This window comes from Sciurus vulgaris (assembly GCF_902686455.1).
Source record: "Sciurus vulgaris genome assembly, chromosome: 5".
NCBI lineage: Eukaryota > Metazoa > Chordata > Mammalia > Rodentia > Sciuridae > Sciurus > Sciurus vulgaris.
Window position 1 is genome coordinate 110997814 of NC_136465.1, and position 72089 is coordinate 111069902.

The 72089-nt window shown below is 38.3% G+C and overlaps 2 protein-coding genes and 1 long non-coding RNA gene across 3 annotated transcripts; 1 reads left to right on the forward strand and 2 right to left on the reverse strand.

Moving 5' to 3' along the window:
- Positions 1-860: 860 nt before the first annotated feature.
- On the reverse strand, positions 861-11592 carry ZNF641 (zinc finger protein 641). The gene is made up of 6 exons (XM_079139630.1): positions 11459-11592; positions 8380-8588; positions 7765-7856; positions 6514-6643; positions 5766-5879; positions 861-4944 (listed from the first exon to the last, which is right to left on the reverse strand). The coding sequence occupies exons 2-6, from the start codon at positions 8561-8563 to the stop codon at positions 4190-4192; spliced, it is 1275 nt and encodes a 424-aa protein (XP_078995756.1). The 5' UTR covers positions 8564-8588; positions 11459-11592; the 3' UTR covers positions 861-4189.
- A 92-nt stretch (positions 11593-11684) lies between these two features.
- LOC306660926 lies at positions 11685-49521 on the forward strand. The gene is made up of 3 exons (XR_013763793.1): positions 11685-12509; positions 42836-43086; positions 49264-49521. It is a non-coding gene; the product is annotated as an uncharacterized lncRNA (long non-coding RNA).
- A 17320-nt stretch (positions 49522-66841) lies between these two features.
- Positions 66842-67771, reverse strand: LOC306660910 (olfactory receptor 8S1-like; the record flags this gene model as incomplete). Its single annotated transcript, XM_079139644.1, has 1 exon — positions 66842-67771. The coding sequence occupies one exon, from the start codon at positions 67769-67771 to the stop codon at positions 66842-66844; it is 930 nt and encodes a 309-aa protein (XP_078995770.1).
- Between the last annotated feature and the right edge of the window lie 4318 nt (positions 67772-72089).

The following is a 72089-nucleotide window of genomic DNA, read 5'->3' on the forward strand; positions in this document are numbered from 1 at the left end:
TCATGTTCCTGAAGCTCTTGCCTATGGGGTACACCAAATCATGGTTAGATATCCTTTGTATGGCTCCTTATTGGCCTATAATCCAATTGTGAGTTTGGAAAAACTGGGTCCTTAAGTGCTCGGCACAACAGGTCTTACTGTCTTGTGCTTTGTGTTGAATGCTCACTTCACCTCTAGGGCTACTTGTTAGAAGGACCAGATAACTAGCAATGGAGGACTATTTGCTTGAATGTCCATTTTTCAGTTTTATGTTGAATTTTCTTTCTTTGAGTTGTCTGTTCCTTCTGTCTTGAGGTTTCTAAACCCAAGTTACACTGTGCTCATATTCGAAGCCCCAACCCCAATCAATGGAGTCTGATAGTTGTTCCTTCAGTTCCTGGAATTGGTGAGTATCCCCAGTTCTTCAACTGAGTTAAGGGCAGGGGAAAGACCTTAGAACTAAGAGGAGCAGAACTGAGGACTAGCCTAGGAGGTTAACAAAAGGAATGTGAAGATCCATTTGAAGATGTGAAGGACAACTGCGTGAAGTGGAATTTGAATCCCTTAGTCAAAATTTAGCTCATATCATATTCTGGAGGGCATGCTAAAAGACTGATTGTTGAACTGTAACTCCAGAGAGTCTGATACAGGGATCTGAGAATTTGAAGCTGGTCTAAAGACATTATGAGAACCATGGTCTGGTATACCATACAAAGGAATAGAGGGAAAAATTTCCAGCTAAGACCCTCCAAGGGCTCTAAGGGAGATTTTACTTTCCTCTTCTTGTTCAGCCCTACTCACCCCACCCACCCCATTCAGTACACCTATCTGAATAGAGATGGAAGGGACTTGACTTCTAATAGCAAACTCTTCTGGGTCTGAGTCAGGTTCGACCTTGCCATGATGGAAATAGCAAAGAGTGGTTTGGTTTTGTCCCAAATTATTATCCCATTTAGCTCACCTGAAGGCATAACATTTCTCTAACAGGAAAGCATTTCCTTCTACACTTAAAGTTAGAGCTTAAAATGTAAATAGCTTCAGGAAAAGCTAACACTTTGGATTACATTCTCCTGTGCAAGGGATCCTTTATTCTTTAGGATGCAAAGGGGAGGATACCTGGAATAGGACATAGTCACCACAGATGGAAACCTGTGACAGGATCCTGAAGATACACTTCCCTGTTTTACATTTTGCCCAGAGAGAACACAGAGACACTTTTTATTTAAAGGGAACAGGGTGGCCATGCGGCAGATGGGAGTCAGGTGAAAAATGAAAGTTTGAGGGTGATACCCTGTGGGAAAAATAATTCAAATCTATTCACTCATCTGATGGCTGTTGCTTGTTTTATTTTTCGTCCAAGGGAGGTGGTATTGGACCGAGGTAGAGAAGACAATAGTACACCAGAGATGACCCAATGGATCGCCCCTTCTGTGGAAGGCCCTTAGACTCCATGATGCCTTTCAGCTGCACCTACATTTTGGGGGCTTCACTTTCTATCCCTACAATTACTAAAACAGATAAAAGGCTGGACATTAACATGTAGTTATTAAGAGATCTGACCTGATAGTAAGGAATAGCACTTACTACAAGTGCTTAAGACAAGGTTTATGAGGAGCTGGATTTGCCAGCAGGTAAGATATTTCTTGAAAACACAGTAGAACTAAGCAATAGTCTTAGAGTCATTAAAGACCAGATTCTGTCCTCATACCCTGATGCCTCTGGTATCTTAGTCCTTAAAATATTTAGTGACCTTTGCCTTGAATTCTTGACATAAATATAGAATAACCACATTGAGTCATGAAAAATCCCTTCCTTTGACCACAGTTTAGCGATTCCATAGATAGGCTCTGAATCTGCTAAATGTATATGCAAAACTATGTGAATTATAATATGTCTATTTTTCTCAAAAGTGAGCTTTTGGTTTTTACCAGATTATCAAACACATCTGTGATCCAAAATAGATTCTGTTATAGAAAGCTTTATATAGAACTTATTTGTATTAAATATTTGAACTTAAAGTAGGAGGCTAAAAGAAATGGGATAGTCGAGTTTTAACACTGGAACCCAATATTTTCTTATTTCCTTGGGCATCTCCTAATATTGACCCTAAAATGCTCCTGTCCCTGAGGACCTAGGATAAGGCCTCCTTACATAGGGCTGGCCAGCCATTTTACTTTATTCATAAGAACAGAATCAAGAGAACTGCATTCCAGGGAAAGATGGAAGGGTGCTCTCAGTAGCAAAAGGGAGAGGGGCTGGGCTGCTCTTGCTTGTAGTCTAAGAAGCCCAGTCAACAAAAATGGCCCTATTTTCAATTCCATTTGATCCCAGGACTCTAAGGAGGTGTGATTCACCCAGTTTTTCCTAAGCAGATGGAGCAATCACTAAATTAAATTCTTACAGCTTACTTCCTGTTGCATCTGGCTAATTCCACCAATTGTGGTTGAGAAGTGTCTTAGGGAGAATCCAGAATCTAAGCATTAAAGAGAAAAATCACAATGTCATCCTCTTTGCTTTTCTTCCTTCCTAACCCAAACTGCTCTAACAAGATAAATTTTAAATTATAAGATTGGCACGAATACAATCACTAATAATGAGAAACAATGACCAACTTATCAACTAACAGATGCTAGAATATTTGTATAAGTCCTAGTATGGATACCTTAGAATTCTAAGAGTCACAGTTATGGACACCTTTCCAGAATTGGAAGAAAAACCAGCCAGAAAGCTCATTACCCTGCATCAGCTGAAAAGTTAAGCCACAGCCTTTTCCTCTAAAGTTCTGTTTCTGGGAGAATGAGATACTCAGCATAACTCTTCCCCCTTAATGAGGAAATCAAAGTCAAGATTAATAACAACAACTTGCAAACACTGCGATTCCTGTTCTAATTTTCCAGCACTTAAAAAAGACAAGACAAAAAACCCCACTCAGCACAAACCTTCTAAATGTGCCTTGCCTGAAATCAACAAGAAAACAGCTCTCCTCTCGGGTAAAAACAATTTGCAGCCCAGAGATTCAGACCTAGACATATAAATCCACAAATGTCTTGATCTCAGTGATACTGGGGGAAACTTTGTACACAACTTAATCCATCATTGAACCCTTTCCACTAGGACTCGCTTTATCACTCAGGTTGCTTCCTATTTTGAAACAAAACAAAAAAACCCATACAATCCCCACTACCCTCATCCCCAGAACACAGCCCCTAGAAAACCTAGCTTGTACAGTTTGCACTTAGCATGCTCTCTTCAAGGACCCTGCACACATGTACACACAGACACACATAAAGACACAGTCAAGAGGAGAGGGATCTGTTCGAGGGGATAGTATTTTCTTCTGTGTGGGCCTGGATTACTTGGGGAAATAAGGTCCATCTTTTAGCATTATAGTGTGATCTCTCAGCTGGCAAATGTATGTGCAAGATGAAGGAAATAGGAATAGGAGATTAAAAAGTCCTTTGTTTTTTCATCAGGTGGGGGTGAGATGTATAGACGAGTAGATGGATGACCAAGTAAGGGTGACAGACCCACACAGGAACAACATCTGGCCCCCCAGCTTTCACAGGGATAAAGAAGGGGGCTCTGGGTGCCTGATTACTATCTCATTCCTGTTTCCACATTACTTTCTAATTCATTGTTCACCAGAGTACATTTCATGGAGTCACCAGTTCTGTGGGATATGAAATAAAAAGGATATTGAGGTCAAATAAGTTTAGGAAACACTGCATTAACAGAAACTAAATAGTTTACTGTAGAAGTTTTCAGAGCCTTTAATATGCTAAAATAGTCTCTCTCTACATATATACATAAATATATATGTATATGTAGAGAAAGAACATAATTAGTATACAAGGGTGGTACTCAAAAGTATTTAACAAGTGGTATGGCACAGACTCCAACCAATGAGACTGGACCTCAGCCATAACTGCTGGTACCATTGTACCTTTGAGAATGGGCTCAGGCTGAATATCAGCCCACATAGTATGCATTGTTTCCCAAAATTTTGCCCAAAGAACTCTGTTTTTATGTGTCCTCTCAGAACTGGTGAGAAATGTTTTGGCCAATGCTGGAGCATCATCTATCTAGGGACAGGGCCAGGGCTCATGATTTTGGCCATTGGGGTGCCAAAAGAAGAGAAGAGGCAGCCCTGGCAGTGACTACTGATAGCACCGGCTGATAGACCTGACCATAGCTGCAACAGAAATAGATTTCAAAAGACAGATGTCCCTCGGTCCCAGCTGCTCCGGGGACTTTGCCCCTGGTGGGTCAGCAGGTGCCTGTCCAGGTGATGTTTGCGGCCAAAGCTTTTCTCACACCGAGGGCACTGGAAGGGCTTCTCCCCAGTATGGGTCAGCCAGTGTCTCACCAGGTGGTGCCTCCGGCCAAAGCTCTTCCCACATTCAGTGCACACATGGCATTTTGGCACTGGTGGGGCACGCTGCCGTTTCCTAGCCCCAGGACTCTCTCCAACCTCTTGGCCCTTGCAGGACTTGCCTTCTGCATGCACTCTCTGGTGGCTGGCCAGATGGGAGTTGCATCGGAAATTCTTGCCGCACTCAGAACACCTGCTGGGCTTGTCATGCAGGTGAGTTTTCTGGTGCCTGATTAGGTGGTGTCTTCGTCCAAAGCTTTTCTCACACTTGAGGCAGCTGTAGGGCCTCTCTCCAGTGTGTGTCTGCTGATGCCTGGCAAGGTGGGAGCCCCACACAAACTGTTTCCCACACTGGGGGCATGTATGGGGTCTTAAGAGAGAATCCATCTCTGTACCACACAGAAGGTTTGAGAAGTTATCATCCTGAAGAAAAGGTGGGCCTAGGAGCATTCCTCTGGAGTTCCTGGACATGGAATCCCAGTTCTCATCCTGCTCTGGGTTCCAGAGAACAGTATCTTCAGACACACTAGATAACATTCTGGGAGGTTCTGCTTCTAGTTCAGGGGTGTCCCCCTCATGTTCACTTCCATCTCCTGTGGAGAAGGGAAAAGAACAACCCCAAAAGGGGAGTCACAAGAGAGTACCCCAGGACCCAAGTATGATGTATAATGCCAAACCTTACCCCAGGAGGGCTAAGAGGACATATTCTATTATACAAGATAGTGTGATAGGTATAGAGGTTTTCAAAGCCTAGGTTTAAGCTTAGGGCAGATAAGCCAAGTTTTAATCTCGGCCATACACTTAATTTCTTAAGGATTTCTTTTCCTCTTCTTCAAAACAGGAATAACAACACCTCTCTCCCAAGGTTATTATAAGATAGATAGAATAATATCTGCACATAGGAAGCACTTAGAAAATGGTATATCCTTTGTTATTACTTATTTGCATTATTTATTTACTACTATTTATTACTACCAATCAACATCTTCCAACATAAATATGGATGGAGAGAGTGAAGGAATGTGTCGAAATCATCAGCATCAGCAATACTAGAGAGATGTGGAAGGCATTCCTGAAATGGATAGGAGATTCAACAAGAACAACATCAATAGAAACAATAACAAACATTTACTGAGTGCTTATTACGTGCTTGGCTCTGTTCTACTGTTCTGTTAATATATTTAATTCTCAAAATAACTTATATATGAAGAAACCAAGAAGTCAACTGTTTTTCCAAGGTTTCACAGAATTCAAATCCTCAAAGTTTGACTCCAGACTGTCCTATAAACTTTTATATTACACCAATTTGCTTTTGAAGAAAAAGATCTCCAAACCTTTAAAGGAGAGTAATATACAATGATCACAATGCAAGAATGGTGAAGGCAGTAGCCGCAGACCTATTCTAGGTCCTCACCTGTGTATGTGACCCTCAGGATATCCCTCTCCTCTAAGTCCTGGGGGTCAGGGACCCATTGTTCTTCTCCTCCTTCGAGTTGAGAAAGCATGTCCAATTTAGGAATTGGAAATCCTGCCCATGGAAAAGGAAAATAGAGATGTCAGTTAGTTCAACAGTTATCCTATAGTTGTGAAAAAAGCTGGTTCCTAGATGATTTCTTGGAATTCTAGATAAAAGAAGGCCAGATTCAAGCCTCTTTCCCTTAACCCTTGCCATTTCTATTAAGTTGCTCTTTTTTGTTTTAGGAAATCACACTCTCTTTTCCAATTGATTCTATTCTTCTCTGCTCCAATCTTTCCAGCCCAACTTCCCTTTCTGGGCGTAACTTCACTTGAGTCCTATGACTACTTCAGAACATCGCTTTAGTCCCACTACGAACTGCCCCCTTTCCCTACCCACTCCGCCACACCCTTGGAAACTGTCTTACCCTAGATGGTTCCCAAGTTTCCAAGGACCTAGTTCCAGATGTCCCTCTCTCTGATTTGTAAGAACCTCCCAATTCTCAACCAAGAAAAACTTTGAGTTCTTTACTGCACAATTCAACATTATTTGCTATGTTGTGGTTTAAAACACACATCCCTCACTTCATTCTCTTGGGGTTAGCCCTAAGGTTCTTTCTGTGGCAGAAGCCTCGAGAGTCTCTGAAGCAGATGGCTCCTTCTTCCCAGGGTATGATCTTTTAGTAGGTGGGGAAGATCATGCTTACTCAGAGACACCACTATTCCACAGTTTTCCTGCATAACATATTCTCCATAAAAGTCTGTCTGAGAGGGGTCCAGGCTTCGCCACTCCTCCTGAGAGAAGCACAGTGACACATCCTTGATGGTTACCAGGCCCTGAAACAAAATATAGCATCCCTGTCAGCAGCTGTCCCCTAAGGAAAAATGTGATCTTGGCATAAAAGGCTGAAGTAGTAGAGAAGAGAGAGCAAGAGAGGATCTAGGAAAAAAATTGCCTAGAGGCCCTTGGGCAGGGCTGATGGTTTTGGTAAAGGGGAAGTGAGGAGAGAAGTAAAGATACATAGTCGAGGAGTGAGTGAGGGTAATGTCACTAGAGACGTTTCCCAAGTAGACCATGAGAAGTTGAGGTACCACAAATCATCATTCCCTCTGTTTTAACTACAGATGTCTACTCAATCTCTTATTGTTACAGAAATTCTGTACTATCTTCTCCTTTCTCCATATGACCTCTCCTTTTCTAGCAACACAAAATGATAAAAATTAAACATTCTTTTTTATTTCCTGCCATGCTATATCTTTACCATTTCAGGCAGCACAGTATGATAGGCCCAGAATACAGAGTCAAATAACTCTTAGTTTTGTTACTTATACAAGTACCTTAATTTCCCTCTGCCCTAATTTTCTCATTTGTAAAATGGGATGATTGATTTGTTCTCAGAATTAAATGAGATAATAACACAAAGCACTTAGAAAAAAGCACACATGAGCAACCTGGGGGTATAGCTAATACTACTGCTACTATTATCTTCCCTTGGCTCCTCTATTGCTTTCTCAATCTATACCTATTTTCTTTTCTAGCTTTGTTCCTTTTTACATCTTTCTTTTCTTCTTCTCCATAAGTGCTCCATTATTTACCCAATCCTGTCTATATTTTTCCAAGCTTTCTTTAGGTCTTCTCTTTCTAGTATTTCCATATTTATTAATTAAAGGCAGATAATTAACTATTCTTAAAAATCTCCCTGTGGATAACATAGCCATCCATTAAAAAACCATATCCTAAAGAAACTACCTCTTCTTGTTATGCCTCCATTTAATTTTCCAAGGGTCTTATGTACCAATTGGAAAGGATGGGATCTGTTCAGTTATAACATGAACATACCATTAGTGTTCATATAAACCAACAAATCAATGGGACTGGTTCTGTTGCTATTGGGTATGCTATTAAAACTATAAAACTGTAATGAGACCTTGAGAGAGGCCAAGTTCATACAGCCCACCTGTGATCCAGCTGCAAGAAGTGCAGCTGCCATTTCCCAGTCTCCGGTGCTCCCCTCCTGGGGAATTGCAGGAACCCAGGGAGTAGACTGAGCTGGTGAGAGGAGAGAGGAACCATTAGAATCAATTATCCACCCTTTTCCAATAACTACTTCATTTCAGAGGAGCATAAGGGTCTCATCTTCTCCAGTATCTATGACCATTGATGAAATTAAAATGCATAAATGTTCTGCAAGGGCATTAGGTGGCTTTTAGTTAGACCAGATGTGGTCTGGATTTATATTACTTGAATATAATTTTAATTTCGTAAACTACATCTTACTGGGTGTGTTCTCTAACAGTAATCAGTGTTGCTACTTACTTCATCTCCCACATTAAATACCACCAATTACATCTTGCATGCAGAGGGAATAATTGTGTAAGAAACAGGATAAGCCTAATTACGTGGCTGAAGAATTCATGAGCCCTGAAAGCAGGGCCCAGGAAGAATGGACTGGTCCTGTTGCTATTGGGTATGCTGTTTAGTCCATGGTAATTTGGGGGGTTTAAACTGTACTTTCAACAGAGATTAGACTACCCTATACATTGTGTTTCCCACACATGCTGTAGGCTCTCACCCTTCTCCTGAAATGACTGTGGCTCCTCTTCAAGATCACAGCATAGGTGTTCCAGTGGCCCTGGCACTGTTCTCCATGGCCCCTCTTCCTGGCTTCCCCTTTCCATATGGGGCTCTGTTCCATCCAGCTGTACATTCATTGACTCCCATCCTGTCCCCAGGGCTGCTGTCTGTTCTGAAAGCATTTTTGCTCCAAGCCCAAATTATGACCTGGAACAGATCAATATTAGGTATGCCTAAGGAAGTTATGGGGAACAGCTCCAGGGATTAATGGTGAAACTGACAAATGGAGCTTAATGGAAGATGAACTTCAAAGCTTGATGTATTCTAATCAACTGAGCCTGAGTCAAGCATCTTGGAGGAACTAAGAAACTGGCAGGTACCACATAGCAAAGTCACTAACTGTTATTCGGGGGCCCTCATGGAATAACTAACATATCTCTGAAACCTGGAAGAAGAATATATTTATTTTATTTTTTGTTTTTTTGGGGGTATTGAGGATTGAACTCAGGAGCACTCAACCACTGAGCCACATCCCCAGCTCTATTTTGTATTTTATTTAGAGACAGGGTCTCACTGAGTTGTTCAGTGCCTTGCTTTTGCTGAGACTAGCTTTGAACTTGTGATCCTCCTGCCTCAGCCTCATAAGCTGCTGTATCATAGGTGTGGGCCACTGTGCCTGGCTGAAGAATACATTTAAAAAGAACAATCCCAAAAATTCATAAGTTATTCATTTTATTTCAACAACTGAAAGTATAGGATAGTAAACAATTTAGAAACATGCAGGAAGGAATGTACATAGACCTGTTCTCAACAAAGATGACTGTAATCACACATAAAATTTTCTGCCATAAATCACATTCTCATCAATTACTTCAGAATGAAATGATTACTTCACATAGAAGTCTCAACCAAGGGGTGTATGTGCATTGTGAGTACACACATCTTTTTTGAGGCTGAACCAAACAGTGCCTTACTTAGGATAAGCCTCAGGGACAAGACACATGATACATTACTCTCAAATAAGGTAGAAAGACCAATAACCTGGAAAGAAGGTATAAGACTCCAAAACAACCCTAATAAATAAGAGAAATTGTTGGTCTATGAGGAGTTGAAGTTTCAGAAAAAGTAAAAAAGAACAGAAATAGTTTGTTGAGGAGTAAAAAAAGAGGAAGCATGCTTCTACAATGACCTTAGGGTAAATTAATCCTGTGATTTGAGACAGGAACAAGCCTGTTTGGCAGGCACCAGTCATATCTCATTAGAAAAATAAATTCAATTTTAAAGAAGGATATGAAGAGGCCAGTATGTATTCAATGGAAGAAATTAAAGTCAAGAAAGGGACAGGAAACAGTTATTGGAAAAGGCAGAAATGAGGACCAAGTTTTCTCTCTTCTGGTGAAGGCTGATGAATGGAGCTACCAATGAATAAAAAGAGAAGTGTTTTCTATCCCTATATGAATCAAACAGAAGAAGTGGGTTTTATTGCAAAAGAAGAGATTTAGGTTAGTTTTTTTTTTTTTTAAATTAACAATCCTGTGCACAAGACAAGGTTGTGTACTCTTCTGTTCCTTGGCCATCTTAAAAACAAGACAGGCTCCATTTGAGAAATAGTCTATTAGAAGACTGTGCTGAGTCCCTTTCTGCTTGGTAACATATTTTTGTGATACTTATTAATAACCAAGTAGTAAGAGCCAGAGGAAATCTTCCAAGAACAGATCAGAACCTTGGCAGATATTCTGGCTCATGGACATCCATTCAATAACATTTGCAAGAAACCAAAAGGCCAGATAGGTATCAACAGATGTCAAGTAATTTTTGTTTCTTTGTTTCTTTTTCTTTTTCTTTTTTTGCCTATTTTTCTTTGACAAAAGAGGTAGGTGGGAACCCTAAACCCAATGCAAAGGAAGAACAAATTCCCCTTTCATCTCAGAGGTCCAAAGATGGCTCAGGGCCTCACGGGAACATGCTGGATGGATTCCCAGCTTAGGAGGTTTCCTTTTCTGAGACTTCCAATGTGAAAGGGAAATTCCCAATAAAGAGACTTCCATTTTAGTTTTTTTTCTATGAATTCCTATCCCTGTATTCTCTTCACTTTTGACACACAAGGTACAAGTTTTCCCTCTTAACTCTGAGCCTTCCTGTTCTCTCATCCTTCAGCAAATCCTCCTCCCAGGGCTCTGCAGATAGCTAAATATCTAGACATCTGTCTCAAATTCATTCCTACTCTCCTCCAGTAGAAGAGTCTCTTGATGGGAAGCTTCTTTCTGCAGAGTACACTGGGCCAGTTATGAGTCTCTTCAGATCACTAACAGAAAACCTGTGGAAGAACTGGCAAAAATCTCAGCAAAGGAAGGGGTGGGTACCTGTCCCCAGCTTGCATTTCCTAAGATGCTCACGGTAGAACCAGAACCTGAGCTGGTTTCTCCTGGTTCTAGATGATCCCATGCCTATTGGAGTCTAGGTTCTGGGGCTTTGATTTTCCCCTTTTCCTGATATAGCTCGATGGCAAGGTGTCTGCAGAAAGAAGTTTTTGCAACGAGTGCTGTTGTACAGAAAAAGGGCCATGTTATCAAAAAGAGTGGCCCAAGGGCACAGGGACGAATCACGCTCTGACTGTCAAGAGAATCCTGACCCCTGCAACGGGTGGGGCATGGGCGGGATGGGAGCCTGTTGGGGAGTAAGGTTGCTTCTTTCCTCCTTCTTGTCACACTGCCCCTGGAGAGGGTCAGATTTCAGAGAATCCGAGCAAGGCATAACTGGAGCAGGGGAAAGTGAGGTCAGAAAACAGGTTTCCCCTGACCAGGGGCTTGAGCAAGTGAAGAGAAAGGGTGCCTTGGGGTAACCTGTACGCGAGTGACAGCGACAGCAGCCTGCGGGGCCTGACAGCGACGGTGGGAACTGCGAGACAGGGCGAGGGGCGGGCACAGAATGTCAGAGGGGTCCCCGGGGAAAGGCAGACACCGGGAGGCCGCATCGTTCCTCCTCCCCGCCCCCATGGGTGACCGTGCCCCCTGCCCCCGGGGAAGACAGGCGACCCTCCCTCCAGCCGCGGCGCCCTCCGTCCCGGCCCCACTCACCCCGGGTCGGCTTGGCCCGCAGCCCGGTGCCTCCCTCCCGGGCGCCGCCTGCCCCTCCCCTCCGCCCTCTGCTAGCGTTTCGGAGCCGTCGGCCGGCCCAGCCAGCGACAGGCGGCGACAGCGGCCCGGCGGGCGCGGGCGGGGCGGGCACAGGAAATCCCCGCCCGCTTCCGGGGCTCGGCGGCGGCGGCGGCGGCGGCGGCGCGGGGGGCGGGGCCGCGGCTCCGGAGACCCGAGCGGGCCGAGCCCGGACCGCGGCGTCCGCGCCCCAGGGGCGCTGCGGGCCCCGGCGTCTGGCAGGCGGCGGGCGCGGGATCCTCGCCTGGGTGGCCGGCCGCCCGCGCTCTTCCGCTGCTGACCTTTTTCAGTTCTGGCCACTGAGCTCCCGACGGGGGTCTCTGCACCTGGCTTCATTGATTACCTCGAATTTATAACCTCCCATCACAGGCCCGCCCGGGCTCTGTGAGAGCCATTTCTCAAGACATGTCTGGAGTTTGGGAAGGAGCTTACCCTTCAGGTTTCAAGACAGTGAGGGTGAATGCTCGAGAGGGCGTGGAGGAGTCATGAGTTCTGAGCGAGGAGTGGTTCATTCAGGTTGGCTTCACCAAGATGGTGCGCTCTGAAGTAGGCTGTGGCGGCATTGTCCCCTAGCCACCCGCATGTGGCATCTGAGCTCTTGAAATGTGACTAGTCTGGATGTAGATGTACTGTGAGGCTAATATGCACACCAAAGTTAGAAGACTTAATTTTAAAGCTAGAAAAATAGCTCACGAGTGACAGTTCACCTACTTTTAACTTTTTTAATGTAGCTATTAAAAATTTCTTTCTTTTCTTTCTTTTTAAAAATTTTTTTCAGGAAAAAAAAAAATCCAGAAGGCACTTTTAATTATGTCATTATAATGTGGCCACGAAACGTTTCTGAATTACAACTGTGACTTGCATTAAATCTCTTTTGGACATGGTTAACTTGAACTATCAAGATGACTGGATAGGAAAAGATGAGAACGGCCTGCAAAACAAACACATTACTATAAGAATTTGTTTATAACCAGTGAGTCACGTTCATATTTTTTATTTCATTATCACAACAGTTCTGTAAAATTTTACATTTTATTTAAAATAAGTGACTCACAAAGGTCATATGTGACAATCATTCCTTTAGTACATATTTATTTTCTGCAATGTGCTAGATGTGTAAGAAAATGGTGAAAATAAAAGAAAGGACTCAATCTGTGGAAGCACATGTCACCAAATAGTTGCAATAAAATGTAATAGATGTTAAAACCGAGGAATATACTCTGCAGTACTAGCAAAGAAAAGTGATAATGTATAGAGGGGGAGATCAGGAGGGTCCTCATAGAAATCACAGAGGAATGGGGAGGGCTCTATAATGAGAAAGAGGAGAAAGTGCTAGACATTTAGTTGAGGAAAGATATAGAACATATTCTAGGAGCAGATCATGGAATGTGTGGGGGTAATGATAGAACCAGAATTTGCACCGTTGGTCCTAGAACTAAGTCCAGAGATTCTTTTCAATTATGCTACTACTGGTAATAGATACAAGATGTGTTAATCAGGGTAGGCTAACAATGCTGTATCAGTTGCTTAACTCCATAAAGACTTATATTATACTAGTCACAGTGTGTGGGTGGTTGGTTGGGGCCAGTAGTTAGGGGTCTCTTCTTACAGAAAGCCCTGAATTCTTTCATCTATTGGCTCCTCCATCCCCAAGGCTATAGAATTGTACCATCTATGCACTTCAGATAAGTGAAGAGAGCTGTGGCTGAACTGATGGCAGTTTTAATGACACAGATAAGTTTACCACTTTCTCTTAATCAGAATTCGTGTGCATGGTCATATGGCGCCACCTATCTGTAGGGTGACTGGGAAGTAAAACATATGTGCCTAGCAGAAAAGGAAAAGGTGGTTTGATGAACTTTGGCATCATCTCTGTCACCCAATGTTAAATTGAACATAACCCAACACTTAAATTGACTTTACCTGAAAAGAATATTTGGGAAGAGCTGGTAAAGATTATTACAGCCCAGACTCTCCTCTCCTCTTTGGGAAACAAACCAGTGTGAGATAGTATCCTAAAGTAGAAAAACAAAACAAAACAGGAGACAAAATAGGCTTTGACCTGATGAAAAGTTAGTGGGCCATTAATATTCAATAAACATATACTTTATGCCATATAATTGTCTTAAATATCCCATGGAATAAATTTAAAATATCGTTATGCTTCAATGTGTCTTCTCCTTAACCACTGATCAATATACTCTGTGAATTGTAGACACTCTTTCTGCATGTGTTCGGGGGCATTAGGTGAGCAAAGAGGCAAAATAGAAAATTGAGCCTTGGTCTGACTTCTAATCTAGTACATCTCTAACAGAGTGTTACCTTACCTTTCACAGTAATTGTATAGAAGTCCAAACTATGCAATATTGCAAGTTGGGGTTGTTAAACATGCAGAGAAAAGCAAGTGAATGATTCTATCTTTTGGAGATTTTCTGGTGAAGAGTTTCAGGGTCAACTTTGAAGGTGAAATGTAGGAAGGGCATCCTAGATAACATCAGAAGGCAGAAATAGACTTGCTGTGGCATGAAGAATAACAGATGTGGAGTGTTTTTCTAAAGTAGAGAAGAAATGCAGTAGATAAAGTAGTGCATCAAGGGTTTTTTATTTGCTATATCAGGTGAGAAGAGTCACTATTTTTGTGTTTATATGGAAGTAATTTACTTGATAGTTTTAATTATATCATCACAAGGAAAACTGGTGGTCCTGGGCTGCCCTATTGATGAAATTCTGCTAGCAACAGAGTGGAATGAGTTGGACCCATGGCTGAATTTTAATGTGTGGAATATAGACTTCCTTTGGACAAAGCAGTATTCTTCCTGGGCATCAGAGAGAGGTCTCAGATATGTAGGGTTCCAAGTTCTCTATTAAACTTCTAAATATCTTAAGGTAACAGCCTTTTATATATCAGGCTTGGCTCCTTCATTTCTAGACTCTTGTTCTATTGTGCTTTAGATAAGAAAGCACAAGGCAGGTGTTTGCCTATTTAGTTATAAAAGTTCTTTTATTTGGCCATTAATTGTAATGAATTATAGTCTAGCTTGTAAACATCATTGCAGCCTAATGAAACCATGCCCTCCATAGCTGGTTAGAACCTAACCTTCATTTATGATGCTGCTTATTCCCCAAAGTTTTGAAGTTTCTCATCAGGGATGAGTTTTCTACCAACAGGGCAGTAAAAACAGCTGCTTCCTCTATGTCCATGAAGGAAAGTAGAGGGTTGAGGTAAGTCTTGGGTTAGGACTCCTGAGGAGCAAGGGTAAGAGGTCTATAGCCATTAGCAAATAATTATAGCTGACATTTGTAAAGCACTTTACAGTTCACAGAATGCTTTTGTGTACATGTGATCATCATAAGTCAGCAAGATAAATTATTTTTATTGCTAGTTTACTGTCAAAAAAAGTGATGGTTGAGATATTTAAGATTATAGACCCACCACTTTTTATTTCTGTAATCCTAGGCACGTTTACCTATAAAAACCTCAGTTTCCTATACAGCAAAGGTCATTATACCTAGATCTTAGAGTAGAAGTGAGGGATAAAAGAGATGATGAAAATAGTTAACTTAATACCTAGGGAAAATTCAACAAATAATAAGACCTAGGAATTGAAGTTGGATAACTGAAGTCGGATAAGTGTAGTAGGATGATGGACAGTACAAAGATAGAATGAAAAGATAAAATCTATTTCTGAGTCTCAAAATTGGATTAGAGTAAGCTGGAGGGGTGGAGGGCAGAGTGGGGTACATTTTAATAGAGATATAGAGGGGTTGCATTTGTGGGTAATAACTAAGTACAGAGTATGACTGAGAGTAAGTGGCTGGGGCAGTGGGCAAGATCATTTAAGAGAGGAGAAAATCAAGAAACTAAAAGGCTAGGGTGCTATGGTTTGAATGTATCCTCCAAAAGTTCATGCATTAGATTACCCCCAAATCTACATAGTAATGGTGTTTAGGTGTGAGGACTTTGGGAGATAATTAGGACTAGATGGAATCATGAGACTAGAGCCCCATGATTGCATTAGTGCCTTTGTAAGAAGAGGAGAAGCAACCTGAACTAGAAGGCTTGCTCTGTCTCACCATGTGGATACCCTCTGCCATATTATGATGCATCAAGAATACCTTTACCAGATGCTGAGCAGGTGCCAGGGCCAGGCTCTTGGGCTTCTCGGCCTCCAGGACCTTGAGCTGAATGAACTTCAAGTCTTTATAAATTGCCCAGTCTAAGGTATTTCATTAAAGCAACAGAATATAGACTAAGACAGGAATTTGGTACCAAGAGTGCAAGTGTGCTAGAAAAAGATTGTATTGTTGTGAACAGAATGCTAAGGGAAATTCCAGTGAGGACTCAAAAGACTAGGGAAAAATCTAAAATGTCTCAGAGATAAGTTGTTACCTGATTCCTAGGCCACCGGGACTCTGGAGGTTCCAATGATAGGTGGCATATGGTCATGAGTGATGTGAACATGAGATTGTGGGGATAGTTCTATAGACTGGGCCTTCTGTGCTTACCAACTCCACGAACACACATGCTTTGTTCTGAAGGACAATCTGCTTGAGGCCACTCTGGTACTGCCTGACTTAAGTCAATAGGATATTCTACATTCCTCAGCAGCAACCTGTTTTGTGCAGGAGAAATGTAGGCCCAAAAGGTTCCTCCCAGCAGATAAAAAGAACACAAGTTATCCTGAAGTGGGCAGTGGGGAGGGATTTTTGTGATCTTTATACATATCAGATTCCAGGACTCTAGGAGATAGGACATTTAAAAGCAAAACCCTCTGACCATAAAACCTGTAAAGAACAAGTTCCACTTAGAACTGGTCAGCACAGACTAAAGTGACTCAGTTGCTTTGACTCTTTATCATGTCATTATAATAGCAAAATCTCTCCTCCGTGGAGTAAGACCATGAGCAGTGAGGACTTGACAGAAATCCTGCTGTAAGTCAAAAGTCAAGAGGTAGACCTGGGTGGAACTCTCTGGAAACTTTCCTGGGACACCCCCCGCCCCCAATCAATAAACTGGAGGGCAGAAGGGTTGAGCCATTGCTCTTCCCTCCAAGAGGACACACTCTCTCCCTTGAGAGTATCCTCTTTCCCCCTTTTCCTACCCCTCCTAGTAAAATCATGCCCGAGTGACTTGTCTGAAATCTTTCAGGCAGGTCCTAGGAATCAGAGACTGAGATATCCATGATCACTTCAGTTCTGTAGACAGCCTTGCTCTGTAACACCAACAAATCAGGTCCAGCCATTTATTCCAAAAACCAAATGGAAAAAGTAATGGTGAAAAGCAGGAAAAATAGCTTTAATCAATGTAGTATATTGGGAAGGCAAGTGAGATCAAGTGTCTCAGCTCTGTATTCAGGGCTAACATACTGACATGAACTTTGGGTTTTAAATAGAGGAATAATTGGGGCACGGGGCAAGAGATATGCATAATTAAATTGTCTTGGTCAGACTGGTCTGGTTGATCATTATCTTGGTTCTGGTTCTACAAGCTAGCTCCACAGAAGTCCTTCACCTGAGGGGGCGATTTCTTCTTGTTGCTCAGGATGTTTACTTATCAGACCTGTAGTCCTATGAGGGGCCAATTCCGTTTTTATGAGATGATGGATCCTGTTTTTGTTTTGTTTTTAGGGAGGGGCAGTCTCATCCTGGGTTGATCCGCCTACAAGGCTTTGTGTTCCTAGAAGGTGTGGGGCAATGACTGAAGACTTCCAGGCACCACCCTAGGGGTCTGAAACAGGATGCTGTAAAAGCTGGCACTGAATATTCTTTCAAATCATGAAAATACTTTAGTTACTCTTATCTTGTGTCCTCAGTCTTGAAGGTGGACAAGATAGGTTAGGTAAACTTAAGGCTAGTAACCTTGGTGTTAGCATGCCTACATGCAGGGCTGAGCAGGAATCTGACCCAAAGTTTAAAGTAATGAAAGAGATGCCAGAACTTTACCCTACTTTTAGTTACCTTTTGGGCATCTGCAAGCACAAGTGAAGAGTGCATGTTTTTAATAAAAGCAGTTTCTAATTCTCTGTTATATACCTAAGTGGTTTTAACCAGAATGCTGATGAAAATGATCATAAAGGCCAATGTGACAAGGTCTCAAGTGGAACTGAGGAAGAAGGCATTGGGAACTGGAATAAAAACCATCTTTGTTAGAAAGTCACAAAGAACTTGGCTGCATTGTGTTCATGACCCAGTACTGTATGAAATGTACAACTTAAGAAAGATGAACTAGGATATCTGATAGAAGAAATTTTTAAGCAGCAAAGAATTCAGGCTGTTGCATGGCTTCTTTTTAAAGTGTAGAGGGAAATGAAATATCAAAGGGATCACTTACAGACAGAATTTATAATTAAAAGAGAAGCAGGGCAGAAGGAGATGGAAAATTCTCAACCTGGCCATGTGGTAGACAATGAGAGAGCATTTTCAGGAGAGGAAATCAAAGATGTAGCTCAGCAACCAACTGCCAAGGAGATTAGTATGGATAGAAAGGATTGTTAGGAAAATGGGAGAAAGAATCTGAAGGCAATTCAGATTGTGGAGGCTGTACCTTCCATCACAGACCCAGGAGCTCTAGGAGGGCAGAGTGGTTTGAGGGAATTGATCTGGGACACCCTCCTTGGGCTTGCTACCCAAGACCAACTCAAGTTTCTGTTCCTACCTTTCAGTGAGGTGTTCCTCCTCACTCCAGCTATGACTCAAGTGGCCTCAGGAGAACTCAACCAGTTACTCTGGAGGGCATAAACCATAAACCTTGATGTCATCTATGTGATATTAATTCTGCAGGCCCACAGATTTAGCTATAGGGGTGTGGTTTCCTCTTACCTGGATTTTAATGGCTAATGTGGATGGCCTGGGAATCCAGGCAGAGACATACATTTTAAGTTTATACCTTACTCAGTCTCAGGTATCTTGTTATAGCAACAGTAAACTGAATGAGAATCAGAATAGTGTTCAAAATATTTAACTACCAGTTCTAGCATGGGCATGGATTTGTTAAACAGATGTAGCCTATAGCAGTGGTGTAGGGTCCTGGATACATCATGTTGTACAAGGTAATTCCCTTTGGTTTTATTTTCTGAATTATGAACAGGTCTGGCAAATCCTGTAGAAAGACCAGAGCATTGGGGAATGACACTTATGTGAATTGACAGCAGCTATGAAAATATTTCAGTGTTTTAGCTATCAATGAAATTGTACTTGGGCATATATAAGTGTTGGAGATGAATTGTCCATGTGAATGTCAAAGTCATCAGGAATGAGAATGGGGCTATGGAGAGTGGAATAGTAAACCAGTTGACGGAATCTCTAATGAAAGGAGAATGACCAGGAATATGGTCATTGACAATGACAAGGAGGAGTAGTGTGTGAAATGGTTTGGATAGCATGTACTTCAATGTAGCTAAACTATTTAGGAAAAAGAAGAGAAATGATACTTAATGCGGCAATAAGAAACAAAGTGAACGTGTTCTCCTCTTCTCACCTTAGGTGGTACAAAGCAGTAGTTTTATACACCCTGCGCCAATGAATGCATCATGGTTTTTGTTTGTTTGTTTTGTTGTGTTGTGTTGTGTTACTGAGGGTTGAACCCAGGGCCTCATGCATGCTAGGCAAATGCTCTATCTACCACTGAGCTATGCTCAAATCTTTAATTATGATTTTTAAAAATTTGTGTCCAGGGTACAAAAGTAAGTTTTTCTTCAGTACCTATTTTATAATCACTTAATCCTTTTTTTTTGTATACAAGTATTTTCTGCCCTTTGACTTTTATAAATTTTCAAAGATAGTTTACAATATCATCAAATATAATTACACAATATTTTCACACAAATGATAGCATAGACTACACCCCATTTTGAAACTTTCTTTTTTTTACTTATCTATCTCAAAGATCGTTCTATATTATTATTGCAGAGATGCACAATTTATTCATTTATTCATAGTGCTGGGGATCAAACCCAGGACCTCACAATCTACCACTGAGCTACATAGTGGTAGATTAGCACAGCTACAGTTTCCTGATTTTAAAGGCTGTCTGGTAGTCTGCTGTATGGAAGTATTACAATCTATTCAATTTTTCTTTTAGAGATGGCTGTATCTAACATTCTAGGATTTCTTCATTCAACAAATACATATGGAAAATCTATTATGGGCCAGGAACTCTTGTAGGCATGCAGGAAAACATTAACAAAAGAATAGAGCTTCCACCTACAAAGGAAAATGTAACAATTATTTTTTACATGACTTCTTTTGTACAATTACAAGAATGTACCTCATGTTCATGTATGACTGCATGACCCATGTGATCCTGCAATATGTATAATCAGAAAAATGAGTGATTATACTTTATTTATGTATGTTCTATCAAAATGTATAAATGCATTCTACTGTCATGTAAAACTAATTAGAACAAATAAAATTTTAAAAAATTTTAAAAGAATATATGTCAGATAAATTCGTAACAAATGAATATACTTGATCATAGCACTTTTTTTCTTTTTTGGTGCTGAAGATTGAACCCAGGGGTGCACCACTGAACCACATCCCCAGCCCTTTTATTAAAATATATTTATTTATTTAGAGACAGGGTGTCACTGAGTTGCTTAGAGCCTTCCTAAATTTTTTTTTTATTGTAAACAAATGGAATACATGTTGTTTCTGTTTGTACATGGAGTAACAGCATACCATTTGCATAATCATACATTTACATAGGGTAATGATGTTTGATTCATTCTGTTATTTTTTCCTTCCCCCCCACCCCTCCCACCCCTTTTTTCCCTCTATACAGTCCCTCCTTCCTCCATTCTTGTGCCCCTCCCACCCCCCATTATGTGTCATCATCTTCTTATCAGTGAGATCATTCGCCTTTGGATTTTGGAAATAGGCTTATCTCATTTAGCATGATATTCTCCAATTTTATCCATTTGCCTGCAAATGCCATAATTTTATTATTCTTTATAGCTGAGTAATATTCCATTGTATATATATATACCACCGTTTCTTTATCCGTTCATCAACTGAAGGACATCTAGGTTGGTTCCACAGTTTGGCTATTGTGAATTGAGCAGCTATGAACATTGATGTGGCTGTATCTCTGTAGTATGCTGATTTTAAGTCCTTTGGGTATAGGCCGAGGAGTGGGATAGCTGGGTCAAATGGTAGGTCCATTCCAAGTTTTCTAAGGAATCTCCACACTGCTTTCCAGAGTGGCTGCACTAATTTGCAGCCCCACCAGCAATGTATGAGTGTACCTTTCTCCCCACATCCTCTCCAACACCTGTTGTTGCTTGTATTCTTGATAATCACCATTGTAATTGGGGTGAGATGGAATCTTAGGGTAGTTTTGATTTGCATTTCTCTTATTACTAAAGATGGTGGACATTTTTTCATATGTTTGTTGATTGCTTTTAGATCTTCTTCTGTGAAGTGTCTGTTCATATTCTTAGCCCATTAGTTGATTGGGTTATTTGTATTCTTCGTGTAGAGTTTTTTGCGTTCTTTATATATTCTGGAAATTAGTGCTCTATCTGAAGTATGAGTGGCAAATATATTCTCCCACTCTGTAGGCTCTCTCTTCGCATTGCTGATAGTTTCCTTTGCTGAGAGAAAGCTATTTAGTTTGAATCTATCCCAGTTATTTATTCTTGTTTTTATTTCTTGTGCTATGGGAGTCCTGTTAAGGAAGTCTGATCCTAAGCCGACATGTTAAAGATTTGGACTTACTTTTTCTTCTATACGATGCAGGGTTTCTGGTCTGATTTCAAGGTCCTTGATCCATTGTGAGTTGATTTTTGTGCAGGGTGAGAGATAGGGGTTTAGTTTCATTCTGTTGCATATGGATTTCCAGTTTTCCCAGCATCATTTGTTGAAGAGGCTATCTTTTCTCCATTGCATATTTTTGGCCCCTTTGTCTAGTATGAGAAAATTGTATTTATTTGGGTTTGTGTCGGTGTCCTCTATTCTATACCATTGATCTTCCTGTCTATTTTGGTGCCAATACCATGCTGTTTTTGTTACTATTGCTTTGTAGTATAGTTGAAGTTCTGGTATTGCAATACCCCCTGTGTTATTCTTCCTGCTAAGGATTGCTTTAGCTATTCTGGGTTTCTTATTCTTCCAGATGAATTTCATGATTGCTTGCTCTATTTCTGTAAATACATCATTGGGATTTTAATTGGAATTGCATTGAATCTGTATAGCACTTTTGGTAGTATGGCCATTTTGACAGTATTAATTCTGCCTATCCAAGAACATGGCAGATCTTTCCATCTTCTAAGGTCTTCCTTAATTTCTTTCTTCAATGTTTTGTAGTTTTCATTGTAGAGATCTTCTACCTCTTTGGTTAGATTGATTCCCAAGTATTTTATTTTTTTTGAGGCTACTGCAAATGGAGTTGTTTTCCTCATTTCCCTTTCAGCTGTTTCGTCATTTGCATATAAAAATGCTTTAGATTTATGCGTGTTGATTTTATAGCCTGCTATTTTGCTGAATTCATTGATGAGGTCTAGAAGTTTTCTGGAGGAGTGTTTTGGATCCTCTAAATATAGAATCATGTCATCAGCAAATAGTGACAGTTTAAGTTCCCCTTTTCCTATTCGTATCCCTTTAATTTCTTTAGTCTGCCTAATTGCTCTGGCTAGAGTTTCGAGGACAATGTTGAATAGAAGTGGTGAAAGAGGACATCCCTGTCTTGTTCCCATTTTTAAAGGGAATGGTTTCAGTTTTTCTCCGTTAAGAATGATGTCGGCCATGGGCTTAGCATAAATAGCCTTTACAATGTTCAGGTATGTTCCTACTATCCCTATTTTTTCTAGTGTTTTGAGCATGAATGGGTATTGTATTTTGTCTAATGCTTTTTCTGCATCAATTGAAATAACCATATGATTCTTATCCTTAAGTCTACTGACATGATGGATTACGTTTATTGATTTACGAATGTTAAACCATCCTTGCATTCCAGGGATGAACCCCACTTGATCGTGGTGCACAATTTTCTTAATATGTTTTTGGATACGGTTTGCCAATATTTTGTTAAGGATCTTTGCATCTATATTCATTAAGTATATTAGTCTAAAATTTTCTTTCCTTGATGTGTCTTTTCCTGGTTTGGGTATGAGGGTGATATTAGCTTCATAGAATGAGTTTGGTAGGGTACCCTCCTTTTCTATTTCCTGGAATACTTTGAGAAGTATTGGAATGAGATCTTCTTTGAAGGTCTTGTAGAACTTGGCTGAGAATCCATCTGGTCCTGGGCTTTTCTTGGATGGTATATTTTTAATGGCTTCTTCTGTTTCATTGCTTGATATTGATCTGTTTAAATTGTGTATGTCCTCCTGGTTCAGTTTGGGAGGAGCATATGTCTCTAGAAATTTGTCAATGTCTTCAGTAGATTCTATTTTGTTGGAATACAGATTTTCAAAGTAGCTTTTAATTATGTTATGTATCTCAGTGGTGTCTGTCGTGATATTTCCTTTTTCATCATGGATTTTAGTAATTTGAGTCTTCTCTCCTTCTCTTTGTTAGTGTGGCTAAGGGTTTGTCCATTTTGCTTACTTTCTCAAAGAACCAACCTTTTGTTATGTCAATTTTTTGAATATTTTTTTTTGTTTCTATTTCATTGATTTCAGCTCTGAGTTTAATTATTTCCTGTCTTCTACTACTTTTGCTGTTATTCTGTTCTTCTTTTTCTAGGGCTTTGAGCTGTAATTTTAGGTCATTTAGTTGTTGACTTTTCATTCTTTTCTGGAATGCCCTCCATGCAATGAATTTTCCTCTTAGTACTGCTTTCATAGTGTTCCAGCAATTTGATATGTTGTATCATCATTCTCATTGACCTCTAAGAATTTTTTTATCTCCTCCCTGATGTTTTCTGTTATTCATGTTTCATTCAACAGCATATTATTTAGTCTCCAGGTGTTGGAGTAATTTCTGTTTTTTATTTTGTTATTGATTTCTACTCTCAGTCCATTATGATCTGATAGAACACAAGTCAGTATCTCAATTATTTTGCATTTCCCGAGCGCTGCTTTGTGGCATAACATATGGTCTATTTTCAAGAAGGTTCCATGTGCTGCTGAGAAGAAAGTGAATCCGCTCATCGATGGATGGAATATTCTATATATGTCTATTAAGTCTAGGTTATTGATTGTGTTATTGAGTTCTATGGTTTCTTTGGTTGGTTTTTGTTTGGAGGATCTATCTAGTGATGACAGCAGTGCATTAAAGTCATCCAGAATTATTGTGTTGTGGTCTATGTGATTTCTGAAATTCAGAAGGATTTGTTCGATGTACAGGGATGCACCATTGTTTGAGGCATAAATATTTACTATCGTTATGTCTTCCTGATTTATGGTTCCCTTAAGCAGTATGAAATGTCCTTCTTTATCCCTTCTGACTAACTTTGGCTTGAAGTCCACTTTATCTGATATAAGGATGGAAACCCCCACTTTTTTACTGAGTCCATGTGTGTGGTAGGTTTTTTTCCCATCCTTTCACCTTTAGTCTGTGGTTGTCTTTTTCTATGAGATGAGTCTCTTGCAGGCAGCATATTGTTGGGTCTTTCTTTTTAATCCATTCTGCCATTCTAAGTCTTTTGATTGATGAGTTTAGGCCATTAATGTTCAGGTTTATTATTGAAATATGATTTGTATTCCCAGTCATTTGACTTATTTTTTTTTTTTTTTATTTCACTTGGTTTCTCCTTTGAATGGTTTTTCTCTAAGGTAGTTCCTCCCTTTGCTGACCTCCATTGTTGTTTTTCATTTCCTCCTCATGGAATATTTTGTTGAGAACATTCTGTAGCGCAGGCTTTCTATTTGTAAATTCTTTTAACTTTTGTTTATCATGGAACTATTTTATTTTGTCTTCAAATCTGAAGGTTAGTTTTGCTGGGTATAGGATTCTTGGTTGGCAACCATGTTCTTTCAGAGCTTGAAATATGTTGTTCCAGGCCCTTCTAGCTTTTAGAGTCTGGGTTTAGAAGTCGGCTGCTATCCGTATTGGTCTTCCCCCTATTTGTAATCTGATGCTTTTCTCTCATGGCCTTCAAAATCCTATCTTTATTTTGAATGTTAGGCATTTTCATTATAATGTGCCTTGGTGTGGATCTGTTGTGATTCTGTGCATTTGGTGTTCTGTAAGTCTCTTGTATTTGATTTTCCATTTCATTCTTCAGGTTTGGGAAATTTTCTGATATTTTATTGAATAGGTTGTTCATTCCTTTGGTTTGTATCTCTGTGCCTTCCTCAATCCCAATAATTCTTAAATTTGGTCTTTCATGATGTCCCATAGTTCTTGGAGATTCTGTTCATGATTTCTTACCATCTTCTCAGTTTGGGCAACTTTATTTTCAAGATTAAATATTTTGTCCTCATTGTCTGAGGTTCTGTCTTCCAAGTGGTCTAGTCTTTTGGTGATGCTTTCCACTGAGTTTTTTATTTGGTTTATTATCTCCTTCATTTCAAGGATTTCCTTTTTTTTTTTTTTTTTTTTTTTTTTTTTTTTTTTTGAGACTCTCTATCTCTTTGTTGAAATGATCTTTTGCTTCCTGCCGGTGCTCTTTTAGCTTATTGGTATTATCATTCATTGCCTACATTTGCTCTCTTATCTCATCCTTTGCTTCGCAAATCATCTTAATCATGTATAATCTGAAGTCCTTTTCTGACATTTCTTCTAACATACTGTCATTGGATTCTATTAATATAGAATCTAGATTTGTTTGGATCATTTTCTTCCTTTTTTATTTTTTTCATGTTGTTCATGTATCTTCCCCTCTAGCAGTGCAGATCTGGGATATTGCGGATTTCCCCCTATAGGCTTATAGTGGCCCTATAGGTTTCCAAAACCCTTTCTTTAAGGGGAGATCAATATTAGCAGTGCCCAAATCAGACACTATGCAATCCTAGACCAAATAGCCCCTATGGGGACAATAACAAAATTGTCATAATAAACAAAATGAGTTCAAATATTATCTTTGGTAAAACAAACAGGTTTGCAATAAGGTCTGCAGTTTCTAATGGAGGACAAAGAGGATGCAGAGGGATGTAGAATGTGGCTGTTAATGGGATAAGAAAAGAATATACAGAAGTTCTAGATAATAGAAAGGGTGAGAGTGTAATCAAAAGAAATTGGATGTTAGCATGCAAAAAAGGGAGAAAGAGACTCTGAGGGAACAGGTAAACAAAAGGAAAAGAGAGCAAGAAAAGTAAAGAAATTAAAAACTTAATTTTTTTCTATAAGGAGAAAAAAAAAATCTACAGTATAACAGTCATATAGTAATGAAACCTCCCAGTGTTCAGTAGCCTGATGCATGAGAGGTACCTGACAATGAGCTTGAAGCCTCCAGCAGGTGTCTCAGGATGGGTATTGCCCCACCTAAAGATCGGAGCTATGGCTTCCAGGATTATCTGGCTTGCAAATGAGTTTGCAAATGGGAAGCTGCAGCCCAGGGTGTGGATGTGGTCAGCTGGAGGTCCTGGAGGCAGGATGTGGTTGGTCAGGCAGGGGTCTGGAGGTCAGGTGTGTTTGGTGTGGTTGTGGGATCCTGGAGGCCGGGTGCAATCAATCAGTCTGGGGTCCTGGTGATAGGGCGCAGTAAGTTGGTCTGGGGGTCCTGGCGTCAGGGAGCAGTCAGTCGATGTGAGAGCCCCAGAAGCAGGGAGTGATGGGTCGGGCTGAGGGATCCTGGAGAGGGATCCTGGAGAGGGGCTCAGTCAGTCTGACCAGGGGTCCCCTGTTGTCTCAAAATTGTGGCAGCCACGTGTAATCCAACCTGCAGGTATGTGACAGAGAACTTCCAGACAACAGCAGGTAGCCGGTGCTCCACTGGCAGTGGGCGATCAGTTTGCTGACTGTTGTTGGACGATAGGGAGGTGAACCTCATGGGTTGGGTGATGGAAAGGTGTAAGGCAGGCGATGGAACAGCCAGAGGCAGACAAATGGCACCTTGCTAAATTTCTGAGGCTGGCTTTGAACTTATGATCCTTCTGCCTCAGCCGAACCACTGGGATTACAGGCATGTACCACTGTGCCTAGCTTCCTTTTTAATTCTTAATTTTTAAATTATTATTATCTAATTAATTTATTTATTACACTGCTAGGGATTGAATTTAGGGCCTCATGTATGGTGTGGAAGTACTCTACCACTGAGCTATTATCCCCACACCCCAATCACAGCTTTTTTGATGGAGATTGACAGATTTTTTTTATGGAAGTTATTCCAATTTTAAATTCCACCTGCAGTGTATGATAATGCCTATTTCCTATACTTTTGCCAGCAGCATGTTATTAAATCTTTTAATTGAAATTAAATTTATTTTTAACTGATACACAAAGTTGTCAAATCTTTTGAACTTTGTCAAGCTGATTGTTTTTCAAAATATGTAATTATTTGGAGTTTCATTTTGCATTTATATCTATTTTAAGTGAATTTAAACTTATTTTCATATGTTTAAGAGCCTATGTACTTTCTTTTTTATGAACTTTCTGTTCACATAATCTTTCCAGTTTTCTCCCAAGTTACTTCTCATTGATTCATAGGCACTCTTTACATTTTAGAGAAATGAATGATATATTACAATTTTTTCCTAATTTTTATGTTGTCTTTCAATTTGCTTAATGTATTTCTTCCTTGGATAACTCTTAGAATTTTGATATAGTTGAATTTAATAACTTTTTACTATATATTTTCAAATATTTGATCACAAATTCTATGTTTTCCTTTCATTATTCATTTTAATATATTTTGGTAGAGGAAAAAAATCTAATTTTGTTCTTAACAGAGATACCAATGGTCCCACACCATTTAGTGATTCATCTTTTACCCATTGACCTGAATTAGCATCTTTCCTATATCCTGAGCTGCTTATATTCTCTTATCATTTGGTTCTAATTATGGACCCAACAGTGTTTGCAACAGTGTTTGAATTGTTGAATTCTTATAAGTTTTCATATCCTGAAGGACTTATCTCCCTATTATTCTTTTTTTCCTGGAAATTTGTGAATATACTTGCTTTATTTTTCCCTTTGAATTTTGGGCTTTTCTTTGTTGGGAGACTTTATTACAGCTTCAATCTCATTATTTGTATTTGATCTATTTAGGTTTTCATATTCTCTTGGTTCAATTTTGGTATGTTATACGTATAGAAATTTATGGCGAGGATCAGGGCCAGGCTCTGTTCAACGGGGACATGGAGTCAGAGGCTGGCACTGTGGTCTCTTCGACTGCGGATCTGGCCATTCCGGAGGAGATATTGATCACAAATATCTAAAAATGAGATCAGATGTTGAGAGTGACCAATCTTCTGGGAAGTCATCTGATGAAGTCCAGTCACCTACAGGTGTTTGTCTCAGAAATCATACATGGATCTCAATAGAGAATTGGAGAGTTTTATAAGTTGAAGAGATGAAATTTTAAGAATAAATACTCAATTTATCACAGTTTTGCTTGCAGTCAGAAATTTTGCTTGGGAAATCAGAAACCTGCATCAAATTAGAAAAACTTGGAAAGTTTCACTCTTAAAGGATCTAAAACATGAAAACCTAGTAACCTTACAAGACATCATTTACACACATAAATCTTTGACTCTGGTCCTTGAGTATCTGATGTTTCTATACCAAATTCTACATGGGTTAACTTATTGCCACAGAAGAATGATGTCCCATCGAGACTTGAAACCACAGAACCTTCTCATTAATAAAAAAGGGAAATCTGATCCTGGGCCAACATGTTGAAGATTTGGACCTACATTTTCTTCTATAAGATGAAGGGTCTCTGGTCTGGTTCTGAGGTCCTTGATCCATTTTGAGTTGGGTTTTGTGAAGGGTGAGAAATAGGGGTTTAGTTTCATTCTGCTGCATATGGATTTCCAATTTTCCCAGCACCATTTGTTCAAGAGGCTATCTTTTCTCCATTGCATATTTTTTGCACCTTTGTCTAGTATGAGAAAATTGTATTTATTTGGGTTTGTGTCCATGTCCTCTATTCTGTACCATTGATCTACCTGTCTGTTTTGGTACCAATACATATAGAAATTTGTATATTTCTTCTAGATTTTCCAGTTTAGTGGCATAGTTTTTCAAATATTCCTAAAGATCCTTTGGATTTCAGTGAAATCTGTTGTAAATGTTTCCTTTTTCATCTCTGATTTTATTTATTTGGGTCTCCGCTCTTTTCATTTGTTTAGTGAAAGATTTGTCAGTTTTATCTTTTCAAAGATCCAATTTTCAAAAGATCCAGTTTTTAAAAGATCTGTTTTATTGAGTCTTTGGTGTTATATCTATTTCGTTTATTTCTGCTCTGATCTTTATAATTTTTTTTCTTCTATTGGTTTGGGGTTTGGTTTGTTTTTCTAAGACCTTGAGATACATTATTAGATTATTTAAGATCTCTCTTTTATATGTAGACACTTATTGCTATAAACTTCCTTTAATTATGATTTTTAAAATCTGTGCATCCATGGTACAAAGGTAATTACATAATTACTTAGTTCTTTTTTTTTTTAAGATGCAAGTACTCTCTGCCATTGAACTTGCTTTTACTATATCTCACAAGTTCTTTTAAGTTGTGTTTCCCTTTTTATTTAATTCTAGAAAGTTTTAAATTTCCTCCCTAGTGTTTTCAATAGCCCACTGTCTGTTCAAAAGTGTGTTTGTTGTTCAATATTCATGTATATAATTTTTGTAATTTCTCTTACTGTTAATTTCTAGTTTTGTTCGATTGTGTCTGATATGATACAAGAAATCATTTCAGTTTTTTAAAACATTTAAGACTTGGTTTATGGTCTCATGTATGGTTTATTTTGGAAAAAGTTCCATGTGCTGATGAAAAGAATGTATATTCTGTAGCTGTTGGATGGAATACTCTGTACAGTCTGTTTAGTCAATTTGCTGTATGTCATAATTTAACTCTGATATTTTGTTGATTTGGTGGGGGGGCATCTGGATGTTCTATTGGTGAGAGCAGAGAATTGAAATCAGTGTCTATTATTGCTTGGGAGTAGCAAATTTTTTTAAAAGCACCACATACTAACTATGATGGAATATTAAGAAGCAAAAATAAGAAGAAAAATTCATAGACTAGTTATCCTAATGAAGAATTTTAAAAAATGATTTAAGCACAAAACTTTTTTAAAAGCAGCAAAATACATGAGTGGAAAATGAAAGAAAGGTGTCAAAAAGAGATAAGCTAAATAAATTAGCTAGGAAAATCATTTGAACTCATAAAGGCAAGGGTTTCTCATGTGAAGAAATTCTGATTAACATAGACAAACCATTACTAGCCTACTAAAGCAGAGGGGGAAAAAAGCACCAAAATGAGAAATAATTATATGTAATAACACAGATAGAGAAAAGCAGAAACCATAATCAACTACTTATCATTTAAATATCTCTAAAATAAAAAATAAAAAAGGATTGGGGATGTGGCTTAATGATTAAGTACCCCTAGGTTCAATCCCTGGTACCAAAAAAAAAAAAAAAAAAAAAAAAGATTTCCTCTCTCCAGTGCTTTCTTTTCCTCCTACATTGCAAAAAGTAGTAGGCTCAGAATATTTCACTGTGATTTTTGCCAAATCTTTAAAGAAATGATAATTCTAATGGTATACAAATTGTTCCATCTAATAGAAGAAGAAGGAAAACTTTCAAGCTTAACTTTGATACCAAAGCACCATGAAGATAACACAAAGGGGAAAAAAAAAAAAAGAGGACTGACTTATTACTATTGATGCAAAAATCCTAAATAAAATATTTATAAAAAATGCATTGTGATGTTTAAAAGTGACAAATCATGACCAAATGCTGTTTTTTAAAATCAAAATGAGATAGTCCAATATTAAGGAGGGAATGTATTAATATCTTCTACATTAAAAGAAAAACTTTAAACATTACATAATCATTGCCACAGATTTATTAAACACATATTTATTAGGGTCTTACAATGTGCCATGCATTGTTCTCCTAATTGGGGACATGTTAGTAAACCAAACAGATGAAAATCCTTCTATTCCTGTTTGGAGCAGTGGGGTTTTAATGCTTGAAATGCCATCTTGACCTAAACCTATACCACTACATCAAACTTCTTCAAAATAAAAGTTACAGACTTCATTTCAAGCAGTAATTTACCACTAGTAAATCCAGCACTCAATACAATGCTCTCCCACATTTAAAGCTACTCTTTATAAGTCAAACTGCCAGTTTTCAAGTGGTCAAACTGGTTTCTCTGTCATCATTCTCTCCATCCTTACTACTTACACATTTCCAGCCCTATCACCAAATGACCATGACAGAACTATTTTTATCAAGTGTGTTGAGAATATCAGTCCTTTGAGCGACTTTATTTAGCAATTTTGCTTCAAGATTTAGAAAAATATGTGAAATAAAAATTTTTAATTGTGGAATTTTTAGGGTTTTCTATATATATGATCATGCCATATGCAAATGAACATTTGCTTTTACTTCTCCTCCTCCTTTATGGATTCCTTTTATTTCTTTTTCTTGCTCAATTGCCCTGGTCAGAACTTGTGGTATAATGTTGAACATAAGTGGCAAAAGTGAACATCTTTGTCTTGTTCCTCATTTTAGGCGGAAAGGATTAAAACTCTGACCACGAAGTTTGATGTTAACTATGGTTTTTCATAGATCCCTTTTGTTAAGTTGAAGAAGTTGTTGAGTATTGTTGTGAAAGGCTGTTGAGGTTTGTCACATGTTTTTTCTGCATCTATTAATATGATCGTGTTTTTTCATTCATATTGTATTAATATGTTCTATTACATTAATTGTTTTGCAGATGTCAAGTTGACCTGCATTTCTGGAATAAATTCTGCTTGATTATAAATTATCATTCTTTCAAGTATTGTTTAATTCAGTTTGTGTTTATGTTTAAAAATTTTTTTTAGTTGTAGATGGACACAATACCTTTATTTTATTTATTTGTTTCTATGTGGTGCTAAGGATCAAACCCAGTGCTTCACACGTCCTAGGCTAGTGCTTTACCATTGAGCCACAATTCCAGCCCCTTGTGTTTTCATTTTTGTTGTTTTTTATTCAACACTGACATTTTATTTTCTGAAGTTTATCGTTTTCATAAAACACAACAAAAAACAAAGAGCAGATATCAAAAACAGCAGAGTTTATCCAATATCTGCACCAGTTTTCACATAAGTCAATGATTATGAAACTGGTAGCCAATATAATACTAAACATAGGCTAATTTCCCTCTTGGTCATATGTTTTTGGGTGTTTTTTTTTTTTTTTTTTTTTTTTTTTGTTTGTTTTTTTTTTGAGCTACTCTGCAACAGGTTTTTATAAGCACTGGTCACTTTTTGAGAACCGATTTGGTTTGTCCAACAAAGTAAACAATTTTTTGCTATGTGGCATTTTCTTTTTTTAGAAAACACTAAGCTGAACACAGAAAATGTTATTTGTTTGGATCTGAACCAAATCTTTTGAGATCCCAATTACCCTGAAGAACACTGAGGACATTTATAAGGCATACTAAATGGTATATTAAATATTCATATACATCATCATATTGTATTAATTCATTCCTTAAACATCTCTCAGCCATGTGTCATCTCCTAGAGTTGTTCTTTTCTCAGTTTCTTATAGCATCTTTCATGAGCAGGCCTGTGAAGTCTCATCAGATGCACACACAGCTAAATATTCAACCAAAGGCTCAAGAGAATCTCTATTAAAATTTCTGGACCTCTTTATTCATGTCTCTTTCTCCTTTATAGCACTCTGCCCCATAAGTCCTTCTCTCTTTGTCCTTTTTGAACTCTAACTGGTTTCCCCTAAACTCAGGGACACTGCTATTTTTTGCTTGTGTTCCCTCTGAGTGTATTATGGTCTGAAAGGTCCTCAGTGGTAAAGAAGGGGCAATGGATGGGATTTACATTGCTCCCTGTCTTTCACAGTGGAAAGTTCTGAGCTATCAGTTTTCCAAGATATGCTAATTTTTCTTCCCATTTATTTTGTTCTTTTTCACAGTTATTTATGGTGGAACGGCAAGCCTGGCACCAGCCACTCCATTATGGGTAGACATTGAAATCTCATCAAATAGTTTTGAGTATCTCCCATGGGCTGGATATTGTTCAGGTACCTGGAAGGTGGTAAGACAAAGTCTCTGGCTCTCGAGGACTTTACATTCTATTGGAAAGGACAGAACACAAATACTTACATGCATACATAAATACTTTTAACTACTGATACATGGTAGAATGGTGGGCTGGAGGGGAGAACAGAATATTTAATATAGGATGGTCAGAAGATAATTATCTAAGAAGACTACTCTGTGAGGAAGTCATACATAAGGGGAAGAATAAGCCAAGTGAATATAAGAGAAAAGTGTGCTAGGTAGAGGTGACAGCAGGTGTAAAGAGCTCTGTGGTGGGAGAAACCACAGGTGTTTGAGAAACAGTAAGAAGGCCAGTGCAATTGGAGGGGGGCTGGGAGAGAGAAAGGAGAGATAAGGTCACAGGCCCATGAAAGTCAAATTTTGTGGGCCTTTTAAAGGGAGGAGTTTTAACTTCAAGTGTGGTGAGAAGTCAGTTTTCTTTCCTTTCTTTCTTTCTTCCTTCCTTCCTTCCTTCCTTTCTTTCTTCCTTCCTTCCTTCCTTCCTTTCTTCCCTTCCTTCCTTCCTTCCTTCCTTCCTTTCTTTCTTTCTTTCTTTCTTTCTTTCTTCCTTTCTATTTTTATTTATTTAATTTTTTTAGTACCAGGGATTGAACCCAGGGTTGCTTTACTGAGTCACATCCCCAGTCCTTTTTATTTTATATTTTGAGACACAGTCTCACTAACATTGCTTAGGACCTTGCTAAGTTGCTGAGGCTGACCTCAAACTTGTGATTCTCCTGCCTCAGCCTCTGGAGTTGCTGGGATTACAGGCATGTGCCAGCGTGCCTGGCAATTTTCTTTTCTTTAACCTGTTATGTTCTATGATTTTCTAAAAAGTTGATCTGGTTGGCCTCTTGGTAGATAATAGGCTTTGGCGGACAGTAATGAAAGGAGTGATATAAATTAAAAGGTCATTGTCTTGTTACAGTGGGGTTAATATTCAGTCAGCATTCATGCCAGATGAGAAATCCAGTGTTCATTTTTATCTTTTTGGAATCCATTTTGATTGACCCATACTCATGCCCTGAGTCTAGGTTGGAAAAATGATGGTTTAAATTAGATTGGTAGAGGAAAGATCATGATGTCCAGGACACATATGAAGGAAGAGTCAATGGAATTTGCTCATATATTGAATATGTACTAGGAGAAAGGGGGGGAGGAAATCAAAGCTGACTCTCAGGTTGTAGATGGATATGATGCAATTAATTTAAATTATGAGCTCAATTTGAATACTTTGAGCTTAAGATACCAATTAGACATCGAAGAAGTGTCAACTCACTAAGTATATAGATTTGGAGTTTTCAGGAAAGATTCTGCTAGAGATACAAATTTGGAATTTGTGGGAGTAGAAGCATATTTAAAGTCAAGAATTGGATGGGATAACCATTGGAAGGGGTTAAATAGAGTAATGAAGTACTGTGCAAACTTAGGTAGAACTGACTATTGGTATTAGATGAGTCCATTTCTCAGATGAAAGTATAAATGAAGTTATAGCTTTTGAGAATTGTAAAATTATGGGTGGTAGTTTTAAATCTGAGATCATAAGAGAATACCCTTCATAATTTCCTTTCTATCCCTACATAAGTCAGAGGACTCATTTAGAGCTCATTTTTTCAGATTCTCTTTACACAGTTTTATTCTAGTTGCAAAACTGCTTGAAAACCATCCAAAAAGTGTTTGGCTCTTGACAGTATTTTACCTTTGCATGTGTTTTCTTTGCTCCTCATTCAATTCTGTGTGCAGCCCTGCCTCCCTGAACTGAACAAGATCAGAGTCCTGTGCGTATGGGCAAGGCAAATCAAGATAATCCAATACTTTTATCCAAGGGGCAGGAAGGAGGACGGGAACAGAGGAGGGGTTGCATTTTGAATGCAAACCCTGATTTCACCAGCAGAGTTCAAACAATTAGGGTATATGTGGAATAGTCTTCCCAACTTCTTACTGCATGAGGGTCTGCAGTCGTGGGGAGGTATGCAGGAAAGCTTGTGCCAGTAATTTCCTTAGTCTCCTAAGGGATGGGAGATTGAGTATGAATTGGTCTTTGGATCCGTCTCTCAGAGGTGCAGATAATAACAGGAGTGGTTGTAAGATGCAGACAATATACTATTTACAGTTTCTATGTCTTCATTTGCATCCCAGTCCTTAACCATAATTAATAGGTCCACTTTAGAGAGTTTCTCTTAGGAACATAAAAAAGGGAACAAAGGCACAATAATGTTATTATTAATTATTCCCTTATTTAACTAAGTCCTAACTCTTAAAATTTCAGCTACTTGTGGGAGAATCAGAGGCTCCACATGAGGCACATAACTGACTGAGCGCTATACTAGAATCCTCTTCTTCTTTGACAAAAATCAGATGACTTGTTAATTCTATTTGTCCCAGAGGTAATTTCTATTGGACACATAAACACTATCCATATTTTAGAAATGCACTTCAAAATAAAGTGTACTTTTTCTGGAAAACAGATTTTTATATTCACATCTTTATTTTAATTTCTAATTTTTTTAGTTGTAGATGTACACAATGTCTTTATTTTTATTTATTTATTTATATGTGGTGCTGAGGATGGAACCCAGTGTCTCACACATGCTAGGCAAGCATTCTACTGCTGAGGGACAACCTCAGCCCCATATACTCACATCTTTAAAAATTATGAAATATTTATCATTCTCATCCACTTCCATTCTCCTATTTATTTTGTATAATTTATTATATTTTTAAAATTGAAAGTTCATAATGAGAATATGACAAATGAACAATGTTTGTTGTTTCAACTTTTAATAAGTTTAAATTAAAACTTTTAAATTTATTTATATAAAATTGAAATTTAACTTAAAAAGCACCATTAAAAAAAAAACAAAAAACTCTTACCAATGTTTAGGCTTAAGGGTAGAAATACAATGATGCATGTTATGTGTTTCATTAAAGGGATCAGGTGGGTCAGTCCACACATTAGGTTATGAGCTTATTGTCCCCCACCCCAGAATCTTTGTAATTAGAAGTTAATTTATTTAATAGAATATGTGTAGACATCACTCTGACAAAAAACAAGTCAACACCTGATTCCAGCGCACAAAAGAGCAATGGCATCAATCAAAAAGGTATGTATGTCCAGAGAGTCATGGGCAGAGGCTCGGGAGGAGTTTGGCTGACTGGGACTGTCAGATGCTGAGTGCATTAATTGAATTGCCATCCTCTGGGTTAAATGAAAACATTGTTTTGATACAGCAAAGACACTCACCACCATGGGTCTCAAGGAGGTCTCTATTCTAGTGGTCAAGCAGCTGAATCCTATCCCAATCACCAGGATGTCACTGCTAGCACAACTGAAAAGTTCTCCTTTGAATGGGTTAGGGCAGGATCTTGCTAATCTGTGTCTTTGTTTTCTAGCAACCAAGAAGTCAACTACAGCCAGGCTTATCAATTTTTTATGTGTTCCCAGATTAAGTGGATGAAGCAATCTTCATTCAGCACCATTTTCAATCAGTAACCAGATCACACTTTGAAGTGTATTTTGGCCTCTCATGTTTCCTTCTTTTATTTTTTTTTTTAACCATGAGAACTCTACACTTTCAAAACTTTTAAGTTAGACAAACAGGCTTGTACTCTGTCTGCTTACACTACTCCATCTCAGTATCTATTTCTCAGTCTTCACTTTATTTTCTTGCCAGAGACAATAAAGTAAGCAATCTTGCATTTGAAACTTCTGTTATTCAGACCCAAGAATTGATTTTCCTTTTATAAATTTTTTTTATTATTTTTAAAATTTTTTTCACATACATATATAGGGTAATAAAGTCTGTCTCATTCTACCGTCCTTCCCATCACCTCCACTCCACCACTCCCCTCACTCCCCTCTGCATAATCCAAGGTTCCTTCATTCTTCCCTACAGACTCCCAACTATGGATCGGCATCCGCTTATCAGAGAGAACATTTGGCCTTTGGGTTTTGGGGATTGGCTTATTTCACTTAGCATGATACTCTCTAGTAAGAATTTATTTTCAAGTGGTGATTGTCTTAGATGATCGAGTTAGCCATTAATGTACTTCAACCCCTATTTCTTTCTCATTGTCTTCAGACCAAACACAACCGAAATCTTTGGTTGGAGGGCACATTTACTGCTTCAGCATTTTATGCAGGGCTGCCTCACTCCTGGTCCTTGAGGCCATAGATGAAGGGGTCCAGCAGAATTAGGCCACCCTGTACTAAAATGGAGACCACTTACTACAACCCAGAGCCTCAGAGAAGGCTCATGCACCAAAATAAGACTGTTTCACAGAACAGAATCACCTCAGGCAGGTGGGAGGAACAGGTAGAGAATGTTTTGCCTTGATCTTTGGAAGAATGGATACCCAGAATGGCAGAGATGGTTCTAGAGTAAGAAAAGAGATTCAAGAGAAGACTCACAAATCCTAGAAAAACAAGTGACCCAGAAATATGGGCCTCTTTGGAAGCAGGATCAGCACAGGGCCAGAGAAAAGGAAAGAAGGAAATGAATGGAAAGCAGCTTACAGCAGGAGAAAGAAACTCACAGCAGAAGGCAGGGATGACATTGGGAAAACTGAAATAAAAGTCATAAATGAAAAGATTATTTGGCAGAGTTTAGGGAGTCCATTGCCCACACTGCAATCACCATCTAGACACAGAGAGAGTTATTCATAACCCCCTGTAGAGCAGAGGGTAGCAAATAGGAGCATAGCAGTCACGGCCATGTCAGAGAGTAAGCAGGTCTTGTTGCTCCCAGAGACGGTGAGAAAGAAGCTCTGAGTCACACATCTCCACACAGAGATTGTTTTCCCTTACCGATAATAAATTCAGCAGCATTGGGTCTGGTGACTAAAGAAAGATGGGGATCTAGAAATGAAAGGTGACCCAGGAAGAAGTACATGGGTGTTTCAAGGTGAGAGTCAGTCCAGAACACCAGAATCATCATCAAGTTCCACATCCACATCAAGCAGTAAATCACTAGGAACAGCACAAAAAGCAGTCTAAATCTGGTGATTTCTACACAATTCCATGAGAACAAATTCAGTAATGATGGTGAGATTTCCTATGATTAGAGATTCTTACCCCCAAAAGAAATATTATGTAGATGAGTCATTTCAGATGAATAGGACTGTTTCTCCTATGAAAAATGTGACTTTCCTCTTAAGGTATAAATGAACTGTGAAGCCAAGGAGTTTTCATCTGGGTCACTTTTAGCACCTCCATCATAACTTCATCTCTGGAGGAATGCAGCATTCCAAAGTCCCTGCTCCCTGACTGCTTCCTTAATACCCATTTACTTTTTCAGCAAATAAGCATCCTAGTGTTGAGCTCTGTTCCAAGCCCCGATGATAAAAAGTTGAATGAGACATGATTCCCAAAAGACTTAGAATTCAACAGGGGCAGGTGGATATGCAAAGAAACAAAATAAAGGCTATAATAACCTAAGGCACAGGAAACAGCGGTGGCACAGATATGAACTAGTTATCTCTGAATGATCTGGTAAACTTTCAGAAAAGATGTGAAGCTGAAGCTTGTTTTGACTCATATTTATCCCACTAGGTGGACAGTGTGGAAGACATTGCAAATGATGTGATCATATGTAGGGGGGCATGAAATAGTTGTTCTCTGAGAAACTTTGTCCCTTTGTTGTGGGTGGACATGGAGTGACGCAAGGAGGCATACAATGCCAAGTATAGGGGTGACGTGATGAGAATGGTAGTTTAGAAACATTTTCCTTGGATATGCAAAAGATGAGCTAGAGGCAATGGAGCATCTTCAAGGTGATGAGTTCATTCAGTCAGTAAATATTTACTGACCACCTACTGTGTGTTAGGCATAGTTCTAAACTCTGAGTATGCACCACTGAAATGGCAGACTAGAATCTTTGTCCTGACAGAGCTTACATTGAAGTTGGAAAAAGCAAAATATATAATAAGCATAATAAGTAACTCTGATGTGTGAGAAGGTGCTATGTGCTATAAAACATAATTGATCAGGAAAAGGGAGATTATTAATGTAGGGGTAGAGTAGGGCAGTGAAGTTTGCAATTTAAAATAGAGGGGTCAGAAACTGACCTGATACCGAAACTGTATCACTTGAACAAAGATTTGAAGGAGACGAGGTCATGATCCACGAGAATATCTGATCTGTGCGAGGAAAACTCGAATTGTAGCATAATCCTGGCCAGAGTCGGTGATAAGCCAACACAGGCTGTAGCAGTGAGGGCCAACCAGAGGACACAGGTTTGAAAAGTGTATTTGAGTTGAATTTTTTTTTCAATCATTTGCTCAGAAATTTAGTTTTTTGAATGCCACATGGTAGTTTAGCTTTGTTTTCTTAAATTATTTATTTATTTTTAATTTCTTACAGACTGCATTTTGATTCATTGTACACAAATGGGGTATATCATTTCGTTTCTATGGTTGTAAATGATGTAGATTCACACCATTTGTGTAATCATACATGTACAAAGGGTAATGATGTCTGTCTCATTCCACCATTTTTCATATCCCCTCCCTCTCATTTCCTTCTACATAATCTACAGTTCCTCCATTCTTCTCTCACTCCCCATCCCCCACCCACCCCATTATATATCATCATCCACTTATTAGAGAAAACATTTGGCCTTTTTTTTTTTTTAGTTGAATTCTAAAGGATATTATCATCAATTGGATATTTAAAATGACAGGGAGGTGAATTAAAAAATGATCCTCAGTTTTCTGTTTCTGGTGAGGGGAAGATAGTAACCTCAGGTTTGCATTCATCGCGTTTGTTGAGCCCATGAATAGTGAGGAGATATCCAGGAGGTACTGGGAGGGAGAGACTTGAAATTCAGGAGAGATATGATATTTGGGCTGAATGTGTGAGTCAAAGCGTCATTAAGAAACTTACCCAGAAACAGCTCACTTGTAAGAGAAATGCTCTAGGATAGAGTTACATATGTCACAAAAGTTTAGTGGGAAAGAGGAAGGGAAACCCACAAAGGATCCACATGATTTTATCATGTTAAACACAAACCAAGTCTCTCTGACCTGAAGGGTGCATTGGAGGTCATGGAACCCAAGGCCCTCTGTTTATAGGTGAGGAGACTGAGGTCCAAAGGGGGAAGCGACTCCCCTTACCAACTCCATCACTCCCCAACCCATCCACCTATCTGATCCCCTTTCCTACCTATGCTGTCTCATCTCAAGGACTTCTTGGTGAAGGATTTATTATCCATCCTGCACACTGATTTTCTGAGTATGTAAGAGAGGACTTCACATTCTCACTCAACCTGTCCCCATCTCCTGTGATCGACCACTGTCTTATTGCCTTGCTTTGTCTTCATAGTACTTACTAGCATCTGACATTTTATGATATATTCATATCCAGTTACACCTCAGTGTAAGCACAAAGATTTGCTTTGATCATTGTTATGTCCCTAGCACTTAGAAAAATGCCTAGAATGTAGAAAGTTCTGGTACATATTTGTTGGATGACTAAATGACTGAATGGATTTGTTCCATGTCTGTCTATGTTTTGAGCATGATCCATGAGGGCAGGGACTATGTCTGTAGTTTTCATTATTTTATCTTCAGAGCTTAGTACAATGCCTGGCATTTAGTAGGTGCTTAATAAAAGTTTATGTAGTCAATAAATGAAAACATCACAAAACTAAGTTTTGAATTATTCTATCCTACTTTAATGCACCACATATATGCAATTGTAAAAATATTTTTTGATTATTAAAGAAGTAAAAAATGAATGAATGAATGAATGAAGGCACAATCTATAGGCAATCCCATTATTGAGACAATAAGTGGTCGTGGTAGTAACACATGTAGTAAAGGCCTGTTCTAAGGAGGGGACTATTTGAGGTCTTTGGTGCTCTCTTGAATGCACGGTTGGTGAGTTATATAAAGAATCAGAGGGCCTTGACATGATTATTAGCTCTGCTACTGATCAGGCTGTCTGACTTTGGGCAAGGAGGCAAATCTGAATTTGAATCTTCATTTTCTCTTCTGAGTTATCTTCCAGGGTTTGCATGACATTAGTTTCAAAGTTTTGGGTCACTTAGTTCACCACAGAGAGGGTCTTTACACAGTTGGAAAAAGTAGGAATAGTAACACGTTCTTAATGGAGTGAAAATGATTGCAAAACACATACATTATTAGTGTATTAACTCTGTATTTCTGATAAGAGCTAGATTAGCTCATGGTTGACTCTTGGATTTAGTCTAAACATGCTGCTGGGCAAACAGTGATTTCTCCCATCCTCAATTGTCTCCTCAGTGTTTTCACGTCTCCCTCTTTCAATATATTTCTACAGAATTTACCCTTTGGGATTTATCATATAGCATTGAATGATTCCAGAAGACTAATTGGTGGTCCCTTTTAGAAAAAGGTTCTAAATGATTTATAGTTGCCACAATTCCTGGAGCAAAACCAAAATGGTAGCATGAATAAACTAAAATCCTACGCATGGACTATCAGCATAATGAAAAATTTTCACTCTACTTATATCAAAGATTCACAGACTAAAACCAGATGATCATGTTGTTCTACACTTATTTATATGGAAATGAACTACTTTAAATTTAATATCCAGTGCTAGCAAGATTAGTCTTTATATGTTGTTCACAGCATTTTTATCTTGGTACAAAACTTTTGGCAATAGGAAATGTTCTACTTTTCAAATAAATGTTTTATTTTATTGGTTCTTCTTAATTATACATAACAGTAGAATCCATTTTGATAAAATTATACAAGCATAGAATAATCTTATTCTAATTAGAACCCCATTCTTGTCGGGGGGCATGATGGTGGGGTTCACTTAGGTAATTTCATGTGTGTACATAAGAAAATTATGTTAGATTTATTCTACTGTCTTTCCTATTTCTGCCCCTCTCCTTTCCTTTCATTACCCTTTGTCAAATCTATTGAATTTCTCTTCTTCCCTCCCTGCTTTATTGTGGTTTAGCTTTCACATATCAGAGAAAACATTTGACCTTTGGTTTTTTGGGATTGGCTTATTTCATTTAGTATGATTTTTTCCAGATCCATCCATTTACTGGCAAATGTCATAAAGTCATTCTTCTTCTTTATGAGCAATATTCCATTATATCTCTCTCTATATATCTCACAATTATATACATATATGTATATATAGATAATTTTATATATATATATATATATATATATATATATATCACAATTTCTTCATCCATTCATCTGTGGATGGGCATCTAGGTTGGTTCCATAGCTTAGCTATTGTGAATTGAGCTGCTATAAACATCGATGTGGCTGTGTCACTGTAGTATGCTGATTTTAAATCTTTTGGATATATGCTGAACAGTAGGATAACTGGGTTAAATGATAGTTCCATTCCTAGTTTTTTGAGGAATCTCCATACTGCTTTCCAGAGAGGTTGCACTAATTTTCAGTCCCACCAGCAATGTATGAGCATTCCTTTTCCCCTACATCCTTACCAACATTTGTTGTTACTTATATTCTTGACAAAACTATAGAAAATTTAAAATCTCTCTTTCAGAAATTTATCCTAAAGAAATGATTCAAAATAAGAGAAAAAAATCTATATGTGAAAAATGATGTTCAGAATTATTTCAACAGTTACACTAAGATAACCAAAAAAGTCTAATAACTAGAAAATAACTACTACATTTTAGTAGAAATACATGACAATATTTTATTATGATTAAAATGATAATTATAGTGGAGAGACAAAAACAGAAAATATTCTCACTGTATTATCTAGTAAATACATATAAAACACAATTAGTTCAAGTTGATTAAATTATATAAAAATGTGCTCACAATGGGGGTGTATATAAACAAAATAAAAAAATAAACAGCTGAGTTGTTAGAGTGGTAACACAGTGGACAGTTTTTAAATTTTATATTCATTAAAAAAAGGGGGTTTTATATTTTCAATAAAAATACCTTTCTGGAGGAAGTAATACAAAATTCATCTCCTGATTTTTTTTGTCGTTGCCTCAAACTCAGCAATTAAATAAGCCCAATTCCAATAAAAAATATGCACCTCTTTCTTTAACTGTCCTGTATGCTCACTGATAAAATTGAACTTGATCTGAGAAGCCCTTTATTCAGGAAGGAGGCTTAATTGCTCAGCTGGACACTAGAAATGACTCAAGCTTTTTCATTTTTCTAATAGTTATTCTGCCTTTTGTCTGCTTTCTGTCTAGAAGCTGTCCTGTCCCAAAATCTGTGGTCTAAGGGATTTGTCTGGAGGAAGAGGCCACTGGGAAAGTTGGAGACTGGTGTTTCTCTGCTTTGAAAGATCTATGGAAGAGAAGGCAGAAGAGAAGCTTTTGAAGAGAAGAGAGTGTCTTGAAGTGAAGCGTGCTGCGCTCCTGTGGAGTGGGAAGAAAGGCGTATCAAAGATGTTCTTCTCCTTCATCTCTTGCTCTAGTTGCAGACTTTGTGGACTTCCTGAGTAAGTCTTTGTAGACACCTGGCATTTGGGCTTTTAGATAATGAAAACTTTTAAAAATCTTGTTTCATGACAAGAATGTGAATAGTTTTCTCTGAAAACTTCTAAGTAGTTGCACAATTAGGGTGTGCTTTCTACAGATTTGGCATTGATTAAAAATGGAACCTTGAACTAAAAGACCCCTCAAATTAATTTCAGCCTCAGAGCTTGGCATTTAGTTAGGAAATCCCCCACTGAGGGAAAATGAGAATACTCCAAACTCGCTGTCACCCATATTTCAGGATTGAATTCACCCTAAACTTTCATGCAGCTTCCCACCCTGCAGCTGTAGCTGTCCTTTTCATACAGTCCCAAAGGAACTGTAGACTTTTATCTAGACTCTGATAAATGAAGGAAAAGGACAAATTGTGCAGATGGATTGTCAAACTCTTCAACTTCCTAAAATATCCCAGTTTGTCATGACCTACTTTTGTAAATTTGGCAAGCTGCTTTCTGCTTCTTCCTGTTCTTGTTTTATTTTGGTGCTGTGGATCAAACCCAGGGCCTCATGCATGCTAAGCACACGGCATTCTCCCATGAGCTACCCCCCAGCCCTCAGCTTTCGCTCTCTGAGCTCAGTTCTCTCTACTGGAAACAGAAGGTTGCACAAGTGTGGGACAGTTGCGGGCTCCAATTCCTTACTGACACTTCAGAAAGGACTGAGGAGGACTCTGGACACCTGAGTTTCTGCCTGCTGCCTCACTTAAAGAGAAAACAATGTAGGATGCTTCAAGAATTCAGCTGAAGCTGTATGGTTAATGCAGTTAATAATTGAAAACTGTAGGGTGAATGCAGTTAATCAGTAGTCAATTCATGTTTAGTTTTGGATAAGGCCTAAAATGTTGGCATGCATGGATTCCACTTTGTTGAGGGGTTTTGTCTGTCTTCTTTTTCTTTTTTCTCCTTTACTTCTTTTGAATCCGAGGAGCTTCTGGACAGTTTGTATGGCTTTTATTGTTTTTTCCTAGTCTTTTCCTTTTTTGGGAAATGTACCAGGCTTGCCCATGGAGATGAGTGAATAATGAAGTCCCTACAATAGCTGGCAATGTAGGAATTAGCAGTGAAAGCAGTTATCTGGGTTCTGGGGATGAGCATTTATTCCTGCAACTGTTGTGGTCTAGGGAAAGAGTATCCTTGCAAACTCTTCTGCTAGCCAGAGACGAGTCTTGGACTTTCCTCAGGTTTGGCAGGGTCTGATCCACACTACACACCTTCTCACACCCACACTCTCTCTCACATACGAACAGACAAGCCTTACTGCTAGAGTCACAGAGCCCCATGGCTCAAAGGAACAAAGGATTAAATGTACAATTTATTTTGATCTCCACCCTAATACATAAGCCTTGTACAGCAACTCCCATAAGAGTTCCCCCAGTTTCTGAATGTTTTCAACTGTTTTCTATCAGCTGTTGTGATTTCAAGTTTGTTTGTCCCCATCCTACCTAAAATCCTGATGTTATATTACCTTTGTGACTATTTCCATGAACACCCAAACAGCTTTAATATTTCTGACCTTAAAAACAAACAAAACCTCTTCAACAAATGGTGCTGGTAAAACTGGATATCCACATGCAATAAAATGAAATTAAACCCCCATCTCTCACCCTGTACAAAACTCAACTCAACATGGATCAAGGATCTAGGAATTAGTCCTGAGACCTTTCACCAAACAGAAGAAAAAGTAGGCATGAATCTCTATCATGTTGGCTTAGGAACAGACTTCCTTATCAAGGTTCCCATAGTGCAAGAAATAAAAGCAAGACTCAATAAATGGGACAGATTCAAACTAAAAGGTTTTTTCTCAGTAATAAACAATCAATAATGTGAAAAGAGAGCCTATAGAGCGGAATAAAATCTTTTCCACACACACTTCAGACAGAGCACTAATCTCCAAAATTTTAAAGAACTTACAAAACTTTACACCAAAAATACAAAGAACCCAATCGATAAATGGGCTAGGGAACTGGGCCGACACCTCACAGATGATATACAGGTGATCAACAAATATATGAAAAAGTGCTCATCATCTCTAGTAATTAGAGAAATGCAAATTAAAACCACCCTAAGATTTCATCTAACTCCAATTAGAATGGCTATTATCAAGAACACAAGCAATAATAAGTGTTGGCATGGATGTAGGAGAAAAGGCACACTCATACATTGCTGGTGGAGTTGCAACTCTGGAAAGCAGTATGGAGATTCCTCAGAAAACTTGGAATGGACCCACCATTTGACCCAGCTATCCCACTCCTTGGCCTATACCCAAAGGACTTAAAATCAGCATACTACAGAGATACAGCCACATCAATGTTCATAGCTGCTCAATTCACAATAGCCAGATTGTGGAACCACCCTAGATGTCCTTCAATTGATGGATGGATAAAGAATCTGTGGTATATATACACAATGGAATATTACTCAGCCATAAGGAAGAATAAAATTATGGCATTTGCTGGTAAATGGATGAAGTTGGAGAATATCATGCTTAGTGAAATAGGCCAAACCCAAAAACCAAAGGCCGAATGTTTTCTCTGATAAGTGGATGATGATACATAACAAGGGGGGGGGGGGCAGAGAGAAGAGTAAAGAAACTTTGGATGGTGTAGAGGAAAATGGGGTGGGAGGGGGGAGGGAAGGGTAGAATAAGACGTATTACCCTATGTATATGTATGATTACATGAATGGTGTGAATCTACATTGTGTACAGCCATAGATATGAAAACTTGTACCCCATTTATGTTCAATGAATCAAAATGCAGTCTGTAAAAATAAAAATTTGAATTAAAAAAAAACAAAACTAAGAACTCCACTTGATTCCATATCCTCTAAACTCACTGCTTTACTTTCCCAATCTCCTTCACACCAACACTTCTCAATAAAGTTATCTGTGGTTGTTCTTTCTACATTTTCACATACCATTCTCTCCTCAATTACCCCAGCAAGCTGAAATGTCTCTCATCAATGTTTTCAACTACTTCCGGATCCAATGATTTAAAAATCCAATGGTAACTTTTCCGTTCTTTCTTTACTTGAATTCTCATTAGCACTTAACACAGATAACCTCCCTAGTCTCCTTGAAGCACTTTTCTTGGCTTTTGTGATACAGAATTTTCTGATTCTTCTTCTTGGTCAGTGGATGCTGCTCAGTTTCCCTTGCAGATCGTTTTTAGCTTGAACCAGAAGTGTTGGCGTGCTCTGAAGTTCATGGCCAGGACTCCCACTGCAATTTCCTTAGATGCCATCCTACAGCTCCAAATGCTACGTCTAACCAAATATTAGCCTTGGTCATTCCCTAGAACTTTAAAATACTATATATAACTGGACATTGCACTTCAATGTTTAAAAAGCATCTTAAAGCAGTTTTGTAAAAATGTAACTAAGCAGTCAAATAATCAGGAAAAAACCCTCAATTTTCACCCTCCTGGTGCATTTCTCAATCATCCTGATTTCAGTAAATGATGGATTATCATCTACTCAGTTACTTAAGTTAAAATCTAAGACTTAGGCTTGAGCCTTCTCCTTCTTTTTCAGTCCACATGTAATGCAGCAGCAAGACCTCTAATACTTAAATATCTCCCATATTTCTCTACTCTTTTCCTTCTCTCTGAGCAACCTTAGTAAAAAAGACGATCATATTCCACCAGGGGTCCTGCAATAGCTCCTAAGCATTATCCCAATTCTCATGTCCTTTTATGATTACTTCTCCATAGAGCAGCAAGTTAATTGTTTTTTTTGTTTGTTTGTTTTTTTTTTTTTTTTGAGGGGTGGGTATTGGGGATTTAACCCAAGGATGCTTTCCAACTGAGTCACATTCCCAGTCATTTTTGGTTTTTTGTTTGTTTTTGTTTTTGCGACAGGATCTTGCTAAGTTGCTTAAGTCCTTGCTAAATTGCAAGGGACGACACAAATAACACTTTCCTTCTCCTCCTAACCTCTAAATGTGGCCTTACTCCTACAAGTAAGTGTAAACCGTGAGATTTCCAATCTCATACTGAAGTCTCCAAACCGGAAAAAAAATATTGCTAGGTTATTTTCTCACAAATTGTGCCAAGCACTAATGTCACCAGTCCAGAGACTTGACATCTATAAATAAGACACCAGGTTTTTTAAAAAATAACTTTTATTAGAGCATTATATTTATACGTAGTATCTGGGTTCCTTTTGACATAATTATTACATATAAGGAATTACATTTCAATCCCCTTTTCCCCTTCTCTCTCCTGTCCTTCTCTCTCTCCTTTTCTCTCTACTCCACTGATCTGCCTTTCACTCCTGTATATATTTATTTTTGATTGGTACTTTCTTCATATACATAAAGAAAAGATTCCCTTTGGTACATTTATATGTGTATGCAACATGAATGGTAGATTCATATCACATTTCTTTCCCTTTCCCCCTCTCATTCTCCTACTTTTACTCCATTAACCTTTCTGATATCTTTATGATATCTCATCCCCAACTACCTCCTTCCCTTATTTTGCTCTATCTTCCATATATGAAGGAAAACATTCAATCCTTAACTTTCTGAGTCTGGTTTATTTTACTTAGCATGATTTTCTCCATTTCCATCCATTTATGAGCAAATACCATATTTCATTCTTTATGACTGAGTAAAACTGCATTGTGTATATAGACCGCATTTTCTTAATTCATTCATCTATTGATGGGCATCTGGGTGGATTCCATAATTTGGCTATTGTGAATTGTGCTGCTATAAACATTGTAGTTGTTATATCATTATAGTATGCTGATCTAATTCCTAAGTCATTGATCCATTTTGGTTTGACTTTTTTTGCAGTGTGAAATATAGGGACCTAATTTCATTCTTCTGCACATAGAAATCCAGTTTTCCCAGCACCATTTGTTTAAAAGGCTATCTTTTCTCCAACATATATTTTGGCATCTTTGTCAAGTATCAGGCTGTAAGTATGTGACTTTGTCTCTGTTTTCTCTATTTTATTGGTCTTAATGTCTACTTTGATGCCAATATCATGCTGTTTTTGTTACTATAGCTCTGTAGTATAATTTGAGATCAGGTATTGTGATGTCTTCCTGTGTCCCTTTACTTATTCAAAATTCCTTTAGCTGTTTTGGGTCTCCTATTCTTCCAATTGAATTTAAGGACTATTTTTTCTAGTTCTGTGAAGAACGTCATTGATATTTTGATGGGGGTTTGTATATTGCTTTTGGTAGTACCGCCTTTCTGACAATATTAATTCTGACTATCCAAAAACATGGGAGGCCTTTCCATATTCTAAGTTCTTCAATTTCTTTCTTCAGTGTTCTATAGTTTTCATTGCAGACATCTTTCACTGCATTAGATTAATTCTCAGATATTCTACTTTAGGGGGATATTGTGAAGAGGATGGTTTCCCTGATTTCTTTCTCAGCTGAATCACTGGTGGAATATAGACATGCTATTGATTTAAGAGTGTTGATCTTGTATCCTGAAGCAGCAGGTTTTTATTTTAGGGCTATTGAAAGGATTATGAATAATCTCCCTAAAACAAAACATTCACTTTCTTCTTCCTGCAGCAACTGCCTTTAATTTCTTAATTCAAGGCTTACATCTTCAGACTGTGTGTGCAAAGTTAAAATATAAAAAACTCTGGGAATCAAGGAACATGGTAATAGCAGATAGCTCACAGTAACAAATCACTGACATTTTGCTAGAACCTGCCTGAAAGATGTGATTCTTGAGAACAGCTCCTTGCAAAATGAGGTATAAAGAAGTATTTGAAATAGAGATTTGATGACCTGGCAGAGATCAGAGTTTCATTGTTCTTGGAAGACACATGAGCTTTCATTGACTGTAGAGAGTAATTTAGGGCTTATTCTGGCATGAAATCCCTGGTTTTATGGGAATGTACTAATCTGGCACGAAGAAAAACAAAAGCAGAGATAGGAAGACATTGGAGACAAAGTTTTTTATATAGAATTTTGCCCAGAAAATAACTGAATCTTGCATCATTTTCATTTTCTGTAACCCACAGTCCTGATAGGTGAACAGAATTGGAAGTTATCAGAACACCAGAAAATTATTGCTGTGCAGTTGGTAGGCGTGGGATGTTGGTTAATGATCTAGTGAGTCATAAGGAACTCGAAATATCTTTGTGATGTCCTTTCTGCTATCCTTTTCAGACTGTGCCACAACTCTAATCTCAGCTTCTCTGAAGATTCACAGACCTAAAGAAATGGAGACTGTTTCAGAGGCCAAGGAAGAAAGCAAGACCTGTGAAAAAAAGGTGGCCTTGAAAACAGATTAGAATCAAGTTCTAGGAGTTTCCTTACTAGCTCTATGATCTTTGGGAAAAAATTAAGCTTTTCTTATCTCAATTTTTCCAGTCCAAAAAAAGAAAGAAAGAAAGAAAGATAAAAAGGCATGTAACAGCATCTCTCTTGCATAGTTTTAAGAATTTATTTAAGTAACCAATGTGCAGTTGCTTGGCTTATATTAATCAATTGGTTATGATTACATTTCTATGTTATCAATTGCCTTAATTTTAGTCTCTAAATTTTACCAAAAAAAGAAGAATCAATTCTGGGGGCAAATCAGAAAATGTTAGTAAATAGAGGACTACAAATTGGATCAAGGAGGGAGAAGTGGAGATGTCTGGTATGAACAGGGTGACTGCCCTAGGACAGCAGAGACGTAGGAGAGCTCAAAGACTAAAGCACAGAGCAAGGGAGGCGCCCAGAGGAAGGCTTGAAGGGAAGTCACAAGCAGCCCAGGAGCTGGCTCTTGTCCTCCAATGGAGAACACCTCCAGGTGCTCTGACCTGTCAGATGAATGTTTCAACAACCATCGTGCAGGTGGAAAAGAACAACCAAATCTCTGTAGGAAGAGCACTCTGTCTATGGAGGTGCCAGTGTAACAGTGATCCACTTCACCTTCTGAATACAGCTCTGAGGCTCATTTTTTGAAGGGACATGTTTTCCTTTTCCTCTTCTCCCTCTCCCCCTCCCTAGCCTGGGGGCAGGGAACAAGATTACCCTGAGTTATCTGTGCTCCACAGGAAAGGGATATCTGCCAGAGGATCTAGGAAGGGGATATCTCCCAAATTAACAAGGGAATGTTAACACACCATCAGGGCGCCCTGAGACCCCCTGTCAGGGCACACATGGGATGTAGCCTTTGAAGAGCTCCTTTAAAATCCCCCTTTTCCTCGTGATGGGCAGAATCACAGCCTTTGGGACAGGAGTCCCCTGTGTTTTCTCCTTTGCTAGCAAAGCAATAAAACTTCTTTTTGCTTTTTCTCAAAACCGTGTCCTTGTGATTGAATTGGCACGGGGGACAAGGACCAAGCTTTCCGTCCCAAATTTGGTGACCTAGATGGAACCCAAGAGCAGCCCTTGTTCTGGCTTTTTTGGGAAGGCCTGGCTCTCCAAGAAACCGTACTTCCATGCTGAAGATGTAAGGTGAACTTTTTGAGAGCTCACTACTGGAAAGTTAGGAGACAGGTGAGTGTGCCTCGTGTCAAACCAGAGGAGCTATTCCTGTAAGTAAAGGGAAGGACTGACGGACTCCCAGTGTAAGACCCCCAAAAAGGAGACCCCAACTCTGTCCCACGGATCGACGGCAACCCCAATCAACCGCAGGAGGCGTCACTTGATGCAAACCGCAAGAGGCTTTTATTCCAGTGCACTGGGACCCAACTCGTGACTCACGCAGGAGTCCAGGAGTCGAGTCCCTAGCAGAAAATCTTACAAGTTTATAAAGGCAGAAACCACACATCGGGAGGGGTCGCACACAGAAGGGGAAAAGGGGAACAAAGTCGCTGGGAAATTCCAAAGGGGGTCTGGGTTTGCTGATAACATACAACATATTTCACAATGTTTTACAACAGGGTGTAGATTCTGGTCAATAGTTTCTGGTAATCCTACTGTTTGAGCACTATCTGGCTATCTGGCTCAATTTACTCTTTTACTCCCTGTTTGGGGCTGTTTCCTGGAACAGCTTTAAGGGCTTTGTTCCCATTACTGGGAGGGAAACCTTAGGGAGTTGAGATAAAACAGACAGCTTAAAAAAATGTCCATTCTTTCACCAGCAGCTGCCCGAGCCCCCTTTGCTTTAGAGAACCCCTGCCTTCCTTCCCTGCACCGTAAGGACTGCTCCATCCTGATCTACTTTGAGAAAAAGGAAACAGAATGCAGTAAAGTCATGAAACACTGGTCATTCAGTAAGCTCCCCGGTGTGCACACTGAGACCTTGATTCTACACATTTGGTTCCCCTTTGTGGGAATATCTGGTTCCTTTTTGTGGGGACATCTGTGGGCTGCTGGTATAGAAGTCACGGTTAAGTGGGAGTTGGGAACTTGGGGGAATTTCCCCCATCTGGTCTGTTTTAAAGGTTCCCATCTGCCAGTCATGGTTTGGGGATCCTCTCTGTTTGTCTGTCTCTATGTTTTTTGTTTGCATTTGTTTCTGGCCCCTTAAGACATGGGCAATACTGTGTTAATCCTATAGATTGCATTTTGGGAAAGATCTTGGCTGAATGGGCCATCTATAGATGTTAACATGTCTAAGAAAAAGATGATGTTTTTCTGTAATGATGTGATCTTTGAATGGTTTTCCGAATTACTGTACAATCTTGCAGTTGGTAGTTGGTCTGTCAGAGATAAGGTAGTGAAAGATTCTGTATGGGCAGGTATATATGCAATTACATAATAAGGAGTCTTAACAGGCAAAAACTAAGTTGGATGCACAAAGGTGCTGCCTTTAATGTGTGAATATAGCAGGACAACAAAGGAGGATTTTTTAAAATATTTTTTTTCTTCTTTTCAACCCGGTACTGACAGTCTGAGTACTATTTCTCAGCCTGGCCTCAGGCAGCTACAAATCATCCTGCTGTGGGTCAGGGACATCAGTCCTGAGACAAAAGAGAAAAAAAGAAAATCCCAGGAAAGCTGCCTGGTCTATAACGAAATAGGCAAAGAGGACCTGTCCTCTCCCCCGCTTTCCAGTCACTCTCTGCCCATGGGAATAAAATCAGAGTTTAAGAACAGAGCTCAGTTTGCTGCTTCTGCAGATAAATGAAATCTATGTGAGCTACAGGCCTCACTGATTTTCTTTCTGGGTTCTTGTCTCATGGGTTCAAAGAATGAAATCCATAGATGGTGTCAAAGGACAAAATTTTTTTAAAAAATAAAAGTTAGTTTTGAATGAGAGGGAAAAAGATGGAACTTCTTGTAATGTGAGGGGAAAACTGGTGGAAAGCTTTTCCACTTGAGTATACTAGTTCAGGGACTTAGGCTTCTGATTCAGAGTCCATGCTGAACAGACATAAAAAAGCGTTGGGGCTAATTGTTGAATCTATGCTGCGCAGATGTTGGGAATGTATGAAGACTATTGGATTGGCTCATGACTTTTTATTTGGCTCTATGTCTTTAGTCCTTAAATCTGAATTTTTTTTGTAACCTCCATTTGGGTCCACTGCCATATCCATTTTCCCCTCCACTCTGGGACAAAGGAGTGGACTGGAATGCTTAGTCTCACAGGATTGCCTTTATGTTTGAAAAAATCTTATCTGGGGTCCATTATACTCATTCCTATCTTAATGGGGATGGAAGATGACAAATGCCAGTCACAAGGAATGGGGCAATGAGTTCCAGCATTATTAAATTATAACCTGGAGGCAAAATAATCTCCCCTTTTTAAGATCTGCCTATTTAACCAGGGATACCTCTGGGTGCAGCCCTGCCTGTTGCCAACAGAGCTAAAATACAAAGGCTTCCCTGAGTCCCCATGAATTCAAGCACTGGTGTCTTGGTTCTGCTGATTTCTGAAGAGGGAGGTTCCTAACAATCTCTATATGGTCCTTCACTAGACAGAGTGCCCGAGATACATAGATATATAGAGAGTCTCTGGGTAAAATTGACAGTGGGGAACTCACTTAAAGTTGATGGCATTATGATGATGATAAGGAAGTCTGGTCAAATGACAATAACCTGTGTTCCAACCTGTTGAGTGCAAACTGGAAGAAAAAAGATTTAAGACCCAGCTTTTTAAAATACACCAGACTGTGTGAACCCTCTTCTGGGAGATAATTTTTTGTGTAAATGAAATGTCAGATAACATACTCACCCAAAAAGTAACAACTTCATTTGCAAGTGCCTTTCAGGAAAAGAAAACAGAAGCTGCTCTGCTTGAGGTCTACCAGAAGTGAGTAAGGCCTTTTAGGCCAAAGGGACCCTGAGAAAGGTGATCAATGTTATCATAACCAAGATTTGTTTTAGGACGAAATAATTGCGCCAGGAAAAAATAATAATAACCCCTTTAAGAAAGAGGCATTCATTCTCCTCTGGACAGTTGTTTAAATTGTACATGAGTCAGCTTTGCCAGATATCTTACTCTGCCTCTTCAGCATGTTAAAAAATCTCACACTGATGAGTGCCAATTTGTGTAAAATTTGACAGCTACAAAATATTAAAGTGTGATGTCCATTGCATTTAGGGTTTTTCCTTGTCAGAGAAACAGATGACTTAAGATCTTGAGTAGGCTTCATTTTCACAAATAACCTAAATATACGTGACTGTAGATATGTATACACCTGAAACTATGTTTGTCTGAGCCTTATCTAAATTTCTGTAAAAGTTTATAAAATGAAAGTTCATTTCAGTTTAAGCAATGTGCTTTCTTTTATAATTGCATCTGGCATCAAAGGGCAACACTGCCATTTAAAAACTGACATATCTGTCTGCTTTAACTTAGCCTAATTCTGATTATTAGTACTGTTCCCTAAGAAATTTAAGGCTATCCTTGATTTTTGCTAGTACTACTAAACTCTGCAAGCCTGTAAATACCTGTGGATTCTGAATTTTTACTGTGAAAATTAAACCTAGTTAATATAAGGACATCTGAGCAATGGTGATACTATTAGTTCTTTGTATATTGAGTACACTCATGTTCTTCTAGTATGCAAATTTTAAAATATAAAACTTGGAAGAGCACTTTACCAAGCTGGTGTCCTCCAAAATAAAGTTGTCTAAAATGGTAATTTTAAATCATATAGAAATAATAAATTAAATTGGAAATTTATATAATTTCATGTTCTGTAATTGGACCTGTTTTCAATAAGATATATGTAAACTTTTATGTTACTTTTTACACTGGGTTAGAAATTTAAGTGTATTTTTAAAAGACAATGAGAGCCTGAATCTGTTTAAAGGTGGATATTGTAAAACATGAAAACATTTTGCCACTTTCCCACAGAAAAGGATGAAAAGTTCTCTTAGCTTTTCTTTGATTCATGTTTCAGATGTAATGTTGTATTGTTATTTGTGAAAAGCCTCACCTTACCTGAGATAAAGCTCTGCCTCCCACCTTACTCCATGTTAGAATGGCTCCAAAATAGGCTAGACTTCAGCTCATTTAAAGTTGTGCTCAAAAGATTGATTTTTGTTGTAAAGATTAAAGTGATCTCAAAATAATAGGGGATATAATATAACGAAGTAAGATTTGGGATTATAAAAAAATTATGTTTCTTGGACCCCAATTAAATAGAAGGGGTAAATAACTGTAGAATTATAGATATTGAAGTTATAACCTGTTATTCCCTCTTTAAGGCTGGTGAAAATGTCTTGCTGGATGTTTAAAACCAAAAACTTGGAGACCAAAGTCAAAGAAGTAAAAGGGTCAAGGAAGAAGTAGTTAATATTTGGTCCTTCCCCTTTAATTAAGGTCAGCTAGCACACAGAGAATTACGGGGCCCCTGAAAGGGCTCCGAAACTCCTGTGAGTCACCTGATCTACCAGTCAGAAAGATTGAGAGGACCCTAGAGATCAGAAATCCAGCTGATAGTGCACAATATGCGAAGAGGAGGGTCACTGGAGACAGAAATGTCCCTGATGCTTCCAAGAGAAGCCATGTATGATCATCAGACCCTGACCTGACCCATCCTGGCATATGGTACCACTGGTAGAGGAAAGATAAAGGAACCAGGAGGCCTCACACACATCCCCAAAGGTGATCTCTGAGGAATATCAGCTGAATCTTAAGAATAGATTGTTAGGTCAAAAATTAGGCGACTGTAGGGGGCAAAGCTGAGCAGCCAGAACAAAGACCAGCCCACCAAAGGTGACCAGAAAGTTCACAGCAAGGTGGATGGAAAGTTCCACTGACCCTTCACCCACCTGTCACTCAACAGGACCCCATCTCATCCCAGTCTATAAAAACCCTGGGCAGCCAGGGCCACGTGCGATTTACTCTGGTCCCTATACCCCGGGGGTCTGGGAATTTCATCCAAGAGCCAAATTCCAACAAAGCTTGCTTCGCCACTTTCTGTCCCATTTTATTTGGCTGCTAACTGTGCCCGCCAAGCCCACCGAGTTTACATTTGATCCTGCCACCGAGCCCACCTGAGCTTACATAGATAGGAATAAGGTCAGTTTTGACCAGCTTGGTCTTAAACACCTGGCACAGAGTGTAGTCTGAGCACAGTCCTACATGGACAACTAAAAGGAAAAACAGTGTTTTTTTTTTGTTTTGTTTTGTTTTTTAGACATAACTTAAGATGTATACTTGCGAAAGTCCTACCAAAAGTAAGTGAAGCTGGAGGCTATAAAGAAAGGGTTCTACACATAAATACACTTATCTTATATTAGAAAAAGGTGCCAAAAACATATAATGGAGAAAAAATAGACTCTTCAACAAATGGTGCTGGGAAAACTGGAAATCCACATGCAGCAAAATGAAATAGACTCTTCAACAAATGTGCTAGGAAAACTGGAAATCCACATGCAGCAAAATGAAATTAAACCCCTGTCTCTCACCCTGCACAAAAATCAACTCACAATGGATCAAGGACCTTGGAATCAGACCAGAGACCCTGTATCTTATAGAAGAAAAAGTAGGTCCAAATCTTCATCATGTTGGCTTAGGATTAGACTTCCTTAACAGGACTCCCAAAGCACAAGAAATAAAAGTAGGAATCAATAATTGGGATAGATTCAAATTAAAAAGCTTTTTCTCAGCAAGGGAAACAATCAACAATGTGAAGAGAGAGCCTACAGAGTGGGAGAAAATCTTTACCACACGCACTTCAGATACAGCACTAATCTCCAGAATTTATAAAGAACTCAAAAAAATTTACCCCAAGATTGCAAATAACCCAATCAATAAGTGGGCTAAGTAACTGAGCAGACACTTCACAGAAGATTTACAAGCAATCAACAGATACATGAAAAAATGTTCAACATCTCTAGTAAAAAGAGCAATGTAAATCAAAACTACCCTAAGATTTCATCTCATCCCAATTAGAATGTCTGTTATCAAGAATACAAGCAACAATAGGTGTTGGTGAGGATGTGGGGGAAAAGGTACACTCACACATTGCTGGTAGGGTTGCAAATTAGTGCAGCCACTCTGGAAAGCAGTGTGGAGATTCCTTAGAAAACTTGGAATGGAACCACCATTTGACCCAGCTGTCCCACTCCTTGGCCTATATCCAAAGGACTTAAAATCAGCATGCTACAGAGATACAGCCACATTAATGTTCATAGCTGCTCAATTCACAATAGCCAGATTGTGGAACCAACCTAGATGCCCTTCAATTGATGAATGGATAAAGAAACTGTGGTATATATATATACAATGGAATATTACTCAGCCATAAAACATAATAAAATTATGTTATTTGTAGGTTAATTGATGGAGTTGGAGAATATCATGCTAAGTGAGATAAGCCAATCTCAAAAAACTAAAGGACGAATGAACTCGCTGATAAGCGGATGATGACACATAATGCAGGGTGGGAGGTGGGCAAGAATGGAGGAAGGAAGGACTGAATAGAGGGATAAAAGGGGTGGGAGGGGTGGGGGGAATAAAAAAATAACAGAATGAATCAAAAACTATTGCCCTATGTAAATGTATGATTACACAAATGGTATGCTGCTACTTCATGTAGAAACAGAGAAATAAGATGCATCCCATTTGTTTACAATAAAAATGAATAAAAAAAAATTAACAAGGGAGTGTTAACACACCATCCAGTCACCCTGAGACCCCCGATGAGGGCACACTGGGATGTAGCCTTTGAAGAGCTCCTTTAAAATCCCCCTGTTCCTCCTGATGGGCAAAATCACAGCCTTTGGGACAGGAGTCCCCTGTGTTTTCTCCTTTGCTAGCAAAGCAATAAAACTTCCTTTTGCTTTTTCTAGAAACTGTGTCCTCATTATTGAATTGGCATCAGGGACAAGGACTGAGCTTTCGGTTATACCAGTAGTAGAAAATACAAATATATTAGTTCACGTGTGCTATGGCTTGAGTGTGTACCTCGAAAGTTCGTGTGTTAGAACCTTAATTCCTCGATGATGTAGTGTTGGGAACTGGGGCCGAGAGGGAGGTTGTTTGAGTCATGGGACGGAGCCCTCATGGTGGATGAATGCCTCTCACTGGGATAAATAGCTGGGTTAATTCTCCCAGTAGTGAGTAAGTTCAGCTCTCACACGATGGGATTAGTTGCTATGTTAAGGTCCCATTCCCATATCCCAAATAAAAACTCTGGATCCTTTTGCAGCAAAGACAAAGAATTTATTCTGGCCAGGGTTGAGGAAGCAGAAACCAGATAGTTCTACAGCTCTCAACAATGATTGGGAGTGAAAAGCAGCATAAGAACTAAAAAACCACAAAGTGGGGGGTGGGAGAGGCAGTTATCATCACAAGATACATTTCATAAAGTGGAAAGAACATTCTCAGAAATTGCACCTTTGTACATAGGAAGGCAAGCTTGCACTAGCTCCATAGTTCAAAGACGTTGTGGTCAGGATGCAAGTGGTTGAGGGTAGAGGTGTGAGCTTCTATGGGAGTGGGCTCTTGAGGAAAGGGGGGGGGGCGATTTTACACAGGGTGAGATGCCTGAACAAAATGGGGCCAGCCTGGCTTAATTTTCAAATCAGCCCATAATGACTACAAGAATGATTTACTATAAAGGGACGCTGCTCCTCCTGTTTTGTCTCTTTTGCACACACCCACCTGCCCTTCCACTTTCCTGCACGAGTTGAAGCAGCATGAGAAGCCAAGCAGATGCCAAAACCATGCTATGGACTTCCCAGCCTCCAGAACTGTGAGCCTATGTAGTCTTTCCTTTATAAATTATTAAGTCTCAAATAGTCTGATATAGCAACACAAAACAGGCCAAGGCAGTGTGCCAGGAAACTTCCAGGCTAAGATCTCAAAACTTTTTCTAGTTTCTTCTAAGCTTTGCATGCTCTGGATCTGAAAAGAAAAAAAGAAAAGGAAGGAAGGAAGGGAGGGAGGGAGGGAGGGAGGGAGGGAGGGAGGGAGGAAGGAAGGAAGGAAGGAAGGAAGGAAGGAAGGAAGGAAGGAAGGAAGGAAGGAAGGAAGGAAGGAGGAAACAATTTTGAGTAGCACTGATTCTCAATATATTAATATGTGAGCAATTGTTTAGACTATCTCAAATAACATCTCGCAGTTTTTTCCCTCCCCACTCTTGTCATTGTTGTAAATATTTTGCCCACAGGTTATTCAAATAAAGACTTCTCAGAAACATTCAGAAAATCAACTAGACCTGGATATGGCCCAATGGGTGGACCTCTGAGCCTGCAAGCCTAGGAGACAGTTGAGAAAACGCTTTGAATTCCTTAGAGTCCAACTAGATACTTGTTTTGATCCCATTATCTTAGAAATGTTCTTATATGTATATATTGACCAAGACTTTACATTCCTCTTAGTTTAACTTTAAAAAACAGTTGAGTACAGACCATTGATCACTGTTTTCTTAGAGCATTTACTTAAGAAAATTGATAAATTATTTCTCTGCCTTTTTGAAATGCATGTAAATATTCCCCTAGCCTCTTGTCAGTTTTACAACCCAGGAGTGTCTTTCTCAAGGACCTGGAAACCATCCCTTTGAAATGCAAACATCAAAGGAGAAACCATCCCTATCTCTCAGTCTCTGTGGGAGGATAGGAGCCTAACTTAAACAGATCCCAATTAGCAAGCACAGATGGCCAAATCACAGAGAAAAACATCTGAAAACTCAGAAATAACTCATTGTGCTGGACACCTCCCATTGATTGACCTCCCTGATAATGTCCTCCAGGACTTTTCTACTAACATCAGTGCTCAAAAATTCCCATGCCTTGTTTCAGTGGAGTTGAGTTCAGTCTCTCTTCTCCATTACAATAGTCTTTAAAGTCTTCCTTACCTCTTTAGCTCTGATGCAACATTTGATTTGACAATATATATTGAGTGGTGGATTTAATTATAACTCATACACAGAGCATTGAGTTAAACAAAATGTCCTAGCTAATAGCACATTATTGTCATTTATTAAAAGGCCCCATTGACTCATTTTCTTCTAAACCCACAGTCTACTCCTATTTCTCTCCTCCACGTGAGAGTCTCTTCTAATGCGCTTATTTCTCATCTTTTTTATAGCCATTTTTAGTTGTTGTTATGAGTGGCTGAATTTTAAACACAGCAATAAAAATGAAATTACTGTATGAATACCAGAAAACAAGAGTAAAATACACATGTGATATTGATATGTTTATTTGCCTAGAAAATCCAAAAGACTCTAAAAACAAAATCATATGGACTAATAAGACTTTAAAAGAATATCATGATGTGGATAGCGTGTCTACCAATGTTTACTTGTGGACAATATAATCTACTTTAAGAAAAATCTATTTAAAAGTGAATATTTTGTTAAATAATAATTGTGAGAAGTGTTAAAAGAAGAGACTCTCTTTTCAGATTCCAGGGTGAAAATCCTCGCACTGAGAATGTATTGGCCTTTGTCTCAGCTGGGAAAATCCTGCTAATGCACTGCAAGAAGTTGATGACTCAGGAAGCTGCCATTTCTACTATTGATCGCCTGAGTCCTGGACACCTGTCTCTGTTGTAATACCACCTGCTCCATCTAGAAGGCAAAAGGTGAATCAGGATGTTATTGCTTCTAAAGAATCATCTCTCCCTGCCAAGATTCATAGAAATAAAATACTCTAATTAATCACACCTAATCATGTCAGGAGGTCATTCTTTTTAGCTTTCTAGACTTTGAACTTTAGCAGGGTATTAAAGTGAATCTGGAACAATTCAGTGTGGTGTCTGCTGTACTGAGTACACAACATTCAATGACTTTTTTTGTATTAGAAATTGGTTTTCATATCATAGAAATAGGAATTCAGAAGTTATCTGTCAAGTAAATCTTTCATAAAAATAAAATTATTTAAGTTTCATTCATAGAAAAAGGAAAACCCTCAGAATGGTGACAAAACTCTAAAATTCTTAAAAGACAAATTTTTAATGAAAAAGGTTAATATATCTTTGAAGGACAGTAAAGACTACATGAAAAGATTGAGAAACAATTTCTGGTTTGGGTTGAAAAGACTTAAAATCAATTTTTCTCAAGTATTGGCAACAGATTAAAGTTCATCTGGGATCCTAATTTTTTTATATTTTTATAAGAAAATCTTAATATTCAAATGGAATAATAGATTCTTGAGAATAGACATGAAAAGGTGACAACACATGCTGAGATTTCTTTCACCAGGTATTAGAACAACTAAGACGTTTTATAAAGAAAGGGACAAGTTATAAAATAGTAAACCTGGACAGAGGTCCTGAACCATGTAACACAGATGACAAAAATCATTTCTTTTTTGTGAAGAAGGAAAACTCTTGTTAATAAATGTGTCTGTCAGAGGAGGAATATATCCACAACATAAAGCAGTATACTTTAATCTTATACGATGTACCCAAATAATTTCTAAATTATCTTATCTTTATATAAAAGATGTTAGAAAAATAAATAAAATAAAATAAAAGATGTTAGAAGAATGCTTATAAACTATACAATGACGATGTAAGGGAGACCTTCTTAGCCAAACTAGGAAATTTAGATTGGAATGCTATAATAAAAAGTATATTTGGTTATATACGATTTTAAATTTTGGATGGTGGAAATATTCCATAAGTCTAGAAAACAGAAATAATAGAGCTGGAAAAAACATTTACCAGCAAATTTATTGGAAAGAGATAATGTATAAAATACTCCAAGAATACTTACATATAGAAAAGGAAAAATTCAAATGCTCAAAAGAAAAATTAGCAAAAGATAAGGAAGGGAAAGTTACAAGAGCACAATACCAAATGGTTCAGGAAAATAAAAATATGCAAAAAAATCACTGGTGTTCAGAGAAATAAAAATTATTGTAACATCGAGAATTTGCTTTTTACTCACCTGAATGTCCCTAAATAAAAATGAAGGCAGTTGCCTAGTCTAGACTGGAAAGCACTGTAGCTTTGTCTAATAAATTGAATATAATGATCTACTTTGGTTTGTGTGCTAGTATATAGAAATACAATTTAGTTTTCTATATCTTGTACCTTTTACCTTGCGACTTTGCAAAATTGACTTATTAGTTCTACTAGTTCTTTATAAATTCCTAAAAATTTTTTGCATTAACCTATTAATAAAGGTAGTTTTTATTTTTTTCCTTTTCAATTTATGCTCTTCCCCTGCTCCCCTATTTTACTGGCTAAAACCATCTTATGGTCTGATTATTTGTAGTGAAAGCAGACATACTTGCCTCCTTCTCCATCTAAGAGGTAGAACACTCAATGATTTTTTTTCCCCTTAGACATAATAGTAATTCCAGATTTCTTTGGTATATGCTCACTTACAATTTAAAAATGCTCCCCCTCTTCTAAGATGGAATACTACTCAGTCTTTTTTTTTTTTTTTTTTTTTTTTTGTGGTGCTGGGGATCGAACCCAGGGCCTTGTGCTTGCAAGACAAGCACTCTACTAACTGAGCTATCTCCCCAGCCCACTACTCAGTTTTAAAGAATGAAATTATGGCATTTGCTGGTAAATGGATGGAGTTGGAGAATATCATGCTAAGTGAACTAAGCCAAACCCAAAAAAACAAAGGCTGAATGTTTTCTCTGATACATGGACGCTAATTTACAATGGGGGTGGGGATAGGGAAGAACAGAGTTACTTTATATTAGGTAGAGAGGAGCAAAGGGAGGGTAAGGGGTACGGAGGTAGGAAGGATAGTAGAGTGAAACAGACATTATTACCTCATGTACACATATGACTGCATGATTGATGTGATCCTACAATATGTACAATAAGAAAAATGAGAGATTATACTCTATGTATGATCTATTAAAATGTATAAATGCATTCTACTGTCATGTACAACTAATTAGAACAAATAAAATATTAATTAAAAATTAATTACTACTAATTAGAATAATAAATAAAAATTATCAAAATAAAAATTAATTTTAAAAAATTATCCTAGTTTGATGAGTTCTTTTATTTTTAGCTACATGAGTTGAATATTATCTAAGAATCTTTCTGCATCTGTTGAAATGATCACAGACTTTTCATTTGTGATCTAATAATATTATGAATTATGTTGTGTCATTTTAGGATGTTAAACCATCTTGCATTCTTGGAGTAAGTCATCTTTTGTCATGAAGTATTACCAATTTAAATATTGCTAGATTCCTCTTGATAAAGTTTGGTTATGAAATTCTGAATGTGTATTCATGAGGATATTTGCCTGGAGTCTTCTTTGGTTTTGGTATGAGGACCTTAGAAAGTAAATTGGGAAATATTTCTCCTCTTCCATCTTTTGAGAGATATGTTTACAGTTAGTATTATTTCTTTCTATAAATATTTGTTAAAATTCACCATAAGGGCATCTGGACCTAGACTTTTCTTCATAAGATGTTTCTAAATACAAATTCAATTTTTGTATGCCCACTCAAATGTTGCAGACTATGCAATTAAAAATTAAAAATATTTTCAATTACTTTCTATATCAAACATTGGTGAGAATTGGAAGAGCAACAGGAATCTTTCTATACTATTGGTGACAATAGAATTTTACAGACACTTTGGAAAGCAGGTAGGCAGTTTCTTATAAAGTTAAACATATACCTACCACAAGACACAGCAATTCAACTCCTGGGATTTACCCAGATAAGTGATCATGTATGCATGGCAGGATGTATCAGCATCACTATAATGAGGGAAAGACACCAGACACAAATAATGACTTTATTATGATTCCATTTATATGACGTTCTAGGAGAGGCAAAACCACAGTCATTCAGAGTTGATCTGTGGTTGCCAAGGATCCTGGAGTGGGAGGAGATCTATTGCAAAAAGACTTGAGTGAAGTTTTTGTTGCAATAGAAGTGTTCTGCATCATGATTGTGGTGGTGGTTACGACTACTACATTTACATTTGTTAAAAATTATCCATTCATGTAATCATACATGTACATAGGGTAATGATGTTTGTCTCATTCTACTATCTTTCCTACTCCTGCCCTTCCCCCCTCTCATTTCCCTCTACACAATCCAAATTTTCTCCATTCTTCTCTTACCCGCCTCCAAGTATGTATCAGCATCCACTTATCAGAGAAAACATTTGGCCTTTGTTTTTTTGGGGATTGACTTATCTCACTTAGCATGCTATTCTTCAATTCCATCATTTACCTGCAAATGCCATAATTTTATTATTCTTTATGGCTGAATTATATTTCATCGTGTATATATACCATAGTTTCTTTATCCATTCATCTACTGAAGGGCATCTAAGTTGGTTCCACAATCTAGCTATTGTGAATTGAGCTGCCATAAATATTGATGTAGCTGCATCACTGTAGTATGCTGATTTTAAGTCGTTTGGGTATAAACGGAGAAGTGGGACAACTGGGTCAAAAGGAGGTTCCATTCCAAGTTTTCTGAAGAATCTCCATACCACTTTCCAGAGTGGCTGTACCAATTTGCATCTCCACCAGCAATGTATAAGTGTGCCTTTTACCCCACATCCATCAACAACTAAAAATTTTTTAAAAAAATTATTCCTTTGTACTCAAAATTGGTGGATTATATTATATGTGAGTTATGCCTCTGTGATGCTTATTTAAAAGAAAAACAAAAATATTTAAAAATTGACAGTGGTATCATGGAAATGATGCTTATAAAATAATCTAAACATAAGAATGCATATTTAATGTTTATTGGAGAATTTTTTGCGGTGGCAAAACTAGAAGAAACATGCTTGCCTGTCTAGGAGATAATAGCAAATAAATTACTGTACGTTCCCACAATAAAAATAATATGCTAGCAATTAAAAAAGAATGAAGCAGAAATACAGCATTTGACTTGGAGCAATTTCTTCATGGAATAGTTGAGAAAGACAAAATTTAAAACTGTGTTTGTTATATGCTTTTCTAGAAAAACACAGGGACAGCAAATTCTATATATTTGTATAAATAGAAGCACATATATTCGCATACATCTATATGTGATTCTGTATGATTGAAAGAACTTGAAGATATACACTGAAGCATTTGTGAGTTACCATGATGGGTGATTTGAATAAAGTATATGGGGAGTGAGAGAAAGTATTGAAAAGCCATAATGAAAGAAAAAAAATAGAAGACCTTGCTACTTATATAATTTCATTTAACATTTAGTTAAATGTGTAAATGTATAAATGTATGTATTATGTCACAAAATAGTTAAAAATTATAAAAACACAACTCTATGAGTACTATCCTTGGCCAGAACACTCATTCTTTCAACTATTCCCCACATTCTGGAGAGCTCCTCCTTTGAGGCCCTAAGCTGGCACCAGATGTGTGTGACTCCATATATCCCTGCAAAGCTTCAAGATGTCCATCTGCCCTGGATAGTGTCCATCTGTTCTGGACAGAGCTGGATAGTGACCTCTCTGATCCTCCAATTCCCTCTTCCAGACCTTCACTTTCCTGGCTCATCCCCCAATTATGTATGACCTAACTGCTATACTGCATCACTTACCTCATGCCTCTCTGAACACTCATAGAGGCAGGCGCCATAATGAATTCAAAACTTGTTGCAAGTCATGGACTCAATAATCTGTATTGTTTGGGCATTGTATCAGCACCATATGATAAATTTTCACATGGAAATTGAAAACCTTGAGGTTTATTCTTATCATTGAGGCCAGAATTTGGGGACAAGTTTGTCTTACTTGAAGTTTCCAGTGTTATCTATAAATTGGTCAATAATAGCAATTCTTCTCAGTATGCTCATAACCTTAGGTGGTCATAGATGATACAATAAAGGTGTGTTTTTCCACTCCATATGAGAAGATGCTTCTTTCTAATTATAGAATATAATTAGAAGTATTCTTTTAGTTTCATTCTGGCACAATAATGAATTAAAATGCCCTCACATTTCCATGAAGTAGTCACCTATTATGCTTTCTCCTTAATTTCAAGAATATAATACTTTTGCCTTAAGCTATAGAAATTGACTCTGACTTTCTTACATAAAATTGAGAAAATAATTTAAGAAAAGAATGTAAGATAATATAATGGGAGGGAGAGAAAAGGTACTATAGCAGTCACAGCAAACGATTTCAATATCAGTTTGGATCTTTATGCCCTCAAGAGAATCTAACCTTGGTTCTCATTAGACAAAAAGGGATATTTTGAGAATGGATAGTTGGCAACTAACAGGCTAAGAAAAAAGTGCAATGTGCAGCAAAATGCTGATTAAGAACCTAGCTTCTCAATTTAGAATTTGTGGCTTAAAATCCTGGGTCTAACATTTATTTTCTTTGTGATCTTGGGCAGTTTTTACATCTCTTGACATTTCTATTTCTCTATCTGAAATGTAATACCTTTAAGGCTTGTTGAACTTGAAAATGGGATAATCTGTGAAGCATTTAGCTGAATTCTTGACATAAGCATCTTTTAAAATGCTTGATTGTGGATAAGAAAATGACCACTTCTGATCTCAGTACAGAGTTTCAAGGACAGTCTCACTAGGGCCCTGCCTTCAGATTGTCTCAGTTCCAACCACCTTCTTCTTTTGTTAGTTCTCATCTTGGCTCAGTTTGTTCATGTTCAGATTGTCTCAGTTCCAACCACCTTCTTCTTTTGTTTGTTAGTTCTCATCTTGGCTCAGTTTGTTCATGTTACTGCAATCCTTTATGGGTAGGGTAAGCAGCATTGCTAACTCTCACTGGACACAAGTGAGTGTGAATTGGTCTCTCATCTTCTTCCAGTCTAGCCTCAGCTTGTTCTCATAATAGAGGCAGGAGCCTAAAAGAGAGGGGAAATGTGCTAGACCATCTGAGGCTCAGCTGGCATTCTTTGGCCAAAGCAAAGCCCAGGTCATCCCAGATTCACAGGGCAAGGAAATAGACCTCTTCATGGGAAGAGCTGCAAAGTCACATTGCAAAGGAAGACAGAGAATTTGAGCCACTTTTGCATTTAATTTACCACACTCCTGGGTCAGTCACTGGGTGAAAGGAATGTAAGAGAATGAGCAGCCCACCAGTTTCTGTGATCAGTCCTGTTTTAGTAGAGGGCAGGACACTATATTTGTCAGTGCTAGTGATGCGTATGTAAGGAATGGTGAAATTTTGCCAAAAGAAGAGTAGGTCCTGTTATTAAAAGAAAGTATAAAGCATTCAGGGTAGCAAACTAACAAATGTCCACTACTAAGTAAATAACAAATCAACATGTTTTAAAGTATGAGAAAGAGAGTCCGCTGAGTCAAAGCTTTGTCTCTGTGCAGGATTAACCTTAAAGCAACCAAGGCAGATGGCATTGCTGAGGAGAAAGCCCAGTGTTTTCATACAGCATCAGGCCTTGATGGCAAGTGGGCTCAATAACTATGTATCTTAGCTTCAGTTTTCTCAGGTTTCTTCTTCACCTGTGTCTATGACCAACTACTTATAATGATGGCAATATTTTCCAAACATTTTTCTTACAGCTGTCTTCACCTCCTTGTTTTTCAGGCTATAGATGAGGGGATTCAGCATGGGAGTAATTACGCTGTACTGCAAAGAAAAGATTAACTCCAAGGGAGAACCGGAGGCTGGCATGAGATAGCGTAAACATGCTGAGCCAAAATACAAGAGCACTACCGTGAGATGAGAAGAGCAGGTGGAGAAGGCCTTGCTTCTGCCTGCTTCTGAACTGATGCTTAGTATGGTGGAGACAATGTAGCCATAGGAGGATAAAATCAGGAGAAAGGTTACAAAGGCAATCATGAGAGAAGAACAGAGCATGAGGGTGATATTGGTTTGGACATTAGAGCAGGAGAGATGGAAGAGAATAGGGAGCTCACAGATGTAGTGGTGGATGGTTCTGTACTCACAAAAGTCCAGATTCACAGCCATAAGGATATTGATGAGTGCATTCAGGAGGGCCAGGCTCCATGACCCCCATGCAAGCCCCTCACAGAGCTGGTTGCTCATTATCTGTCCATAGAGCAGAGGGTGGCAAATGGCAGCATAGCGGTCATAGGCCATGACTGCAAGCAGGCAGGCCTCGGTGCCCCCATTGGCAAACACAAAGAAGGCCTGGGCTAGGCAGCCCTCCACAGAGATTGTTTTTGTCTTAGACATGAGGTTTTCCAGCATCTTGGGCACAGAGACTGATGAATACCAAAGATCCAGGAAAGAAAGGTGACCCAGGAAGAAGTACATGGGTGAATGGAGGTGAGCATCAGCCATCATCACCAGCACCATCATGAAGTTCCCCGTCAGGGTCAGGAGGTAGATCACAAGGAACAGCACAAAGAGTACAGCTTGGATCTGGGCATCAGCTGACAGCCCAAGGAGGATGAACTCAGTGGGAGCACTGCAGTTTTGCATGGTGAATATAAGGGTCTTCCCCTTGGAGTACAAGAAAGAAAAATATTAAAACCCCTCTATCTATTCCCAACTTATTCAATGTATTACTTCTGTACTTCAAGTATATTATTTTATGATGACCATGGAATCCAAATTTCATCAACTGTTGGTAGAGACACCGTAACGACTTTGATAAATGCCCCATGTCTGTCATTAGATCAGCCCACTGCCCGCATTGATCATTCCCCCCCCCCTGTGACCCAGGCTGTCAAGTTTCTGTTCTGTTTTATTTTGGTCTTGTGTTGTTCTGAGGACAGCTGAAGGCATGAATGACATGGATAATGAAAACGTGAAGGATTCAAGAGACCAGAATTCTCAATTCATTTGAAGAGCCACTGGAATGGGAGTAGTTGACTGAACAAGGAGAAAGGATAGAGAGAGATTTTGAAAAAATATTTTTGGTGGTGATGGTATAAATATTGACTGTAATTGAGCATGGTGGAAGCAAGTTTCTTTGGAAGGAAGTAGGGCAACAGACTAACCTATTAAGAGTTGATTTATCTCCCTCCCTACCATCCATGTCATAAGGAGAAGTTAGTTTTCTAATATTTTCTAAAATGTTAAAAGGATAAACTTAAAAGAATATTTACAAGAAAGTAGATCAAAGCAATGTGCTGTAATGCGGTTGCAGTTTTACTGTTAAACTGGACTTCCCCACCAACACCCAGGATTTGATCAATTTATCTTGCTCTGACTCCCAGATGTCTACCTCTGGCTCAGGATAACTGTTTAATACTGTAGGCTCAGTTTTCAGGCTCATCCTATGCTCCTCACTCCTTTAATAAAAGTGGAGAAATTGTATCAGATTGGAATTGATTGAATCCTATTTTTCCCGGATCATGAACATTTTCCCTTGATTCTGTATTGGCAAAGTGAATACTGTACCAGGGACTATGTGGATGTTAAGAAAGAATCTGAAGAGTGTATTTTCCAAATGATTGTTTTACTTTTACTCATGAGTAATGGTTTGCCCACAATGTCCACAGAGGTTTCCAATTCTCATCTTAAGACACATCCCTCATCTCCGAAAGATAAAAGAACACAGCTTGGGAGGAAATAACATTGATGAATAAATTCTTCCAAGCAAAGGGACCATGTTGCCTATGGCTCATAAAGAAAACTGCATAATATGAATTCAGAGACAGCATCTCAGAAAATGCTTATATTTTGCTCTGGGGATGAGGTTAGAGAATCCAGCAATAGCAAATGAAAATGGGCTTATGGAAAAACCTAAAGTCCTTTTTCTACTATGTACTCACTGTACATAGTCCTATTTCTACTATGAACTCACTTTTAACTACTCTTTTTTTTTTCATTTTCCCCAAATTTACACTGGGGATAACATTATTGTTTTCAAAATTGTTTGTGAGATTTAGTTAGATCAGTTAGATCATTTATGAACAATGCTCAGCACAGATTAAATGTACCCAAGTCTTGTATTTCTAACTTGCCCACCATTCTAAATTTAATTGCTTAATATCTTTACAAAGTTAAAGAAAAACAAAGGAACAGAGAAATACAATGCAGATAAGGAGCAAGGGTAGGTGTGATAGTCTGCTCTGTGAGTGAAACAAATTAGGCGATTAGAGGACTCAAAGAGAAAGACCGTAGCAAGCAAGTGAAAGGTGCAGAGAGGGGAAAGAAATAAAAGTAAGCAATTCAGGTAGATAGCCAGGAGAATTCAGGGATGGTACCTTGCCTCTTGTCTTGTGCAGGTAAAGAGAGTCGCTAGCTTCTCTGCCTTGAGGGGCAAATAATCTGACCTCAGGAAACCTTTTCACAGTTATCCAAATCCTTTTTCATTTTCTTTCTGGGAGTTATTTGTGAAAAAATTGGAAGAAACCTGTGAACTGAAGTTCTGAGAATTCCCTCAGTCAAAATTCTCAGAACTATTTCTGAACTCAGATTTATTCATGACATCTGAAAAGAGCCAGTATAAATCAAGAAGTTATAAGTCTCCATTAACTATTTGAGCAATTTGTCTCATTCCCAGTCATGCATTTACTTCCCCCCTACCACATAGCTTCCACACCATTCTGAGAATATTATCAAAACAGAGTTCTTAGGTCTAAGCAACCAGAGGAGCCAGTAGGTTTAAGTAGCCAAGGGATGGGCAGCTGAATGGATCCCAGAAGACAGCTGGGTTGGTGCCCTGTACTCCCTGGAGGCATAGACTGAGGCTATTAACTTGGTTTAAGTTTTATTTTATTTTTAATTGACACCTAAATTTATTAGGCACAGTATGATATTTTGATACATGTATGTGTTAGTCAGCTTTTTGTTTCTCTGCACAAAATACCTGATAGGAACAACTTACAAAAGAGTTTATGTTGGGCTCACAGTTTCATAGGTTCATTTGGCCAATTTCATTGCTCTGGGCCTGAGGTGAGGCAGAACATCATGGTGGAAGGGTGTGGCAGAGGAAAGTTGCTCAGCCCATGGCAACCGAGAAGTGGAGATAGAGGGGGGGAGATAGGGTAGTGAACAGGTATAGTCCAGGCCATGCCCCCTTGCCCCACCCCCCATGGTGACCTACTTTCTCCAGCCATGCACCACCTACCTACAGTTACCACCTAGTAGTTCATTCAAAATATTTTATTTATTAATGGATTAATCCATCCATGTGGTTACAGCTCTCATAATCTAATCAGTTTACCTTGAACATTTTTGCATTGGCTAATACATGAACATTTGGGGGGACATTAAATATTGAACTATAATAATGCGTAATGATCAAATCAGGATAATTAGCATACCTGTCACCTCAAATATTTATTATTTCTTTGTGGTAAGGACATTCAAATTCTATATTCAAGTAATTTGAAAAAAATGTTACTCATTATTGCTCACTTTAGTCACTCTATTGTGCAGTAGAATACAGAACTATTCTTCCTAACACTATTGACAAGCCTTCCCTCCACCACATAGCCTCTGGCAACCACAATTCTACTCACTGCTTATATGAGATCAGATTTTGTTTTAGATTCTCCATATCAATGAGATCAGGAAGTAATTATCCTTCTATGCCTGGCTTTATTTCACTTAACACAATGACCTCAGGTTCATCAATATTATCATAAAAGGATTATATTTTTTATGGCTGAATTGTATTCTATTATAAATATATAATACATTTTTAAAAATTAATTCATCTGTTGATGGATACTTAGATTGATTTCCAATCTAGGCTATTATGAATAGTATTTTAATAAACATGGGAGTACAGATGTCTATTTCACATTTCAACTCCTTTGGAAATATACCCATTAGTAGGATTGTTGTATCATATGTTAGTTCTATTGTTAGTCTTTTGAGGAACCCCCATACTGTTTTCCATAGTGGATTCCATTTCTGTTTGTCTCAATAATTTTTAAAATTTTCCTTTAATTTCTTCATTGACCCATTGGCTGTTCAGGAGAAAGTTGTTTTATTTTCATTTTTTTGTGTGGTTTCTAAAGTTTCTCCTCATTGATTTTTTTTTGTTTGTTTGTTTTATTCCATTGTGGTCAGAAAAAATATTTGATATGATATTAATTTTTAAAATTTTTGTTAAGACTTGTTTTGTGCTACAGCATGTAATCTATCCTGGAGAATGTTCCATGTCCTGTTGAGAATGTGTATTGTATAACCATTGGATGGAACATTTTGTAAATGTCTGTCAGGTTCATCTGGTATAGAGTGTGGAATAACTCAGATGTTTCTTTGTTGATTTTATATCTGGGTGTTCTATTGCTGAAGGTGAGAGATTCTTTACTATCTTTGTATGAAAGTCATTCTTTCCCTTCAGGTTTGTAAAATTTTGCTTTATATATTTAGGTGTTCCAACGTTGGGTGCATATATATTTATAATTTTACATCTTCTCACCATATTGAGACTTTTAGCATTCTACAGTTGTCTTCTTTGTCTCTTTTTACAGTTTTTGGCTGTTTAATCTAATTTAATTTAATCTAAGTCTGTTTAATCTAATCTAAGTAGCATATAGTTGGGTCATGTGTTTATACCCATATATTTTAATTTGAGAATTTACACTGAAGGTAAGTATGTTACTTCTGGTAGCTTTCAAAATAATTTCTTTGTCTTTGACCTTTAAGAGTTAAATTATAATATTTGGGGCATAATCTTATTTGGGGTGAATCCAGTTGGTGACTTGATCTTTCTGTACCTGGATATTTACATCTTTCTCCAGGTTTGGAAAGTTTTCTGTTATTCTTCTTCGAATAATCTTTCTGCTCCTTTGTCTTTCCATTCTCCCTCTTGAACTCCAATGATCCAAATATT

Excerpts from the sequence above, each read along its gene's own strand:
- ZNF641 (XM_079139630.1), bottom strand. The coding sequence starts at position 8,563 with ATGCTTTCAGAACAGACAGCAGCCCTGGGGACAGGATGGGAGTCAATG. Across the intron at positions 7,857-8,379 it reads ACAGTCATTTCAGGAGAAGG|CTCAGTCTACTCCCTGGGTT; the intron begins GTGAGAGCCTAC and ends TCCTCTCACCAG. Across the intron at positions 6,644-7,764 it reads TTCTTGCAGCTGGATCACAG|GGCCTGGTAACCATCAAGGA; the intron begins GTGGGCTGTATG and ends ATTTTGTTTCAG.